Source organism: Bubalus kerabau, chromosome 15 (genome assembly GCF_029407905.1).
Source record: "Bubalus kerabau isolate K-KA32 ecotype Philippines breed swamp buffalo chromosome 15, PCC_UOA_SB_1v2, whole genome shotgun sequence".
Classification (NCBI taxonomy): domain Eukaryota; kingdom Metazoa; phylum Chordata; class Mammalia; order Artiodactyla; family Bovidae; genus Bubalus; species Bubalus kerabau.
The window spans coordinates 70376349-70448437 of record NC_073638.1 but is presented as its reverse complement, the minus strand read 5'-3'; the positions used below and the strand labels follow the sequence as shown (position 1 = coordinate 70448437).

Sequence of the window (72089 nt, the reverse complement as noted above, 5' to 3'; positions counted from 1 at the left end):
ATCAAACCATCGCATCCTTTGTCATCTCCTTCTCCTCCTGCTCTCAGTCTTTCCCAGCATCAAGGTCTTTTACAAAGTTGGCTCTTCGCATCAGGTGGCCAAAGTATTGGAGCTTCAACTTCAGTATCAGTCCTTTCAGTGAATACTCATAGTTAATTTCCTTTAGGATTGACTGGTTTGATCTTCTTGCTGTCCAAGGGTTGCTCAAGAGTTTCCTCCAGCACCACTATTCAAAAGCATCAATCCTTTGGTATTCAGCCTTCTTTATGGTCCAACTCACATCTGTACCTGACTACTGGAAAAAAACCATAGCTTTGACTAAACAGACCTTTGTTGGCAAAGTAATGTCTCTGCTTTTTAATACACTGTCTATGTTTGTCATAGCTTTCTTTCCAAGGAGCAAACATCTTTTGATTTAATGACTGCAGTCACTGACCTCAGTGATTTTTGAACCCAACGGTATAAAATATTTCACTATTTTGATGTTTCCCTATCTATTTGCCATGAGGTGATGGGATCAGATGCCATGATCTTAATTTTTTAAATGTTGAGTGTTAAGCCAGCTTAAAGCTAACATTAAACCCAATAAATAAAAATAAACATTTGATTATAATACTTTCCAAAGTAAAGAAAAAATAATTAAAATCCTTTGTGCTAGGCATTGTTATTCCATTTAAAAGCAAAGGTATTGAGAGGTTATAATTAGTTTCAATTTATAAATTCAGAACTTAAGCTAAGGTAGGTGAATTAACTTGTCAAAGGTCATATTGAAATGTATAAAATTTAATATTGTACAATATTCATACTGTTCCTACTATAAAAAGGATGAATTTATATTTTTAAATGTAATTTTAGAAACTTCTGATTTTTTCAAATAAGTAGCTTAGCAACTTTCATCATTCAAGTTTTATTTATATGGAGAGATGGCATTAATATTGCTATCATATATTATTAAAGATGTATTGAATGAAATACTTTCATTTAGGAAACATTTTTTAAAAACATAAATGTTATTTTATTTCTGAGTTGTTCTGATTATGCTCTTTACAAAAAAATTGAAAATCAAGAAAAGAAAAATTATTTCCAATAATTTTTACACTTAGCAATAATTACTGCAAAGCTCTTAAAAACAAATATTTTATTATTTTAATGCAACAAAAGAGCTATAATATACACAATGTATTTTTCACTCAGCAATACATAATCTACTGGAGATAATTTTCTAAAAATTTTATGTGTATGTAATAATTTAATGATTAGGTTATGCTTATAATTTTATACAATGATAATATAATTGTTCTTATGCAAAGAAACAATTAGAATAAATTCCCTGAGGATGGAGGACCTTATTCACTTATTTATTGCTGTATTGTCAGTGTGCAATCTGACATATAATAGTCTCAATAATGATTCTTAAAGTAATAATTAATAAAATAAAGGAAATTAATTAATTAATCTTAATACACAATCTAAAATTTTCTTTAGGGTAATTTGAAGTGGAATTTCTGAGTCAAATCCTTGGAGATTCCTTAAAAAAATGGAAATAGAACTGCCTTATGGCCCAGCAATCCCACTGCTGGGCATACACACCGAGGAAACCAGAATTGAAAGAGACACGTGTACCCCAATGTTCATCGCAGCACTGTTTATAATAGCCAGGACATGGAAGCAATCTAGATGTCCATCAGCAGATGAATGGATAAGAAAGCTGTGGTACATATGCACAATGGAGTATTACTCAGCCATTAAAATGAATACATTTGAATCAGTTCTAATGAGGTGGATGAAGCTGGAGCCTATTATACAGAGTGAAGTAAGCCAGAAAGAAAAACATCAATACAGTATACTAACGCATATATATGGAATTTAGAAAGATGGTAGTGATAACCCTGCATGCAAGAGAGCAAAAGAGACACAGATGTATAGAACAGTCTTTTGGACTCTGTAGGAGAGGGAGAGGGTGGGATGATTTGGGAGAATGGCATTGAGACATGTATAATATCATATATGAAATGAATCGCAAGTCCAGGTTCGATGCATGATACTGGATGCTTGGGGCTGGTGCACTGGGACGACCCAGAGGGATGGTACGGGGAGGGAGGCAGGAGAGGGGTTCAGGATGGGGAACACGTGTATACCCATGACATATTCATTTTTATGTATGGCAAAACCAATACAATATTGTAAAGTAATTAGCCTCCAATTAAAATATATAAATTTATATTAAATTTTTTTAATTTTAAAAAATCCTATGCGTATTTATAATATTCATTTTATTCATATTGGACATTTGCTTTCCAGAAATACTGTGTTAGTTTTTACCCAACAAGTAAAATACAGTGTGCCTATTTTCTTTGGCACTCACTGTATTGAGTGTTATTATTCCATCTTGACTTTGTAAATACACTTTTTGAGAAGTGACCTCAACCTAAAGTGACTGTTTCTTTAATGGCAGCCTTCTCTGTAAAATTTTCTCCTTTGAGGAGTGTATACTATAAAGAATTTAACCTTGCCCATAAAGAAGTAAGGGCTTTGCCCTTGGTTTGTGAGAGAAAATCTCTAAACTCCTGAAATGTCATGCTTGATAGTTGTGTCTTTGTTTGCCTGGGGTCTTAGGGCCAGTCAAATAATGAAATATGATTCAGAGTAAGGACTTTGAATCAGGTAATATCAGTTCAGTCCCCTAAGGAGCTGGAAACTGAGATCAGCCTCATGGGCTGTCAGTTATGCCAATATGATGGAGCCTCAATAAAAACTTTAGACACAAATGTCAAGAAGGCTTTCACGGTCGTCAATACTCCATGTATATTGTCACACATTATTGCCAAGAGGATTTAATACTATCCTAGGGCTTTCCCTGGTGGCTCAGACAGTAAAGAATATGCCCGAAATGTGGGAGACCTGGGTTCGATCCCTGGGTCGGGAAGATCCCCTGGAGTAGGAAATGGCAACCTGCACCAATATTCTTGTCTAGAGAATTCCATGGACACAGGTGCCTGGTGGGCTACAGTCCATGGGATTGCAAAGGTTTGGACACGACTAAGCCACTAACACTTTGGCACACTTGCACAGTTTAGACTCCATGAGGACAATACAACTGGGAGCTGTGTGTTTAAAATCTTCCTGAACTAGTCCCTATACATTTCTTCTCATGGCTGATTTTAAATTGTATCCTTTCCTTCTAATAAACCAGAACTGTGATTCTAACAGCTCTCAGTGAATACGGAGTCCTTCTAGCATTATTGAATATGAGGTTGGTTTGGGGAATCCCTGAACTTGCAACTGGCATTAGAAGTGAGGGTGGTCTGTGAACAGTTCCCTAACTTTGCAGCTGGATGTTTTTGCAGTTGGTGTCCACAGTGCAATTCAGTAGAAAAATTCTAAATCACTGATACATATGGTTTGGAAAGAAGAGGGATGACAAGGAAAGGAATCATGAATCTTCAAGTCCTAGAATCTTCCCCATGTGCTTCATCCTTTAGCTATAATAAATAGTTAACTGTTGAGTGTAACAACTTTTGGTAAGTCTGAATCTGCCTAATGTATTATCAAACCCTATGGGTGGTGTTCAGGACCTTATCAATTCAGAGTTAGAAGTGAGGACAGTCTTGGGGACAATGCATATTTTAAACTTCACTGGGTATCTGAAACTTCTTTCTTCCTTTTTCAGTTGTCAGTCTTGGAGTTACATTATTAACCTTTAGAATTTTTCTGTACTCAGCTCAAATCTTTGTAAAACAGTGACTCTGACCTTAAGTTATCCTAAGCTATGGGCACATTTCTTTTCTACTTGGACCCCAATAGCACAACATCTTTCACTTTTTTTTTTAATTGAATGCATATAATTAAGAATCAATTTGGGTGTATGTGTAATAGATATATTACTTGTTTTATAAAAAAGTTGTGTTGTTCTCTGCCTTTAGTTTTATTTTGTACCATGATATTCCTTTTGTTTATGTACCCACAAACATACAAGCATGGGTATGTGGATGAATGTATATTCTTATTGTCCATTTAGCCGAAAGCTCTGAAAATGCTTCTATTCTTTTCCAAGGCTTTTATTATTTTGTACATCGTAATTTTACAATTTTTTTTAAACTTTTACAATAGATGAATTTATTATTACTCATTTGAAAATATCTTGCACATTTATAGGAATATATTTACTTTGATGAATTTTAATATATATGCTTATAAACGTATGTATTAGATGTACATATGCAAACATATATAAAATTTAAAAACAGGATTTGGAGAGAACCGACAGTTTATACTATATAAAATTTCCAATAAGAACAGGTATAAGTTACTTCATCAAATTTACTCGCATTGTTCAATGATACTTTATGTAAACCTTCATAGAAGTTTTAATTATCTGTTAACAAATTAATTTTCAGACATTTATATTTTGATGAATATTTTAATGGATATTTATTCAAAAATATTTTTGGGATATAGAAGCATATCCATTCTTGGATACTTCTAGCCAAAATCTTATTAAATTGCCTCATTATAACTATTTCCATTTATTCTTTGAGATTTACAGTCTATTCAACTTTAAAAAATATATGTCTCTTCCTTTTAAACATATCTACTTTTCCTTGTTTGAATTGTACTGGCATAGCTTTCAGAACACTGCTAAATAAGGGTGGTGTCAGTTGGTATCTGTCTATCCTGGTTTTAAGAGAAATTCCTTGTGTTTCAACATTATCATGTTTTACACTGATTTAAAATAAGTATCTTACATTGTTAGAGAATTATCTAAAAGATTTTACAAAGGAATTGCTGGATTTTATTAACACTTCTCTTAGTCTTCACTGAGATAATCCTGTGAATTTCCTCCTTTGACTTATTTATATGACACATTATATTCAAAGATGATACTAACATTAAATAAAAATGCTATTTCCAGAGTGCTTTAATATAAGCTAGACATTGGGTTAAGTGCTAATGCTAATTCATTAAAAGTAAGTCATTTTGGCATCTCTGAAACAGTGTTAATTGCTCATGTTCTATTTTAATATCAGATTGTGTTATATGCTTATTTTATCTACAGTTATTTTCATTTCCTTACAAAGTAGGAAGATAAATATTGAATTTTTTCTCAAAAGCTGTTTAAAGACTTAAAACATAATTTGCTATATATTGACCTTAAAACAGTTTTTTCTTAACATATCCATAGCCTTAATAAGTTGCCTTTTCCACTGTCTGCCTTCATTTGTCACATACTTATTTGAATTTCACTTAAAAAATTTATTTAACTGAAAAAATGGATTATACAGGAGAGCCAAGTCTAGAAGCATGCCTGGGAGGTGTTAGCATGGAAATAAGGTGGCCTTTTGGAGAAGAATTCCTAAAAGAAAGCTCATCAATTTAATCATCTGCTTTTGAGTTTTCCCTATACACAAACCCCAGTGATCCTCATTTTTTAATATCTAAAAGGTTAAAAAAAAAAAAAAGCTGTTTTACTTTTTGATTTTTTTTTATTGCTTTTCTTTAACCTCCATTAATTTTTCTGACTTTAACATATGACCACCACTGGTTGATTTCAATAGTTCTTATGGTATTAGACGGAGAAGGCAATGGCACCCCACTCCAGTACTCTTGCCTGGAAAATCCCATGGATGGAGGAGCCTGGTAGGCTCCAGTCCATGAGGTCGCTGCAAGTCGGACACGACTGAGCGACTTCACTTTCACTTTTCACTTTCATGCATTGGAGAAGGAAATGGCAACCCACTCCAGTGTTCTTGCCTGGAGAATCCCAGGGACGGGGGAGCCTGGTGGGTTGCCATCTATGGGGTCGCACAGAGTCGGACACGACTGAAGTGACTTAGTAGTAGTAGTAGTATGGTATTAGAGATGCTCTTTTAGCATGGGTGATATAGCACATTAGAAAAGGGAGTGGGTGCTCTAATGCCTGTGTTAACACTAATGGCAACAGCACAGGTGCATCCTCAGTGCCAGCAGGTGCCCTTGGGACAAGGGTCACTGCCCTTCACCTCAGACACTGTTCCACTGGCAATGTCAATATCTTTGTCAGGCATTGATAATACCTCCATCATATCTCACTCTAGCAGACAATGAAGAACTCATGAGTATAAATAGTCTGAACAAATAAGGAAGAACTGCTTATGAGTTTGCATGGAATCATCAGAAAGCCCTTAAGACTCCTTAAGGTACTTGAGAGTGTAGAAAAGAGATACAGTCACATACGTGCTCCTGGGTGATTGTAATGTTTCTTTTATTACCCCTAGGTTTCTGGATTCAGAGAAAAAAGCAGGTTACAGTCCAGAACTTCTGAACTTTTTGGTTGTTCCCTACTCTACCAATAAAAGACCTAAAAGGGATATATTTAACTGAATGGCTTTATACTGTACAATTGTGAATAATTGAATTTGATTTTAAAACTGGACAAATATTATACACATGCACACCCATGCACAGGCAGAGGCTAAAATTCAAAGTATTTATAGTATTTAGAACTGAAGAGAAATGATTGTTAAAAAAAAAATCCTGCTAGATGTCCTCTATGAAGCTGAAATTTCTTCTTTTTAATGATATTTACAAGTAAATATTCATAGAAAATTTTTTAAAAAGCCTTAAGTTTGAGTGTAATGAATATAGGCCTCCTTTAGGCATAGAGAAAGAACATTAGAAACACAGTCAATTTTAGGTTTTCTAATATTTAAAAAGTAAAAATTTTTCTCATTACCTCATTTGGCTAATAATATGTAGGAGCTGTGCCTCTAAAATTATCTGATTCAATGATTTCAAAAGAGCTAAACAAGTTGGAATATAGTGAAGATGGCAATTCCTAAATAAAACTGATAGATGAGTTAGAGATAATAGAAAGATACTAGATAAAAGCTATAAATAAAGCCATGCAATATTTGATTCCCTTTATTTAAATACATCATAAGAATTTAAAATACTAGAGATGACAAACTGAGCCAAGTAGCAATTGTATGAATATTTCTAAATATAAAATATAGAAGCAAAAACTTGAAAAGAAGCTTTTGAGCATTGTGCAAAAGCTTAGGATGTACACATTCAAATCTTAAGGCATCATTCCATTTCTGTTAATAACTGTGATAAAAGGATCTTGGCTTTGGTATTATAGTTTGGGGATGGAAGTGGGAATATTGACTAATTAATTAACCTCCTAAACCTCAGTTTCTTCATCTGATCAATGGGAAGGAGAGCCTCATAGATTTTGAGAGAATTAATACAGATCACGTGAGGAAAACCCTTAGATGAGACACAGGCATGTAACCTAATGACACTGAACAAAGCATAGCTTGTGAAATCAAAAAAATGAAATACGGTGACCTGGTTTTAAACTCTTCTCTCTTGAACCTTTGGTTCACTTCAGTTCAATTGTTCAGTCATGTTCGACTCTTTGTGACCCCATGGACTGCAGCATGCCAGGCCTCCCTGTCCATCAACAACTCCCAGAGTTTACTCAAACTCATGATCATTGAGTCGAGGATTCCATCCAACCATCGCATCCTCTGTCATCCCCTTCTCCTCCTCCTTATATCTTTTCCAGAATCAAGGTCTTTTCAAATGAGTCAGTTCCTCTCATCAGGTGGCCAAAGTACTGGAGTTACAGGTTCAACATCAGTCCTTTCAATGAATATTCAGGACTGATTTCCTTTTGGATGGACTGGTTGGATCTCCTTGCAGTCCAAGGAACTCTCAAGAGTCTTCTCCGACACCACAGATCAAAAGCATCAATTCTTCGGCCCTCAGCTTTCTTTATAGTCCAACTCTCACATCTATACATGACTACTGAAAAAACCATAGCCTTGACTAGATGGAACTTTGCTGGCAAAGTAATGTCTCTCCTTTTTAATATGCTGTCTAGGTGGGTCATAACTTTTCTTCCAAGGAGTAAGTGTCTTAAATTTCATGGCTGCATCCCCATATGCAGTGATTTTGGAGCCCAAGAAAATAAAGTCTGTCACTGTTTCCATTGTTTTCCCATCTATTTGCTATGAAGTGATGGGACCGGATGCCATGATCTTTGTTTTCTGAATGTTGAGCTTTAAGATAACTTATTGCACTCTCCTCTTTTATTTTCATAAAGAGGGTCTTTAGTTTTTAACTTTCTGCCATAAGGGTGGTGTCATCTTCATATCTGAGGTTATTGCTATTTCTCCTGGAAATCTTGATGCCAGATTGTGCTTCCTCCAGCCCAGGATTACTCATGATGTACTCTGCATATAAGTTAAATAAGCAGGGTGACAATATGCAGCCTTGATGTACTCTTTTCCCTATTTGGAGCAAATCTGTTGTGCCATGTCCAGTTCTAACTGTTGCTTCCTGACCTGCATATAGGTTTCTCAAGAGGCAGGTCAGGTGGTCTGGTATTCCCATCTCTTTCTCATCAGAATTTTGCAGTTTGTGGTGATTCATAGTCAAAGGCTTTGGCATAGTCAATAAAGCAGAAATAGATGTTTTTCTAGAACTCTCTTGCTTTTTCTATGATCCAGCAGATGTTGGCAATTTGACCTCTGGTTCTTCTGCCTTTTCTAAATCCAGCTTGAATGCCTGGAATTTCATGGTTCATATACTGATGAATCCTGGCTTGGAAAATTTTGAACATTACTAGTGCGTCAGATGAGTGCAATTGTGTGGTAATTTGAACATTCTTTGGCCTTGCCTTCGTTGGGATTGGAATGAAAACTGACTTTTTCCAGTCCTGTGGCCACTGCTGAGTTTTCAAAATATGCTGGAATATTGAGTGCAGCACTTTCACAGCATCATCTTTTAGGATTGAAATAGCTCAACTGGAAGTCCATCACCTCCACTAGCTTTGTTGGTAGTGATGCTTCCTAAGGCCCACCTGACTTCACATTCCAGGATGTCTGGCTCTAGGTGAGTGACCATACCATGGTGATTATCTGGGTCATGAAGATCTTTTTTGTACAGTTCTGTATATTCCTGCCACCTCTTCTTAATATCTTCTGCTTCTGTTAGGTCCATACCATTTCGTCCATTATTGTACACATCTTTGCATGAAATGTTCCCTTGGTATCTCTAATTTTCCTGAAGAGATCTCTAGTCTTTCCCATTCTATTGTTTTCTTCTATTTCTTTGCACTGATAAATGAGGAAGGCTTTCTTATCTCTCCTTGCTATTCTTAGGTACTCTGCATTCAGATGGGTATATCTTTCCTTTTCTCTTTTGCTTTTCACTTGTCTTCTTTTCACAGCTATATGTAAGGCATCATAAGACTGCCATCTTAATTTTTTGCGTTTTTTTCTTGGGGATGGTTTGATCCCTGTCTCCTGTACAATGTCACAAACCTCAGGCCATAGTTCATCAGGCACTCTGTCTGTCAGATCTAATCCCTTGAATGTATTTCTCACTTCCACTGTAAAATTGTAAGGCATTTGATTTAGCTTTTGAATATAGCCTTTAGGCCATTTGAATGGCCTAGGGTTTTTTTTCTACTTTCTTCAATTTAAGTCTGAATTTGATAATAAGGAGTTCATGTTCTGAGCCACAGTCAGCTCCTGGTCTTGTTTTTGTTGACTGTATAGAGCTTCTCCATCTTTGGCTGCAAGGAATAAAATCATTCTGATTTTGGTATTGACCATCTGGTGATGTCCATGAGTAGAGTCTTCTCTTGTGTTGCAGAAAAGGGTGTTTGCTATGACCAGTGCGTTCTCTTGGCAAAACTCTATTATCCTTTGCCCTGTTTCATTCTGTGTAATGAGGACAAATTTGCCTGTTACTCTAGGTGTTTCTTGACTTCCTACTTTTGCATTCCAGTCCCCTATAATGAAAAGGACATCTTCTTTGTGTGTTTGTTCTAAAAGGTCTTGTAGTTCTTCATAGTACCATTCAACTTTAGTTCCTTCATGGTTACTGGTTGGGGCTTAGGCTTAGACACGGTGATATTGAATGATTTGCCTTGGAAACCAACAGAGGTCATTCTGTCTTTTTAGAGATTGCATCCAAGTACTGCATTTCAGACTCTTTTGTTGACTATGATGGCTACTCCATTTCTTCTAAGGATTCTTTCCCACAATAGTAGATATAATGGTCTTCTGTGTTAAATTCACCCATTCCAGTCCATTTTAGTTCGCTGATTCCTAAAATGTCGATGTTCACTCTTGCCATCTCCTGTTTGACCACTTCTAATTTGCCTTGATTTATGGACTTAACATTCCAATTTCCTATGTAATACTGCTCTTTACAGCATCAGACTTTGCTTCTATCACCAGTCACTTCTACAACTGAGTCTTGTTTTTGCTCTGGGTCCATCTCTTCATTCTTTCTGGAGATATTTCTGCACTGATCTCTAGTAGCATATTGGGCACCTACAGACCTGGGGAGTTTATCATTCAGTGTCGTAACTTTCTGCCTTTTCATTCTGTTCATGGCATTCTCAAGGCAAGAGTACTGAAGTGGTTTGCCATTCCCTTCTCCAGTGGACCATATTTTGTCTGAACTCTTCACCAGGACCCATCCATCTTGGGTGGCCCTGCTTGGCATGGCTCATAGTTTCATTGACTTAGACAAGGCTGTGGTCCATGTGATCAGATCGATTCATTTTCTGGTTGTGGTTTTCAGTCTGTTTGCCCTCTGATGGAGAAGATTAGAGGCTTATGGAAGCTTCCTGATGGGGGAGATTGACTGAGGGTGAAGCTGGATATTGTTCTTAGTGGGGGAATGCTCAGTAAATCTTTAATCCAATTTTCTATTGATGGGTGGAGCTGTGTTCCCTCCCTGCTATTTACCTCTCTAACCTTCAGTTCAGTTCAGTTCAGTTGCTCAGTCATGTCCTACTCTTTGCGACCCCATGAATCGCAGCACGTCATGCCTCCCTGTCCATCACCAACTCCTGGAATTCATTCACTCACGTCCATTGAGTCAGTGATGCCATTCAGCCATCTTATACTCTGTCGTCCCCTTCTCCTCCTGCTCCCAATCCCTCCCAGCATCAGAGTCTTTTCCAATGAGTCAACTCTTCGCATGAGGTGGCCAAAGTACTGGAGTTTCAGCTTTAACATCATTCTTTCCAAAGAAATCCCAGGGCTGATCTCCTTCAGAATGGACTGGTTGGATCTCCTTGCAGTCCAAGGGACTCTCAAGAGTCTTCTCCACCACCACAGTTCAAAAGCATCAATTCTTTGCCCAGCCCTCTTTATAGTCCAATTCTCACATCCATACATGACCACAGGAAAAACCATAGCCTTGACTAGACGAACCTTTGTTGGCAAAGTAATGTCTCTGCTTTTCAATATGCTATCTAGGTTGGTCATAACTTTCCTTCCAAGGAGTAAGCATCTTTTGATTTCATGGCCGCAGTCACCATCTGCAGTGATTTTGGAGCCCCCAAAAATGAAGTCTGACACTGTTTCCACTATTTCCCCATCTATTTCCCATGAAATGGTGGGACCGGATGCCATGATCTTCGTTTTCTGAATGTTGTGCTTTAAGCCAACTTTTTCACTCTCTTCTTTCACTTTAATCAGGAGGCTTTTTAGATCCTCTTCACTTTCTGCCATAAGGGTGGTGTCATCTGCATATCTGAGGTTATTGATATTTCTCCCAGCAATCTTGATTCCAGCTTGTGCTTCTTCCAGTCCAGCATTTCTCATGATGTTCTCTGCGTATAAGTTAAATAAGCAGGGTGACAATATACAGCCTTGACATACTCCTTTTCCTATTTGGAACCAGTCTGTTGTTCCATGTCCAGTTCTAACTGTTGCTTCCTGACCTGCATACAGGTTTCTCAGGAGGCAGATCAGATGGTCTGGTATTCCCATCTCTTTCAGAATTTTCCATAGTTTATTGTGATCCACACAGTCAAAGGCTTTGGCATAGTCAATAAAGCAGAAATAGATGTTTTTCTGGAACTCTCTTGCTTTTTCCATGATCCAGAGGATGTTGGCAATTTGATCTCTGGTTCCTCTGCCTTTTCTAAAACCAGCTTGAACATCTGGAAGTTCATGGTTCACTTACTGCTGAAGCCTGGCTTGAAGAATTTTGAGGATTACTTTACTAGCTTGTGAGATGAGTGCAATTGTGTGGTAGTTTGAGCATTCTTTGACATTGCCTTTCTTTGTGATTGGAATGAAAAGTGATGTTTTCCAGGCCTGTGGCCACTGCTGAGTTTTCCAAATGTGCTGGCATATTGAGTGCAGCAATTTCACAGCATCATCTTTCAGGATTTAAAATAGTTCAACTGGAATTCTGTCACCTCCACTATCTTTATTTGTAGTGATGCTTTCTAAGGCCCACTTAACTTCACATTCCAGGATGTCTGGCTCTAGGTCAGTGATCACACCATCGTGATTATCTAGGTCGTGAAGACCTTTTTTATACTGTTCTTCTGTGTATTCTTGCCATCTCTTCTTAATATCTTCTGCTTCTGTTAGGTCCATACCATTCCTGTCCTTTATTGAGCCCATCTTTGCATGAAATGTTCCCTTGGTATCTCTAATTTTCTTGAAGAGATCTCTGCTGCTACTGCTGCTAAGTTGCTTCAGTCATGTCCCACTCTGTGCAACCCCGTAGACGGCAGCCCACCAGGCTCCTCTGTCCATGGGATTCTCCAGGCAAGAACACTGGAGTGGGTTGCTATTTCCTCCTCCAATGCATGAAAGTGAAAAGTCAAAGTGAAGTCACTCAGTTGTGTCCAACTCTTAGCGACCCCATGGACTGCAGCCTACCAGGCTCCTCCATCCATGGGATTTTCCAGGGAAGAGTACTGGAGTGGGGTGCCATTGCCTTCTCCGAAGAGATCTCTAGTCTTTCCCACTCTGTTGTTTTCCTCTATTTCTTTGCATTGATCGCTGAAGATGGCTTTCTTATCTCTTCTTGCTATTCTTTGGAACTCTGCATTCAGATGCTTGTATCTTTCCTTTTCTCCTTTGCTTTTTGCTTCTCTTCTTTTCACAGCTATTTGTAAGGCCTCCCCAGACAGCCATTTTGCTTTTTTGCATTTCTTTTCCTTGGGGATGGTCTTGATCCCTGTCTCCTGTACAATATCATGAACCTCATTCTATAGTTCATCTATCACTCTGTCTATCAGATCTAGGCCCTTAAATCCATTTCTCACTTCCACTGTATAATCATAAGGGATTTGATTTAGGTCATACCTGAATGGTCTAGTGATTTTCCCTACTTTCTTCAATTTCAGTCTGAATTTGGCAATAAGGGGTTCATGATCTGAGCCACAGTCAGCTCCTGGTCTTGTTTGTGCTGACTGTACAGAGCTTCTCCATCTTTGGCTGCAAAGAATATAATCAATCTGATTTCGGTGTTGACCATCTGGTGATGTCCATGTGTAGAGTCTTCTCTTGTGTTGTTGGAAGAGGGTGTTTGTTATGACCAGTGCATTTTCTTGGCAAAACTCTATTAGTCTTTGCCCTGCTTCATTCCATATTCCAAGGCCAAATTTGCCTGTTACTCCAGGTGTTTCTTGACTTCCTACTTTTGCATTCCAGTCCCCTATAATGAAAAGGACATCTTTTTTGGGTGTTAGTTCTAAAAGGTCTTGTAGGTCTTCGTAGAACCGTTCAACTTCAGCTTCTTCAGAGTTACTGGTTGGGGCATAGACTTGGATTACTGTGATATTGAATGGTTTGCCTTGGAAATGAACAGAGATCATTCTGTCATTTTTGAGATTGCATCCAAGTACTGCTTTTCGGACTCTTTTGTTGACCGTAATGGCTACTCCATTTCTTCTGAGGGATTCCTGCCTGCAGTGGTAGATATAATGGTCATCTGAGTTAAATTCACCCATTCCAGTCCATTTTAGTTCGCTGATTCCTAGAATGTTGACGTTCACTCTTGTCATCTCTTGTTTGACCACTTCCAATTTGCCTTGATTCATGGACCTGACATTCCAGGTTCCTATGCAATATTGCTCTTTACAGCATCGGACCTTGCTTCTCTCATCAGTCACATCCACAGCTGGGTATTCTTTTTGCTTTGGCTCTATCCTTCATTCTTTCTGGAGTTATTTCTCCACTGATCTCCAGGAGCATATTGGGCACCTACTGACCTGGGGAGTTTCTCTTTCAGTATCCTCTCATTTTGCCTTTTCATACTGTTCATGGGGTTCTCAAGGCAAGAATACTGAAGTGGTTTGCCATTCCCTTCTCCAATGGACCACATTCTGTCAGATCTCTCCACCATGACCCGCCCATCTTGGGTTGCCCCATGGGCATGGCTTAGTTTCATTGAGTTAGACAAGGCTGTCATTCTTGTGTGATTAGATTGATTAGTTTTCTGTGAGTATGGTTTCAGTGTGTCTGCCCTCTGATGCCCTCTTGCAACACTTACCTTCTTACTTGGGTTTCTCTTACCTTGGACATGGGGTATCTCTTTACGGCTGCTGCAGGAAATTGCAGCTGCAGCTCCTTACCTTGGATGAAGGGTATCTCCTCACCTCCGCCCTTCTTGACCTTCAACGCGCCTCTAGGCCCTCCTGCGCCCGCGCAGCCACCGCTCCTTGGACGTGGCGTTGGTCCTCTCAACCGCTGCCCCTGGCCTCGGACATGGGTAGCTCCTCCCAGCCGCCGCCCCTGACATCGGACTTGGGTAGTTCTTCTCTGCCGTTCCTGAGCCGTTGCAGCCTGGCACTCTTGGCCGCTGCCCCTGACCTCGGAGGTGAGGTAACTCCTCTTGGCCGCCGCCCTTTGTCTCTAACCTTAGTTCTATAAAATCAAGAGATCAGACTAAGGCTCTTAGAATGCTGACTGAAGTTCCTTTTATTAAATATGACTTTTTAATTAGAATATTTTTTGATCAAAAGGCTATTGTATATATGTGTATGTCTTTTAAATAAGCACAGGAGGGGAAAACAGTGAGCCTTGCTTTTGGAATGAAATTCATAGGACATAAGCTGAGCAAATATTACTTGCTCTATTGATTCCCACATACTACTGTTTGTAATTATGATAGGGCTTATTTTCCCTCTGTTGTTTTAAGTTAAAAGTTATAAGTGAATGTTGGGCCAGAAAAAAATGAATATATCAGTGATGTATGTGGCGTAAAGATTTTATTGTTTTGCTTTCAATTACAAATGAACCGAGGTAATGTATCATAGAATCTTTGAGTTGGAAAGAATCTTAGCAATTGTTTTCAATCCAATTACTTATCCCTTACTTTTCTATTTAAAATACCTTGGTGAATATTCCTTACCCTATAATGGTCAGGTATTAATAAGTGATGAATGCACTAAATAGTGATATCCTTAAGTAGATTACATAATAAAGAATAGCAAAAGAGAGGAAGAAAATTTTCAAAAGAGGGCTTTATTGCCAGAATGAGGATTGTTAAAATCCACAGCTCAGGAAATGTATAGTTTTGTTCTTTTTTTATAGTTAGCAGGTTTATCTTGGGATTTCTGAAAAATGATACATATTAAACATAAGCTGGGATTTTCAATATCCAATTAACTTTGAATACAAGTTAGCCCATGAAAAACAGCCTATTTAGCCTAGTTTTAAGTATATCCTATTTTTTAAGATAGAATTAAAGAATTCAGGCATTTCTTAGTCAAAGATGACCCTTATATGACAGTGATATTAACTGTACATGAATGTACAGTTAAGGCTATTAAGTCTGAATCACCTCAAACTTTTCAACTGACTCATTCTGTGAGCTTACTGTTAGAGAGCATATATTAATAGAAACTGAAAAAAAAAATACAAGAAATAAACTGTTTTTCCTATGACCTGTCTGGTACTCAAGTGTAAAAAGAGCCATTCATTTCAATTCAGGTCTGTTCAATTCAATCCAGCTTGATTTGATTTGATTCTATTCAAACTGATGTGGCTTATTTAACAAATATTTCTAGAAAGGTGTAAGAGAGATTAAAAAAAAAAAAGTCTCTTGGCTTTTCGAGAGTTATTTTAAATACCACTAGGACTCAAAGAAGTTTACCTCCCATCTAACCCAATTTAAGAAGACCTCTTAGAACAGGTGGCATTTAAACTGAATTTTTAAGAAAGGGTAGTGCTGACAGAGGTAAATATGGGAGGTAAATCTTTGCTGACAAATAATCAGTTAAAATAAAGCCCTTATTCTAGAAAAGTCAGGAAGTCCAGAGCTGGCACTTAGACCTATAGGTATGGTAAAGAGGAGCTTACCTAAGGAAAGAAAATTCATGAGACCTCAATTTTGGTGGGTCAAAGTCCAGTAAGTAGTTACTCTAAGTTCTGGAGACTGTCAGAATTAAAAGTATGTGAAATGGTTATGCTCAAAGAAAATAATGCTAAAGATAGAAGAATAATTACATAGAAGTGTCTACAGGACAGTATGTGAGATTAATGTACTGGCATTGGTCCAGGCTACAAGATGAAGGGCCTGGCATTGACCCTTAGCAGCCATTGGCACATTGGGTCTCTGGTCTATCTTTGCTCCCAAGCATCCATTTTGGCTGTTTCTCCATCTTGCTGAAGCGACAATCAACCAGACTCTCAAATCCCAACACTTCCCACCTCTGCCACATTTAATCCTATCATTACTATCTCGTACAACTCACAGTTACATATCAGTTATTCAACAAATATGTTTAATAATTCAAATTCCTCATTTTCAAAATGTCTCAGCATCCACAGCTTAAGCAGCACAATGTCCAATGAATTTGGATTGTTTTCTCTTTGTGCTTCCTTTACATCTCAGAAAGTTTTCCAAGTTTAACGTGGTATTATGGAATGAATTGTAATCCCCAAATATCATATACTGAAACCATAATACAATGGGATGACATCTGGATGTGGGGCCTTTGGAAGGTAATTAGGTTGATAGGAGGTCATGAAGTCATAGGGTCCTTATGGTGGGACCAATGGAATTTAGTACCTTTATAAGAAGAGACTAGTGTGGGTTGCCTGGCCGTCCAGTGGTTAAGACTCCATGCTCCCAGTTCAGGGACACAGATTCTATCCCTGGTTGGGGAACTAAGGTCATAAATGATGTGGAGTGTAGACAAAAATAAATAAATAAAAATAAGTAAAGAGACTAGAGAGCAATGCAGTCTCTCTCTTTCGTCTCTCTCTCTTTCTCTCCCTCTCTTCCTCCTTTTCTCTCTCTCTCTCTCTTTCTCTGGCAAATGAATATACAGCAAGGAGGCAGCCTTCTGTCTCTTTTTGCTATATGAAGATATAGCAAGAAGCCAGGAAGAAGGTTCTCATCAAAACAGTGTTGGCTCCCCAATCTTGGACTTCTCAGACTCCAGAACTGTGGGAAGTAAATGTCTGTTGTTGAAAATAATGCAGTGCTTGCTATTTTGTTATAGCAGCCTGAACTAAGACAGGTGGGGATAATGTTTTCTGCCTCTAACTGTGGTCCCTCCTCACAGAGTTTTGGACATGTAATGCTGAAGCAATCAGCCCATAGAGAAATCTATAGTATACTGGATAATTTCTTCAGTGATTGCTTTGAATTGATAATATGATATAGTAACTTTAAATTTTCTTTGAAAAATGAAAAATCAAGACAAATTAACTATAACACTACTATCAACATCTTTCTGCAAATACCTGTTTTAATAAATTTGTTACCTAACACTGTTCCATGGAGAAGAAAATGGCAACCCACTCCAGTACTCTTGCCTAGAAAATTCCATGGATGGAGAAGCCTGGTGGGCTACAGAGAGTTGGACAAAACTGAGCAACTTCATGACTTCACAAATACTGTTCCATGACATGGGTATGTTACTGTTAGTTTCTCAGTTGTGTCCGACTCTTTGTAACCCCGTGTATTGTAGCCCACCAAGGTTCTCTGTCATTGGAGTTCTCCAGGCAAGAATACTGGACTAGTTTGCATTTCCTACTCTAGGGGCTCTTCCTGACACAGGGATAGAACCCCCATTACCTGCATGGGCGGGAAGATTCTTTACTGTCTGAGCCATCAAGGAAGCTCAACATGGATATACAATATTTATTTATTCATCCTAGTGAATCTGAACCTATGATTTCTTTCTAGTGTTTTTGCTATTATTAATAATGCAACTTTAAAGGGTTTTAAAAATCTCTACTATAGAATATATGCAAGATTTTCCTTAGGGTATATATTTAAAATAAAATTGGTAAGACATTGTTGTTGCTCTGTTGTTTAGTCTCTAAGCCATGTCCAACGTTTTTGTGACCCCACAGACTATAGCGCACCAGGCTCCTCTCTCCATGGAATTTTCCAGGCAAGAATACTGGAATGGGTTGCCATTTCCTCAAGAAAATGGCACTTTTTCCCCTCATGGTTTGGCCAATTTAAATTTCCAGAATAGTGAAAAGATATTCTAGGTCCTTGGATCAATGTTGCATTCAGTTCAGTTCAGTTCAGTTCAGTTGCTCAGTCGTGTCTGACTCTTTGCGACCCCATGAATCGCAGCACGGCAGGCCTCCCTGTCCATCACCAACTCCCGGAGTTCACCCAGACTCACGTCTGTTGAGTCATTGATGCCATCCAGCTATCTTGTCCTCTGTCATCCCCTTCTCCTCCTGCCTCCAATCCCTCCCAGCATCAGAGTCTTTTCCAATGAGTCAACTCTTCACATGAGGTGGCCAAAGTACTGGAGTTTCAGCTTTAGCATCAGTCCTTCCAAAGAAATCCCTAGTCTTATTTTGACAAACTGATGAGTGTAAAATAATACCTTATTGTGATTTTAAGTTTTCAATTTTTTCATCAATGAGGCTGTCAATATTTCATATGTATATTGGTTATTTTAATTTCCTCATTTGAATTTCTCTTAATGACACAAAGGAAATATTTTAATACTTTGGGTTCTACTTACTGTCCAATCATATGTGTCCTGCATACCTTCTTCCACATCATGGATTGTCTTTGCACACTATTTTTGGAGACTCTGTATCCACACATAATTTTAATTTGTAAAATTTGACAAATGTTGTAATTCATAATTTTTGTATTTAATACAAGCATCCTGCAATCATAAAGATAATCCCTTATTTCAATCTTTCAATCCACAGAATTAAAATAGGACATGAACGTTTGCTTTTATAATTTAAATGAGAAGTCTTCTTGAAAAATATAACCATAGTTATTGCTATATAATTAGTCCCAAATAATTAATATAAGTAATATAATACATCCTTGTTGAAATCTATGGAAAACATTACTTCCATAGGTAGAGGAAAGTAGTCAGAAATAGTGTTCATTGCTGTTGATTTTTTTTCTCTCAGAACATATCAAAGTCAGGCAATGGAAGATATATATATGGCTTCCCTTGTGGCTCAGAGGTTAAAGTGTCTGCCTGGAATGCGGGAGACCCGGGTTTGATCCCAGGGTCTGGAAGATCCCCTGGAGGAGGAAATGGCAACCCACTCCAGTACTCTTGCCTGGAGAATCCCATGGAGGGAGGAGCCTGGTAGGCTACAGTCCATGGGGTCGCAAAGAGTTGGACATGACTGAGTGACTTCACTTCACTTCACTTCATATATATATATATGTGTATATATATATATATACACATGCACATATGGGCTTCCTTGGTGGCTCAGATGGTAAAGAATTCGTCTGCAGTACAGGATACCCAGGTTCAATCCCTGAGTCAGAAAGATCCTCTGAAGAAGGGAATGGCTACCCACTCCAGCATTCTTGCATGGGGAATTCCATGGACAGAGGAGCCTGATGGGGTACAGTCCATGGGGTCACAAAGAGTCAGACATGATTGAGTGACTAACACTTTCACTTTCATATATATATATACACACACACATATGTATATATCTCCATAAATATATTTATATATATGCTAACTTATACACATTAAACATACCAATTTATGAATTCATATTCATATATGTAAATAAAACATAATGCATAAGGAAATATGAAAATATGGGTAAAATTAAGTAGTGTCTGTATCTTATTCTGCCTCTCTGCAAGTGGTATTTTCAAATGGAGCTAAATGTAAAGAACAGTAAAAGAACAAACACTATATCACTGGTGGTTCTGTGTTTAGTGACTTCAGCTGTAGGGCTATGGCAAATCTTGTATATTAATTAACTACTTACTGTTATTTAGCAAGTTTCCATAAAATATTGGAGCTTAAAAAAAATATGTTATCTTATGGTTTCCCTGGGTCAGAAACCTGGCATGTCTTAGTGACATCACCCTGGTTCCAGGTCTCTTGGAAGTTGCAATTAAGCTATCATCTGGAGTTGTACATACTTTCATATGGAAGCTCATTCAGTAATAATGCACTTTGAGTTCACTCCTGGGCTTATTCACAGGATTTAGTTCCTCTCTGGCTATTTGACACACAGATTCAATTTCTCTTGGACTGTTGGCTGAAGGTTCCCTCAGTTCCTCACTCCCTGGGCCTTTCCATAAAGAAACTTACAACATGGCAGCTGATTTCCCCAGAGTAAGCAAGTGAGTGAGACTATCCAAAATGGCTTCCTTGTCTATCACCAACTCCCGGAGTCTACACAAACTCATATTTATCATGTCAATGATGCCATTCAACCATCTCACCTCTGTCATCCCCTTCTCCTCCTGCCTTCAATCTTTCCCAGCATCAGGGTATTTTCCAATGAGTCAGTTCTTTGAATCAGGTGGCCAAAGTATTGGAGTTTCAGCTTCAGCATCAGTTCAGTTCAGTTCAGTTGCTCAGCCGTGTTCAACTCTTTGTGACCTCATGGACTGCAGCACACCAGGCCTCGCTGTCCATCACCAACTCCCAGAGTTTATGCAAACTCATGTCCATTGAGTCAGTGATACCATCCAACCATTCTCATGCTCTGTCGCCCCTTTTTCCTCCTGCCTTCAATCTTTCCAAGCATCAGGGTCTTTTCAAATGAGTCAGCTCTTCAATTCAGGTAACCAAAGTATTGGAGTTACAGCTTCAACATCCGTCCTTCCAATGAATATTCAGGACTGATTTCCTTTATGATGGACTGGTTGGATCTCCTTGCTCTCCAAGGGACTTTCAAGAGTCTTCTCCAACATGACAGTTCAAAAGCATCAATTCTTTGGTTCAGCATCAGTCCTTCCAATGAATACTCAGGACTGATTTCATTAGGATGGACTGGTTAGATCATGAGCCTAATCATGCCTAATCTACATCTTGGGTTGTACAGTATTTAAGTTGGTCAGAAGTTACAAGTAATCAAAGCAGCAATGATAGTCCTTGGATCAAACTGAGCCAACTCCATTGAGAGAGAAATTCACTTTTTAAAAAATAGGTAGAAAATGTTTTTGTATTGCAAAGTTTGGGGAAAATGAGATGTCTTTTAACACATTGGCTATTCCTACTAGTAGATGTGGTCTCTTCCAAATGGTTCAGTTCAGTCAGTTCAGTTGCTCAGTTGTGTCTGACTCTTTGTGACTCCATGAATTGCAGCACGCCAGGACTCTCTGTCCATCACCAACTCCCGGAGTTCACTCAGACTCACGTCCATCGAGTCAGTGATGCCATTCAGCCGTCTCATCCTCTGTCGTCCCCTTCTCCTCCTGCCCCCAATCCCTCCCAGCATCAGAATCTTTTCCAATGAGTCAACTCTTCGCATGAGGTGGCCAAAGTACTGGAGTTTCAGCTTCAGCATCATTCCTTCCAAAGAAATCCCAGGGCTGATCTCCTTTAGAATGGACTGGTTGGATCTCCTTGCAGTCCAAGGGACTCTCAAGAGTCTTCTCCAACACCACAGTTCAAAAGAATCAATTCTTCGGCGCTCAGCCTTCTTCACAGTCCAACTCTCACATCCATACATGACCACCGGAAAAACAATAGCCTTGACTAGACGACCCTTTGTTGGCAAAGTAATGTCTCTGCTTTTCAATATGCTCTCCAGGTTGGTCATAACTTTCCTTCCAAGGATTAAGCGTCTTTTAATTTCATGGCTGCGGTCACCATCTGCAGTGATTTTGGAGCCCCAAAAAATAAAGTCTAACACTGTTTCCACTGATTCCTCATCTATTTCCCATTAAGTGATGGGACCAGACGCCATTATCTTAGTTTTCTGAATGTTGAGCTTTAAGCCATCTTTTTCACTCTCCACTTTCACTTTCATCAAGAGGCTTTTTAGTTCCTCTTCGCTTTCTGCCATAAGGGTGGTGTCATCTGCATATCTGAGGCTATTGATATTTCTCCCGTTAGTTGGATTCAATTATCCAAATCCTCCCCTAGTAAAAAGAAGGCAGGAAGAGAGTTGGGGAAGAGGAATAGTGAAATGTAAACAGTTTCTCTTGTTCGTGTTAGCCTTTCCAAATTTCTAGGAAGTGTCATAGTAAAGTAAGTGCATAAATGTGGATTGGTGGGTGACTGATGCTGTTTATGTAATGAGTTTTAAGAAATATAAAATCTGGCTCATTTAAAATATCTTACTAGGCCCAACCTATGCAAGCACTTGAACTAGTAACTCTTTGTGGAAAAAAGTATTACCCTGTTCGTGCTGAGTTTAAGGGTCAAGTTTCCATAATAGTGGAAAACAAGAATTCCAGAAAATTTTTAACTAGAGAGAGGTAAAGACAGGCTTTTTAAATGAAAAAAGGACAGGAAGAGTCATGGCAGATGTTAAGATGCAGATGGTTGTGGCTGTGGTTAGAAATGAAAAAAAAGGGGGGATGTTAAAAAGGATATTCATGGTTATGAACAAAAATATCTTTTCTATGGTGATATGCAGCCATGAAATTAAAAGACACTTACTCCTTGGAAGAAAAGATATGACCGACCTAGATAGCATATTGAAAAGCAGAGACATTACTTTGCCAACAAAGGGTCGTCTAGTCAAGGCTATGGTTTTTCCTGTGGTCATGTATGGATGTGAGAGTTGGACTGTGAAGAAGGCTGAGCGCCAAAGAATTGATGCTTTTGAACTGTGGTGTTGGAGAAGACTCTTGAGAGTCCCTTGGACTGCAAGGAGATCCAACCAGTCCATTCTGAAGGATATCAGCCCTTGGTTTTCTTTGGAAGGAATGACGCTGAAGCTGAAACTCCAGTACTTTGGCCACCTCATGCGAAGAGTTGACTCATTGAAAAGACTCTGATGCTGGGAGGGATTGGGGGCAGGAGGAGAAGGTGATGACAGAGGATGAGATGGCTGGATGGCATCACTGACTCGATGGACGTGAGTCTGAGTGAACTCTGGGAGGTGGTGATGGACAGGGAGGCCTCGTGTGCTGGGATTCATGGGGTCGCAAAGAGTCGGACACGACTGAGCGACTGAACTGAACTGATACTACAAATAATGTTGACAACATTTTCTCTTTTTTACGTTCATGCCCCTTTGCTATTTGATTTTGTAGTTCTTCAAATAAAAAGGCAGAGTCTATTTCCTCACCCCTTGAATGTGGGTAGCTCTTATTTCAAATAACAGAGTGTGGAGAAAGTTAACGTGTGCCAGTTTGGGTCTGATCTCAAGAAGCCATATAACATTTGTTCTTATTCCCCTGAAATGTGCCACTTCCATGTGAATAAGTCTGGGTTAATCTAGTGTATGGAGACTGACTCCTGGATGCAGTCAGTGCTTCCCCTGTTCAATAGTTTCTAACCACCAGATGAATGACCCTTACAGTAGACTTACTGCTGCTGCTGCTGCTGCTAAGTCACTTCAGTCGTGTCCGACTCTGTGTGACCCCATAGATGGCAGCCCACCAGGCTCCCCCGTCCCTGGGATTCTCCAGGCAAGAACACTGGAGTGGGTTGCCATTTCCTTCTCCAGTGCATAAAAGTGGAAAGTGAAAGTGAAGTTGCTCAGTCATGTCTGACTCTTAGCGACCCCATGGACTGCAGCCCACCAGGGTCCTCCGTCCATGGGATTTTCTAAGCAAGAGTACTGGAGTGGGGTGCCATTGCCTTCTCCGAGCAGACTTACTAGCTCCCTGCAAATATGTAGCAAGCCTAGTAGAGTTTAGCTGAATCATTCCAGACTTTAAAAAAAATCCCAGCCAATTCACAGAATTGTGAGTTATATAAAGAGTTGTTCTTTTAAGCCACGCCTTTCCTGGAGCAGTTTCTGTGCTCTGAAGGATCATTGAACGTCTATCAAATTCACAGATTATTTTATTACTGGCTGGTTTTAGTCTTACATCCTAAGTATTATAATAGTTCTTTTTTATAGGTTCTAAGTGACTTCCCAGGTAGTGTTAGTGGTAAAGAACTCATCTGCCAAGGAAGGAGATGTAAGAGATGTGGATTCAGTCCTCGGGTCGGGAAGATCCCCTGGAAGAGGGCATGGCTCCAGTATTCTTGCCTGGAGAATCCCACGGACAGAGCAGCCTGGAAGGCTACTGGCCACAGCGTCACAAAGAATCAGACTTGACTGAAGCAACTTAGTATGCATGCACATAGGTTCTAAGTATGTATTCTAAATACTATAGAAATGTCTTTAGTCAATTATGTACCTCATTTCCTTCAGAATTAAGGAAGATGGAATAGGCCAATTTCTGGAGACATCCTTGACCCACAGTATGTTGACTCCCTTGCCCAAGGTAATTTATTTATACTGACTCCTGGCAAAATATGGGAATTGTACAATGTTGATATCCTTAAAGTTCTTAATGGCATAAGCATTACCTGTCCTCTGATTAATTTCACATTTCTAATCAGCCATCATTTTTATGTGCAGGCACATGTAGTGTGGTATAGCCTAATAACATGCCCATGAATACTCAGATTCTCATCTTTATCTCAGTGGGTCACAAATATTGTATTAATAGTATATTGGAATCAACTGGGCATCTTTAATAAAAAATTGATGCTTGGCTCGCAATCCCAGACATTCAGATTTAAATGGCATGGGGTTCAGTCTGTGCAACGGCATTCTTAAAAGTTCCCCATGTGTTTCTAATGTACATCAAAACTTAGACTCCACTACATTGAGAACATTCCTGACCTCTGCAAACCAACTGTTATCACCAGACCATTGCCAAGGGAAAGTTATGGCTGTAAAGTTTTATTACATATAGAGAGAAAGGAATGGCTTTAGAGTTGTAGATGTGTATATGTTTCACTCTTATGATAAATTACCCCTTATATTTAAAAAAATTTTACTACCTCAGTTGAATGCTCTTGAATATTTCTAGATTAAGATAGACAACAAAGGAAGCAGCTATATATACCATACTGCTCTCTTTTGTACAACATTTAATTAATAACAGCCCTATTCATCTATCACTGAATGCTACAGTCTCACCACACAGGAAGGTGGGTCATCTCTCTTAGCCATCAGAACATGATATAGCATTTGTTCTGGCAATGAAGAAATTGAAGGAAACACATTTTTGTGCTTAATATAGAGTTCCTGCTGTTCTATCCATTTGATTGCATAAATATTTTTCCGTCCAAAGTATCTCTAGCAATGAACTTCTAGCTGACAACCAGCATCTCACAATTGCTGCTGGATTTTTTAGTGTTTTTTCACATTTGTACAGCTACATTTGTCAAAAGTTAAATGGGAAGTTTTTTAATTTTAACTATTTCTGATTCTTAAAAATACTTTGCATCTCTTTTTCTTAATTGGCTTAAATTATTTTGTTGTTGTTGTTAAAAGATTTATATAATAGTGAGCTTCCCAGGTGGCTCAGTGGTAAAGAATCTGCCTGCCCATGCAAGAGACACAGGAGCAGGAAACACAGGAGATGCTGGTTTGAACCCTGGGTGGGGAAGAGCCCTTGGAGGAGGAAATGGCAATGTACTCCTGTATTCTTACCTGGACAATCCCTTGAACAGAGGAGCCTGGCGGCCTGCAGACCATGAGGTTGAAAAGATTTGGACATGACTGAGTGATTGAGCATGCATGCACAGGAGGAAATGGTAATGTACTCCTGTATTCTTACCTGGACAATCCCTTGAACAGAGGAGTCTGGCGGCCTGCAGACCATGAGGTTGAAAAGATTTGGACATGACTGAGTGATTGAGCATGCATGCACAGGAGGAAATGGTAATGTACTCCTGTATTCTTACCTGGACAATCCCTTGAACAGAGGAGCCTGGCGGCCTGCAGACCATGAGGTTGAAAAGATTTGGACATGACTGAGTGATTGAGCATGCATGCACAGGAGGAAATGGTAATGTACTCCTGTATTCTTACCTGGACAATCCCTTGAACAGAGGAGCCTGGCGGCCTGCAGACCATGAGGTTGAAAAGATTTGGACATGACTGAGTGATTGAGCATGCATGCACTGTATAATAGTACCAAAAATATAAAATCTTATCAGGAAGCTGGTATTTAAAATTAATAGTTCTGTGCACAGATATCATTCTTTAGGGATATTTGTGAATCACATCTCCCTACATGCCTGCAAGCTAAAGGATGTACATGCCTTCCTTCCAAATATCTGTCACTCAAACCATAGCAATAGCTGTGTGCCCTAATATGAAACAACATGAATGTATTCTTGTTTTCAATGAATCTGGTTACAAGAATAAAGTTTAGCTTTTTTTTTACTTCTCTAGTTATTCTGAACTATATTAACCAGACTGACCCAAGGAGTCAATGAAGTAGTCAATTCTACCAGGAAATGAACAAATTATATTAATAGAAAGGGCAATTATCTTATTGTAAAATCTATTTAAGGAAGTGAATAAAAATGTAGTATCATTTCTTTCTTTGGAGATTTCTGCAAATTCAGTAGGATATTCCTCATTCTTCTACTTCTGTTTGAGAAGCTCTAATTTGCAGTACTGATAAGACAAAAAGTTAGCAAAATTATATGGCAGGCAGAAAGACAATCCTTTCATGGATTTTTTTTTCTTTTACTGACTTTCTGTGTTGTCCCAGAGACTTCAAGATATCTTGCCCTTTCAGTTTTAAGTTTATGGCAATTTCCAGTACTGTGTCCATGATATTTTACAGAAGATAACTCCTTGTCTTCCCACTGAAAACATGAATTGTCTTCATATTGTTTCAGCTTCTAGTTCCCCATTGCTAGAGTCTGCTTCTCACAGTTTAGTTTGCCAGAGATTCTTTCTTAGGCTCACTCCTGCTCCCTAGTATCACGTATGATTTTCTGTTATGAATGGCATTTATCATTCAAGGGGTATATTTTAGGTGGAATTTTGACCCCTTGATCTTTTCCCCTTGGTAAAAGCGTATGAACATTTCATGTTACATGAAAAGGGGATTTGCAGATGTAATTTAAGTTACAGACATCAATATCCTAAAATTATCCTGAATTTTCTACATGGGCTCAGTCTAATCACATGAATCCTTAAAAATAACACTTTTTCTCTAACCAGAGAGATGCTGTAGAAGAGGAATCAAGCATAAGGAGGATGACATGAACCATTGATGGTTTGAAGGTGGAGAAGGCAACAGAATGGGAGACACATGAAGTCTCTAATCTAACAGACAGCAAGGAAATAGGAACCTTAGTCCTACATCCACCAGGAGCTGAATTCATCATCAACATAAATGTCTTTAGAAGCAGAATCTCCCTTAGAGTCTCCAGATAGCAGCACAGGACCATGGTAGCTGGCACTTTGATTCTGGCTTGGTAAGAATCTAAGAAAGGCACCCAGTCAAGCCCACCCATACAGAGATTGTAGAAAATAAATTTGTGATGTTTTAATTGTGTCAACTTTTCACAGCAGAAATGGAAAATTAACTTTAAATGAGAAGTGATGGATCTCAGTCAGTCAGACATCTTACACTTATGATCTTATAACAATTAAATAGATCAATCCTATTATATAGTGCTGCTGCTACTGCTAAGTCACTTCAGTCGTGTGCAACTCTGTGAGACCCCATAGGCAGCAGCCCACCAGGCTCCCCTGTCCCTGGGAGTCTCCAGGCAAGAACACTGGAGTGGGTTGCCATTTCCTTCTCCAATGCATGAAAGTGAAAAGTGAAAGTGAAGTCGCTCAGTCATGTCCGACTCTTGGCGACCCCATGGACTGCAGCTTACCAGGCTCCTCCATCCATGGGATTTTCCAGGCAAGAGTACAGGAGTGGGGTGCCATAGTGCTAGCTCTGTGTTATTACTAATGCTAGAAGATCATTTTGTTATTACTGTGTTTTAAAGCTTACTATCTATTTACTGAATGAGAACTAGATCCAAGTCTTTCATTTGATTTCTGTGATCAAAATCCTTTCTTTTTCCCGAGTAAGAGAATTTTCCTATTGACTGATGTGAAATATAAAGGGAAAATGAGGTGGGGCTACACTGCAGAGAATGAAGATACATCACCATCAAGGAAAGCATAGAGAAAAGAACCCATGTCCTTGATGACAGAGTTTGAGTTAATTGATTAAGTTACAACAGTATCTGTACTTTTTGACCACTTGTTGGAGGCCAGAGTGAGGTACTCCGCCCGTGGCAAAAGTCATGAGGAAGGAGGCTCAACATAAGCAAAGGCGGGATCGAGCCTCAGGAGTCCCCCTGGAAATCCTCGAGCATCTACCCCCATGAACAGAGCCTGCCTACTTTACTACTTTGTGCTCTCACCTACACCTCTGACTTTATGGGGTGCTGTCCCCCACCACCTCTTTCGGAGAAGGAGTTAACCTAGAGCTCCAGTTAATAAAAACTCCTGGGCGTGACAAGAGTGTTTTAACCTACAAACTCCTCTGAAGGTTCTCTAGCCTGCCTGACAGGCTTGTCCGGCCACATGTGATTGCTCACAGCCTCCCAACTGTGAGAGGCACGAGAGGCTTTAAACCTTCTAAAAACAGGTTCCTTAGAAAAGTTAGAAAGCTATTAGTATAAGTATAATGGGCTGATTAGAAATTGTATTGGTGAAGGGTTTTTTCATTTGTTGAGCCAATGTTTGTTGCTAAGTCTCCATATCCCCTGCCCTTACACACATTAATGAATATATAAGAGAAATAAGTATTAACCTTTGATATAAATCACGTTAGACCTTAGGCTAAGTAAATTCTTTCCTTAACTAAAACCCACTATACCCTCACCCTATAGGAATGTAACTTTATTTGGGTGGCGTCTGTTTAAGAATAATCACCCCTGGAGAAATAAGTGTCCTGGTTGACTGACCGCTGTCACAAGGAGAGGGTCATAAATTGTCAGCAGGCCCCCCTGGCCAGAAGATGATGTAACACCCCTAAGACCTCTGTATACATTTGTATGAAGCACCTGACTTTGATAAAAGTCAGGACTGCTGACCCCGCATGACCTTTGCATAACATCTCAGTGTATAAAAGTAGACCATGGAAAATAAAGAATTGGGATCAGTTCCTCGAAAGACTGGTCTCCCCATGTCTCTCTCTCTCTCTCACTCTGGTTGAGTCTCCATCTGGAGGGCGGAACCCACCAAGCTTACTAATTTTGCCTGGGCTTCTAAGATCTGACCAGGGAGGCCTCAGTGTCTCCTCTCCTTCGAGAGAACGGAAGGACGCCTGTGGCCTACATAAGTGGTGCAAACTTCTTGTCTTGAAGTTTTATTGTCTTGAAGTTTTATTGGTCCCCCGCGTAAACCAAGCTACTCAGCCTCTTTTCTCCACTGAATTTTCCTACTGAGCTATCCTCATTCTATTACTCTTTATATCTTTGATGAATAAATAATTAAATAGGTCACCGACGCCGTCCCCACTTCAAATACCCTGGATCAGCCGGGGCTGGACCCCGGCAACCACTTGCACCAAAGATTGTTCCTTTTTCTTCAGGATCATTTGCATTAGCTTTTCTGTCACTTAAAATACAAAGTTTTAATTGATACATATGTATATATACTTACAATTTGTTTTAAAAAGTACTAAGTAAATTAACAGCACATAGTCACTAAATCACCCTTACACTAAGTTTTACTGTATGTATTATGTTGATTACATTTTCTCTTTTCTGGTACATCATAAATGCCTTGAAGTCAGAAACCATGTCTAATGCACATTATGAATGCTATTGAGACTGTACTTGACTAAATCATTGAGAACAATTAGACAGAAAAGTAAAATGAAGCAATAATTTAAGGGACTGTTTCCCTCCCATGAAGACTTCAAGCCCTTTATGTCACTTTCAGTTGCAAAATTATATAGAAAGTAAGACCTAATATTTACACAAACTTGATACAGAGAGAAACAAAATAAAGTTAGATTTCTGGTGTGTTTATAAATTTTAGTTCCCTTTTTGCTTGCATTTAGTTTGTTGAAGTTGATGACTAAAATGCTACTTGGTTAATGGAAAAGTATTTTCTCTATCATGCATAACACATCACTATGTTAATCCTCATGGATAATTTAATGGGATCACATGTATTTAGATACCAGATTAATTTTTTTAGAATCTATTTCAAGGCATTCAGAATATCACCTTGGAAAATACCTTTCACTTGAATTCATGGGCCAGATATGTATTCTTCAATATGTTGAAGAATATATTTGAATAATTCAATTTATACAGAAAATTAAAAGATCTGAATCCATTTTTTATATAAGCATTTTCAAATTGTATCATTTCATGAAAATAAAGATGTTAATAACTCTTCTCAGGAAACTGGGTTTGAGGACAAGCTATGTGGCCTAATTTTATATACTGCTTGCATTTGCCATTTGTCTTCACTTGGACTGTTGCTTGGTTGTAGAGAATAAGGTGGATCTGATATGTGCTGTTCTAGTGGAGTTGGTAAGAATATATCAATACCCATTTATTGAAATGCTTGGAGCCATACTATGATTTAACATAGAGTTGTATTGATTCTTGAGGAAGTTTCCAGGAAATAATTTAGATCCTCTGTCACTAACAACAAGGTTTAAACACTCAGAGAAAAGCACCAAGAAGTATAACATAGAGTGTTAGATATCCTATTCTTGCGAAAGAGAGGACTCCATGGCTTCTTGGTTTCTAAATATCTGGTAGGTGATGCATGGAGTCCTTATAATGGGATAATTAAATATTGTTGGCTGGGATATTATGTGATTTTCTGTTCCTTTAAAAAAAATTCTTTTAGTGTTATTTTAAACATGAAGTAGTATATATTTTGCTCTTTTTCATGTACAACAAGCAGAAGTTTAAAACATTTAGATAAAGGCAATTTACTTTGCCAATATTGTTGAGCATTTTCCATTTCTGAGCAGATGATCTTATTTAAAAGAATGCTTTTCTCCTAGGCATAATTTTTTTCTCTCCTAACTTCTACCAGTCTACCCATGGTTCTTTGTTTAAAACATCACAGCTCGTGGCTGTAGCCATGGCTGTCACAGATAGAGGTCTATGACCAGTTGGATTTTGCTAAACCATGGCTCTAGATACATGACTCAATTCTATCTTTTGAGGCAATTCTTTTGACTATATTGATAATATCATCTTCATCTTTGAATTGTGAAGCTAGAAGATGTTATACAAGTTAATTTCCCTCCTCCTGCTCTTAGGCAGGTAAAATTCTAAGCCATCTGGAAGAGATTCTATTCTCCTTTTAAATATTTTAAAGAGATAAGCTGCATAACTTTGACTTATATGTGAATTAAGCTTTTTTCACTAGTGGTGATCAGTAGATTATCTTATATGTCTTACCAAAATCTCTTCCATGACTGTTTCTTTTTCTGATCTTTTGGAAATAAAACATTCACAGTTTTTGCTTCAAATCACCATTTTGAACTTTATATTTTAGGTGAAATTGTGTTCCTCTTTTCATTTTTCTGGGTATAAAGCCATGTTTTTTTAATGCTTATAACTGTGTCATATTGATTTTATAAAGGTTTAACATAGAAGTGTCAGCAGAAAATAAGTTTGACAGGATTTGGTTGCTGCCTATAAGACATACAATTATTAGTATTATTATCAATAAGACTAAATTATTTTTATTATACTACCTTAAAGTCTAAAAAAGGATTTCTATTCAAATGAGCTCACTAAATCTTTCCTACTTATTCTCTCACAGTTATTATTATTATATTTTTAATAAGGAAATGATAGTGAGGAATATATTACATGTGTGTATGTTCAGTTGTGTCTGACTCTTTGGGATCCCATGGACACTTGTCCACCAGGCTCCTCTTTCTACGGGATTTTCCAAACAAGAATACTGGAGTGAGTTTCCATTTCTATAGTAGAAGTAATAGCTGAATTAAGAAATATCCTATATCCTTAGGCATAAATTTAAGATTTCTTCCAATCTAATCATTCATCCATGCAAGGAATTATAAGAAAAGGTGTGGGTGGGGCAATTAGGCATTTATTTTAATCTTATCCAAAGAAAATAGATAATCAAAAGGGTGTTGGGCTGAATAGACTCTTGCTTTATTTTAGTTTTAATCATTTAAAGTTGAGAGAGAGCTATCTTCCCATTAATGACTGGAGTTGATGTAATAGGTCTTGGTTTTCCTAACTTATCTTGCTTTGGTTACATTTGCCTCATCCTAGAACCTGTGAGCAAAAGAAGGAAGATGACTCTACAGAGAAAACAGAATCCTTTAAATTTTTTAAGGATTAATTTATGGGAGTATACAAATTTAATATTTTGCTGAGTAATATTTAATACAAAACACAATAAGGAGCTTTATTTAATTCAGTAATATAAATTCTGTTCTAGAATTTGCATCTTATAATTTACTCACTTATTTTGTAGCCAGTGTGACTTCTCTTTCTTCCAGTTTCTCTCAATTCCCATATTTGGCATGATTTTCCTTATCTCTTTTTAAACTCTTTTCCTTCTTCTTTCTTTCCTTCTTTCTTCTCTTCTCATTCTTTCTTTCTTTGTCTCTTTGTAATTCAAAAGGCTACTACCTTCACTTTTCCTGTTTCAATCTGTTTTGTTTTCCAGTTTGTCATGACTATCCAGTGCTGGGTGTGAGACTTCTTTACATCAAGAAGTAAACCTTAGGAGAAAAAAGAGCTAGAAGACTTACTAGGAGGCATCCATTCAGGCTACTATGACAAAAATATCAGAGGCTGGGTGGCTTAAATAATCAACATTTATTTCTCATGGTCCTGGAGTCTAGGAAATCCAAGATCAAAGTGCCAGCAGATTCAGTGTCCAGGGAGTGCATCTTTTCTGGGTCAAAAATGACTGTCTTCTTATTGTGTCTTCACATGGCAGAAAGGGCAAGAGAGTCCCCAATGTTCCTTTATAAAGGCACTGATCCCCTATATGAGGGCTCCATTTTCATGAAATACTGGGCTTCCCAAGGCCATACCTCCAAATACCATCACACTGGTGATTGCATTTCAAAATATAAATTTTGGGGAGAACAAACATTCAATTTATTCCACGAGGACAGAAATTTATCCTAGTTAAACAAATCCAGAAATATACTTTGGACTGACAGAGTTTTAGTATGACAAAAGTCATTATTATTTTTGTTCTTACTGTTGTCATTGGCCTTGTGATCATGGACAAAAATTGCTTAGTAATGTTGCTCATTGGATTTTAAATCAGGACAGTCAAGGGGACAGAGGCCATAATTATTTTCCTATAGCTAAGAAAATGATAGCTCAGAAGATTTAAAAAATGGCCACTTCAGAAATGGGTGTTAATAGATATAAATAAGTCAGAGCAAGGAAGTATGCTACAGGTAGGAACATCTTCAGAAGCTGGAGAAATCCAGTCTCTTTCAAGGCACAACATTAAGCATGAGGTACAAAAATCTCTCAGGGAAAGATAAGATTTTAATTCAAGGAACAAAACAGAAAGTAAAGGGGAATAAGGTTCTGGCACTGAGAGCAAAATTCTAAGATAGATGTAATATCTAGAACATAAGTCAATTCTAAAATTTAGCTAGTCCAAGATTTTACTATAGAGTTGGTGGTGTATATTTATTTTAGGCACTTAATTATTATCCTGCATCTCCAAAGAAGAGAAGAATATGGGTAAGGAATTTGGGTAGATTCTATGTACGTTCTTGAAAGCAGATCTATTCATGTAACTTCTGTGGAGTAATTATATTATTTCCCTAGGTTGCTGATGTGACTGTAATTTGAAAGGGTATCTTCCTGAAATTGAGACGGATTATGTCTCTTACTGTTTTCTTTCTGTTGTTAATTTCTTTTCTCATAAAATGTCAACATGAATTACTGCTCTTCAGCTGAGTCAACATTGTTGACTTTGCAGAGTGTTGTCAAACTTTCCTGTGCATGTTAATTACTTTGGTGGTGGGTGAGGGGAGTTGTAAACTTAAATAGAGTAAGGCTCCACTCCAAGAGTTACAGATTTAGTGAATGGAGGCTGAAACTGTGGATTTTTAACAGTTCCAGAGTGACACTAATGGCATGGATCTTAGGCTACATTTTGAGAACTACCATTTTAACACACTAGCTTTAAGTCATTTGCATTTCTATTATATGAAATTGTATTTCAATGCAGAAGTAATGCTATTTCTTGTCCTTCTGTGGCTTTGTATGTAGTGTGCAAGGCAAGTGGAAAATTTGTGTATTTCTTTCTGAAACTAACTTTACTAGAAAAGATCTTTTAGATAGACACTAAATATATTTACTTGGAAATATATGACAAAAAATTAAGCTTTAACAAATGAAAACTACATTTTCCCAAGCACTGCATGGCTCAGCTGTTGACAACTTATTTGTTAATGCTTAATAATTCAATCTCTGAAAAATTCATGAGATCCATACTTTCTCAAAGAGATATGATGATTATTATTCAGAGGCATCACAGTAATGAATGATATCTTGTAGAAGCCAATTACATTATAAGTCAAAGACTGTTGGCCATTTATATTAAAGCATATATTTCAAGTCTCTTAAACTATCTTAATTATCATTTTTCTCAGCTGGGCATTTGATAAAAACTGAGGAGTACATAATTAGAGATTAAATTCTGTCTAACATTGGAAGAACAGATTTTCTGTATCACTGATTAAAGATGAAACACTCTATCTTAAAAACCAGTAGTAGAGTTGATAGCCACTTGATAAATCCACAGAGTAAATATGTCTAGTATTCTTATTATACTAACAAAATTCAGAAGTATTATGTGGTAATATAATACTTTAAATTAAAAGTATCTAATATAGTTTTTAAATTGACCTGTATTTTGTTGTATTTTAAAGATGGGGCAAATAATTTTCTTTTTTTTTTCTTTAGACTGGTAACAAATTGCACCTATAATTCAATGATGGTACTTAGCACGCTTTTAAAAAATTACTTGTTATTTTGCATCTCCTCGACTAGATTTTTGAAAAGACAGAACTTTTTTTAAAAAAAGTTATTTTCACTGGTGTACAACTCCTAGGAGAGATCTAATGAGTATCTCGGTGAACTATGGGCCAGAAATCTTCACATGTCAAGCTATACAAATAGTCCTTAGAAGGTAGGATTTTCATTTCTGTAGTTTATCAGCTCATTCCATCTCTGAGTTTGTACCGTGACCATAACACAAGGCATTACCATAAGGCAGGCATATTACTTTGTAGTCATTCCACATTGGTGTCTTAGTCAGACTCCTCAGCTGTGACTCTGTAAAGCTTTCCTATGAAAATACATTGGTTAAGTACAGCCTTTCAGCCAGGCAGGTTGTATGATTTCAGGTCATATGACAAACTTGGAAAGCATTAATTATTCTTTTCTAATAGCTGAGGATTAATATCTAGGTAGCTGAGTTTAGACAGAGGGTGCTGAAAGAGAAGCAACCTCCTGAAATAGGACGGTGCAGCTCTCAGTGGGGGCTGCCTGGCACATCTCATAACAACTGCATCACCAGCCATAATCACATCATGCAGAGCATTTTAATGATGCCAAACTTTAAGTCGAGGAAAAGGAGCCGTGCAGAGCATGCTTCTAGAAATTGCTGTATTTTTAATCAAAAGATTATAATTCCATAGAGACTTTTATCTCTAGAATTAAATGTGATGCTGAAGTTTTATGACTCTGTAATATGGCTAAGGAATAGTCTTGCCATCTTATTGATGGATTTGCAATAGCTAAGTCAGATTAACACGTAGCTGTCATTAATTCCAAGAAGATGATTTGGTCTCAAAGATATATGAATTCTCCTTAATTTACATCTCTTAAACTCTAAGAAGCACAAGGGGATATTCCATAAATGGACATCACCAGATGGTCAATACTGAAATCAGAATGATTATATTCTTTGCAGCCAAAGATGGATAAGCTCTATACAGTCAGCAAAAACAAGACCAGGAGCTGACTGTGGCTCAGATCATGAGCTCCTTATTGCCAATTTCAGACTGAAATTGAAGAAAGTAGGGAAAACCACTAGACCATTCAGGTATGACTGAAATCAAATCATTTACGATTACACAGTGGAAGTGAGAAATAGATTTAAGGGACTAGATCTGATAAACAGAGTGTCTGATGAACTATGGACAGAGGTTCGTGACATTGTACAGGAGACAGGGATCAAGACTATCCCCATGGAAAAGAAATGCAAAAAAGCAAAATGGGTGTCTGAGGAGGCTGTACAAATAGCTGTGAAAAGAAAGGAAGCCAAAAGCAAAGGAGAAAAGGAAAGATATATCCATCTGAATGCAGAGTTCCAAAGAAAAGCAAGGAGAGATAAGGAAGCCTTCCTCAGTAATCAGTGCAAAGAAATAGAGGAAAACAGCAGAATGGGAAAGACTAGAGATTTCTTCAAGAAAATTAGAGATACCAAGGGAACATTTCATACAAAGATGGGCTCAATAAAGGACAGAAATGGTAGGGACCTAACAGAAGCAGAAGACATTAAGAAGAGTTGGCAAAAATACACAGAGGAACTGTACAAAAAATATCTTCACAACCCACATAATCACGATGGTATGATCACTCACCTGGAGCCAGACATCCTGGAATGTGAAGTCAAGTGGGTGTTAGGAAGCACCACTATGAACAAAGTTAGTGGAGGTGATGGAATCCAGTTGAGCTATTCCAAATCCTGAAAGATGATGCTGTGAAAGTGCTGTACTCAATATGTCAGCAAATTTGGAAAACTCAGCAGTGGCCACAGGGCTGGAAAAGGTCAGTTTTCATTCCAATCCCAAAGAAAGGCAATGCCAAAGAATGCTCAAACTACCATACAATTGCACTCATCTCACACGCTAGTAAAATAGTACTCAAAAATCTCCAAGCCAGGCTTAAGCAATACGTGAACTGTGAACTTACTGATGTTCAAGCTGGTTTTAGAAAAGGCAGAGGAATCAGAGATCAAATTGCCAACATCTGCTGTATCATCAAAAAAGCGAGAGTTTCAGAAAAATATCTGTTTCTGCTTTATTGACTATGCCAGAGCCTTTGACTGTGTGGATCACAATAAACTGTGGAAAATTCTGAAAGAGATGGGAATACCACACCACCTGACCTGCCCCTTGAGAAACCTATATGAAGGTCAGGAAGCAACAGTTAGAAGTGGACATGGAACAATAGACTGGTTCTAAATAGGAAAAGGAGCACGTCAAGGCTTTATATTGTCACCCTGCTTATTTAATTTATATGCAGTGTATATATCTCACATCATGAGAAAAGCTGGGCTGTAGGAAACACAAGCTGGAATCAAGATTGCTGGGAGAAATATCAATAACCTCAGATATGTAGGTGACACCACCCTTATGGCAGAAAGTGAAGAAGAACTAAAAATCCTACTGATGACAGTTCAAGGGGAGTGTGAAAAAGTTGGCTTAAAGCTCAACATTCAGAAAACTAAAATCATGGCATCCGGTCTTATCACTTCATGGAAAATAGATGGGGAAACAGTGGAAACAGGGTCAAATTTTATTTTAGGGGGTTCCAAAATCACTGCAAAGGGTGACTGCGGCCATGAAATTTAAAAGATGCTTACTCCTTCGAAGAAAAGTTATGACCAACCTGGACAGCATATTAAAAGGCAGAGACATTACTTTGCCAACAAAGGTCCATCTTGTCATGGCTATGGTATTTCCAGTAGTCAAGTATGGATGTGAGTGTTGGACTATAAAGAAAGCTGAGCACTGAAGAACAGATGCTTTTCAACTGTGGTGTTGGAGAAGACTCTTGAGAATTCCTTGGACTGCAAGGAGATCCAACTAGTCTATTCTAAAGGAGATCAGTCCTGAATGTTCATTGGAAGGACTGATGCTGAAGCTGACACTCCAATACATTGGCCACCTAATGCGTAGAGCTGACTCATTTGAAAAGACACTGATGTTGGGAAAGATTTACGGCACGAGTAGAAGGGGACAACAGACGATGAGAATGGCTGATGGCATCACCGACTCAGTGGACATGAGTTTGGTTAAACTCTGGGAGTTGGTGATGGACAGGGAGGCCTGATGTGTTGCAGTTCATGGGGTTGCAAACAGTCGGACAGGACGTATCGACTGAACTGAACTGAACTGAAACCTTCACTGGGGCTTCCCAGGTGGCACAATTGTAAAGAACCGCCTACCAATAAAGGAAGTACAAGAGCCACAGGTCAGTCCCTGGGTCAGGAAGATCCCCTGGAGTAGGAAATGGCAACCCACTCCACCATTTTGCCCGGAAAATCCTAGGCAAAGGGGAACCTGGCGGGCTACTGTCCATGCAGTCAGAAAGAGTTGGACATAACTGAATACTGCATACAAACCCTCCCTAATCCAGCCACTCAATGCCAAAGTAATTTGCCTAATGAGGCATCTGCTTATCTTACCAGTGATGTTTTTAATTAATCTTCTTGATTATTTTCTTAAAGTCACCCTGATTTTCCCTTGTTCTGACAAACTTTCTCTAGTGCTTCCTTAGTGCCTTAGTGCTTTTTATAGCTCCTACCTAGATAGATCCCAAATGCCTGCATTGCTAACATTTTATCATTTTTCCTCCCCTCAGTTCAAAAAAAGTCTCTTTGATGTCCCTTCTTCATTGTATCTAACATCCAGACTTTCTCCCAGTCATTTCCACCTGTATCAGTTACCTATTGATGTGTGATAGACCACTTTAAAATTTAGAATGTTAAACAAGTAATTATGAATTATTTCCCCCGAGTCTATGGCTAAGTCTATGGATTTGAGCATGAGTAAATCTACTCTTTAAGGCCAGGTAGGTTCGGCTGATGTCAGCTAGGTTCCTTCCTGCATCAACTGGTGAATTGGCTATGGGATTGGCTGTTCTATGATGACTTTACTTACATATCTGGTGGTTCACTGACTGATGCATGGGTTAATGCCAGTGTCAGGGTCATAAATTCCTCATTATCCAGCAGGTTAGTCCAGCCTTACTTTAAAAGAGCCAGTGGAAGCACATGCTAGGTTCTGAGACTCATTCACAGAAATGGCACACTGTCATTTCCATCATAATCCCCAAATCACAAAGCCAACCCAGAGTCCAGAGGTGACAAAAAAAGACCACGCTTATTAATGGGAGTAACTACCAGGCCATGTAGCAAAGAGCATTGATATAAGGAGAGCTAGAGAATTGGGATAATTTTTGTATAAATTCTATCACATTACCTTATAGTATTTTCCTCATAATTTTTAACATCTCTAAAGTTATGGCTTTTGTCTTTTAATTTGTTAATTATTTTTTTCTCACATGGATTTAAGTTCTATGAGGAGATAAAATTTTATCATCCTTGTATATACAGGATCTAAAACATTATTTACCAAGTGATTATTAAAATTTGTAATGATAAAATAGATGAATAATCTCACTGGCATTATATATCTCAAAAATTTCTTGGTATGCATTGTTCTTTGAGGATACTTATTCCTCCCTCAAAAAACAAATTCTCCACACTTTAGAGTCTTATAGACACTGATGAGATAGTCTAAGAACAGAAATGCAAATATAGGTTCATTTCTCATATATTTTTAAGCAGATTGCTCATGGTTGTATTACCTTATTTTCATTAAGTGTCTGAGCAGAAGTTTCTTTCATGCCTCATATCACTGCTAGCTTTCAGAAGTCAAGAAATCCAGGGGACAATCTCAGTGGCTCAAGGAATCCCCAGGTCATGAAGAGCAATATGTGATCCGGACATGGCATCCAGGAAGAGCTGAAGTTTCAAAAGTTTGGTTTGCCAAGGAGGTAGCAGTTCAGGATGAGACAGCAATGTGAGAAACACAGACATTTTATTTCTTTTCTGTATCTATGTGGGATAAAGAAAAGACTTTGCCATATTTGAGAGCCAGTGGTGTCCAAAATGCTTTTTTAGATGCTTTAGAGAATTCATTTCTCCTTCATTACAAAACCTATTCCTATACCAGTTTTGAAGATATTGCATTAAGGGAAATTATTTGCCAAGGACTATTTAGCTTGAAAGGAGAAGAAGAGGACTTGAATCCCAAGACTCTTCTTCCACCATGTTCCAGGAAATAGAATGTTAAAAAATAGAAATATCAATATATACAAATAGGATATTCATTTGTTTCATGTCAGAGAGGGACAATCTTCTAATGGAATTAATTAAAAAGTTTAGACTCATAAATAAACAGCCTGTCCTAAGATATACAGTATCAAATGAGTTTTAAATGTATAAATATCTGAATCAATGGGATCAAGATGAAACTTATGATTGCCACCTAAAGTGGGGGTCTTGGTGCTCCCTGCTCAAAATCTAATAAAGATGCAAGATTAGTGGAAAGGGAAGTTTGTTTTATTTTGGGTAAACAGCTGGGGAGAGGAGAGTGGGGAACTCCTGTCCAAGGGCTGACTCCCTGTACTGACAATCAGTGAGCAGAGTATTTTATAAGCAGAGGAAGGGGGCTACACATAGCTCTGACAGTCATCTTGGAATTGGTCATAGGGTGGTCTAATCAGGGTCATCTTGACTGTTTTAAGCAGAATTAATTTTCAGTTCCTGGATTTTTTTATTCCCATATAATTGAGGTTAATTTTCGGAATTGTGGCAGCTTAGATCATGGCTACAGCCTGGTCATCATATAGTTAACTTTTTCCACCTGGTGGAAGTTTTGTACCTTTAAGACAGCTCACAGGATATGGCTCAAAATATTATCTATAGCCTTTGAAAGAAAGTAAAAGTGAAAGTCACTTAATACTTTTTAAGTATTAAGAATACTAGAGTGGGTAGCCTTTCCCTTCTCCAGGGGACCTTTCCAACCCAGGGACTGAACCCAGGTCTCCCACAATGCAGACAGATTCTTTACCAACTGAGCCACTAGCCCTTGAGGAGAAACCAAGGTTCCTTGACTTCACTTAATGACTGAACCATTATTATTTAGCCTTGTTGGTTTGCATTTATTTGTTTCTACATTTCTCACTTATTAAACTTATTCTTTGGCTAAAGTCAAAAGTCAGGCTGAGAACATGGTGGGGAAGGACTACAAGTCCTGCTCCATTTCATGATTAGTGATGAAATTAACCAAAACATTTGATAACCATAATACAGGGTATTCAAAATCTGAAATCCCATGTGGTAAGGTAAAGTGCCCAAGAAAAATACTATTTGTGACAGTGATAATGAAAACAAGATAAATAAGGAATAAAGGGATCACTGAAAACTTAAACATCACAATCTAAAGGAAACAGAGGTAAGAAAATATATTATGATGTTGTTCAAAATGAAGAGAAAGACAATGATGAAAACAATGAGTATCACCCAGGACAGAGTTATAGGAGTAATGCTCCTCAGCAGTACTTCTTAAAATGCACCGTGCACACAAATCACCTGCTGAGGATCAAGTTAATGCAGATTCTCATTCAATACATTTGGTTTAAACATCAAAATTCAACATTTCTAATAAGTTCTTTATGAAGCCAAAGCTGCTGGTTCAAGAACCACACTTTGAGTATCAAAGGTCTGCATGTTAACAAAAGCATTTCAGTACAGTTATAGGGCCCCTAATAAATGAAAAATAAATATTTACGGCTGAAAACTTTTCACATACACACTCTCACACACACTTTCTCTTTCATACATACACTTAAATACATGTACTCCATCAAGATACATGACAAAATATGCAATAGGATTGGAAGACTAACTAAAGTACTGTTTCTAACCACCCAGAGAATTAAAACTGATAATTTAAATCAAAATAAAAACTGAATTTCTTGGAAAATGTACAAGTTAAACTATTAAATTTTATGGATGTTAAGCAGCATGTATTGATATTTATTTACACGTTCTGATTATTCACACAAATACAGATATGTTTCTGAAATTCTTCATTTGGATGGTTGAATCACATACTGGGTTTTGGTCAGAGGTGAACACACACTTATTGACCTGTTACATAAATGACTTCCTTACTAAGGACTTTTATATAAATACTTCCCAATTGAGCACTGGTTGCAGAGTTGTTGCCTACAAAGAATTCTGCCTTCTTTACCAGTTAGAAATAGATATTTAAAACTTAAGCTTCCTGCTGTGTTTGGGATCTGGAAGAAAAAGAACCAAGCTGAGAGTAATAGGGAGAAAATAAAGATGGCTGAAAGAAATTAAGGTAATCTATGTAAAAGGTTGGGAAATGAGTTACATAGTCAACCCTTTTATGCTAAGTGAAATCTGCATAAATTTACTTCACTTAAATTTTCACTTTGTGTAGAGGAAGAAAATGTTTTCAGTTCAGTTCAGTCACTCAATCGTGTCCAGCTTTTTGCAACCCCAAGAGTGTTTTAGGAGGCACCGAAGATATATTTTCTACAGCCTTTGATGATCTACACCATCATATGCATATTTTTAAAAGATTTTGAAAGAGAGTGAGAGAGAGAGAAAGAAGGAGAGGAAGAGGTGTAACATAGGTTCAGTTGGTCACTGATACAATATTGCTCAAGTATAGCTCTCCTATCTAGTCACCAGTGGGCCATGGGTCAACCTAAAAATCACTAGCCCTTGAGACCAATACCGAGTATTAGTCAAACAAGCCAAGCCAATAAGAAGCCTATATGGTCAACTTTTCTGTGGAAAAAAAAAAAATGTGAACAAGACAGGCATTCAAAGCATAATAAGCTGCTCTACATCACACTTTTATAAGATGCTATCTTTTGAGATCTTCAAAAATGGACTTTCAACAAATTTTGAAGAGTAAATTAAGTGAATTCAAAAGGAAAAATACAAATGTATTACTATTTAAATCTCTCTCTACTCCAACAAGTGATTATGAGAATAAAGTAGAAGTAAACCTGTTGAAAGGATCCCACTGAAAGTAGTCTTTTCAATAACTATAGGAATTTACTTCTGTGTTGTAGAGATACATGCCCTGCAGGAAGTAGAATCAAGCATTTTATAACTGAAAATAACTTGAATTTATCCAAAATAATTAATTACTTTTTAGTTAGCAAATTAAAATCCAGAAGTTATACTAAATTTATCTATTGATAAATAATATTTCATGGAACAGTCAGGTGTTTTTTGTTTATTATTAAAAAAAAAAAACCTCTTCAGAACTTACTGTATAATAGGGCCTATGGATAAAATACAATCTCTATTTTCAGAGAGGCACATAAAGATTCAGGCTTTGTAGTTACATGTGGCTTAGAATCTTGGCTCTTCCACTCATTAGTACTGCCTCAGGAAAGCTACTTATCCTTTCTAATACTTGATCTCCTCATCTGTACAATAGGGACAATGGTATATATTCCATGGTTATTGAAAAGTTTTAAACATTAGTAAGAGTGTTCAGTACAGCACCTGTGGTAGAGTAGTTGTTCAGTCAATATAAATTATCATTGGTTTAATTCACTGTGTATCCTCCTGTACTTGCTTTCAGTGTTAAAAGTTTATCTAAATAACTAACAAAATTAGCACTCTTAATAATAATTATAGTAGTCATAATAACAATAATTATAATAATGTATGTATATTGATCCATTCATGAAAAAAAAATGAAGGGTAGGGTGATTGAGGGTGAAAGGGTAGGACAGCTCAGCCAAAAAGAATCTTCCTGCAATTCAGGAGAAACAGGTTCAATCTCTGGGTCAGGAATATCCCCTGGAGGAGGAAACAGCAACTCACTCCAGGATTCTTGCCTAGAAAATTCCATAGAAAGAGGAGCTTTGTGGGCTAGAGTCCAAGGGTTGTAAAGAGTCAGACATGACTCAGACACACACAAGAAAATTGAATATGCACTAATTTCTGGTGCTTTGGTGATATTAATGATATACATATTTCTCAAAATGTAGGGCTTATGAAGCAAACTATCAATACTTGAAGAGACTTAAGAATTCTGAGATACACCTAGACAGGTCACAGTCACACAGAAAGAGGAGTCGACGTCTAACACAATAAGGGAAGGGAAATTAGCTGCATTTACAAGAAACATTATACTTTGATTGAAAGCAAAGAACAGTCCTTAAACTGACCAGCAGTCCATAGGGCTGAGTAAAAGTCCCACTTATGAGCTGTTTGAGTTTCTGCAAATTATTTAACTCTTTCAGCCTCAGCTGCCTTATCTATAAACTAGACTACCAATAGTATATAACCCTTATAGAATGTTCGATAATTTAACAAAATGTATATTAAAATGTCTGGCACAATGTCTAGCATTAGAGAGGCATTCAGCATATGTTCATCAGCCTGAACTATCCTACCCTAGGAATGGAAGGCACATGGGTTACAGGGAATGCTCCACTGAGCCCGTGACAGCTTAGGCCAGCTGACTTAGGTGTTAAAGATCTGGCTGTGCCTTTATCTACAAATGATACTGAGATGTCTTGACCAGGCCAGGTGCTCCTTCCTCCCTTTTAGTTGGGTTGTGTAAAAAAAAAAAATTGTATATAATTTAACCAGATAGAAAAGCATTTCCCCACCAACAGGAAAAAGTCCTCATTGTCCACTTGGATTCTTGTATAATGATAGCTTTCAATGACAATTTTCATCTTCTTAAATGTCAGTAAAATCATGAAAACAAAAAGCCTAGGGAAAGCCAAAAATCTTATAAAACTTAAAGATTAAACAGTACAATTGTAAGAGTGGAGAATACACTGAAGTAAAACCCATATAAATTGTGTGGCCCCATCTGAGGTTTTCAGAAATGCAAATTACTATCCTATGTTTATCACCTACTGAAGGAACTTTAGTTAGCATATCCTATCCTAAGTGGAGGTTTTACATTTTATTTTTTAACACTTTTCAAAGATTTTTTTAAAATGGACCATTTTTAAAATCTTTTTTTTAGAATGGCATTGAAACATGTATAATATCATTTTTTAAATCTTTATTGAATTTGTTACAATATTTCTTCTGTTGTATGATTTTTTTTTTTTTTGGCCACAAGGCATATGGAATTTTTGCCCACAAATTAGATATCAAACTGCACCCCTTGCGTTGGAAGACAAAATCTTAACCACTTGACAACCAGGGAAGTCCCTGAGTGGAGGCTTTAAACTAATCTTATAAGGGGGTATTTTTTCAATGTCATATTCTTGATCAAAAAATAAAAATTAGATCATTATTAAGTTCAAGGGCACCTAAAAATAAATTCATAAGAATTTTGAGCTTTGCAGATTCTTTATTAAAACCATTCTTTGTTTCTTTCCAAGTGATTATCAATAATTGGGATTACCAGACCACCTGACTTGCCTCTTGAGAAACCTATATGCTGGTCAGGAAGCAACAGTAGAACTGGACATGGAACAACAGACTGGTTCCAAATAGGAAAAGGAGTACGTCAAGGCTGTATATTGTCACCCTGCTTATTTAACTTGTATGTAGAGTACATTATGAGGAACGCTGGGCTGGGAGAAGCACAAGCTGGAATCAAGATTGCTGGGAGAAATATCGATAACCTCAGATATGCAGATGACACCACTCTTATGGCAGAAAGTGAAGAGGAACTAAAGAACCTCTTGATGAAAGTGAAAGTGGAGAGTGAAAAGGTTGGCTTAAAGCTCAACATTCAGAAAACTAAGATCATGGCATCTGGTCCCATCACTTCATGGCAAATAGATGGGGAAACAGTGTCAGACTTTATTTTTGGGGGCTCCAAAATCACTTCAGATGGTGACTGCAGCCATGAAATTAAAAGACGCTTACTCCTTGGAAGGAAAGTTATGACTAAACTAGATAGCATATTAAAAAGCAGAGACATTACTTTGTCAACAAAAGTCCATCTAGTCAAAGCTATGGTATTTCCAGTAGTCATGTATGGATGTGAGAGTTGGACTATAAATAAAGCTGAGCACAGAAGAATTGATGCTTTTGAACTGTGATGTTGGAGAAGACTCTTGAGAGTCCCTTGGAAAGCAAGGAGATCCAACAGGTCCATCCTAAAGGAAATCAGTCCTGGGTGTTCATTGGAAAGACTAATGTTAAAGATGAAACTCCAAGATTTTGGCCGCCTTATGTGAAGAGCTGACTCATTTGAGAAGACCCTGATGTTCGGAAAGATTGAGGGCAGGAGGAGAAGGGGATGACAGAGGATGAGATGGTTGTATGGCATCACAGACTCAATGGACATGGGTTTGGGTGGACTCTGGGAGTTGGTGATGGACAGGGAGGCCTGGCGTGCTATGGTTCATGGGATTGCAAAAAACCAGACACGACTGAGCTACTGAATCGTACTGATTATCAATAAAACTTTGACATTAATAAATAAATACATTAGAATAATACTAGTACTTACTTTACAGACAGTGAGGAATAGGAATTAAGTAATCTGTCCTGATTTCTGAAATGTTAAAATATAGTTAAAATACACACACACACACACACACACACATGTAGGTAAAACATTAGAATCAGTGAAATAAAACATATGAAAATCACCAGACTCCCTGTTTGGTTATACATTGTACTCTGTATTCCTTGACAAGACTGAATTATACTTCACAGGCTATTTAGAGGAAATAAAGTTTTCAGTTGCAATGTTCAAAGAGAAAAATGAAAGCAGATTGAGTTCCTAGCATCAGAATTATGGAAACTGAGATCTTGACTCTGTAAGTATACCTAAAGTTTAGCTGCTTAACTACAGAGAGAGTAAAGTAATATAATTTCTCTCAACCTGGAACTGATCGTTCACAAACATCTATGAAGGAGAATATACTTCAACTGAAGACTCACTATAGTTTTATGGATGTAATATAAGTTTCAATAAGGGTTCATTGTTTAAAAGAATAGGATCACATTCAAAGATAGAGTTGGGCCAGTATTTTGGATTGGAGTTGATAGAGTTTCCAGTAGGCTACAGTGAGTTTTAAAATAATGAAACCTTGGTGGCACACATGGTTTTATTTTACTTAGTTTTGCTTTGTTAGCTTAACAATGTGACTTACCCTGGAAAACCCTAAGAGTGGACAGATGAGGAAAGTCACTCCAGATTAGATCTCATTCTATTCCTTAGCTGAGATATATAGAAGAAAAGTCTTAGAGATTCATTATATGTCTTGCATAAGAATGTAAGTTCCACTTAAGAACAAGTGAAGGAAGACTGCATTAGACTTGCTATTATTTTATCTCCTATGAGCTCATTTTTAACTGATAGAAAGATTGCTGCTATAAAAAATTTATTGCTGAAATATACAAAATGTTTAATCCAAAATTTAGAAAACCCAAGGATTTCTGGAAGAAATTATTAATTGTTAACATAAGGGAATAAAGATAAATTGCATTATCTGAAAAAGTGTCAAGTATCAAAAATTGTCTTTTATTGGCAAAAATCCTCAAATGTTTTACAGTGTGAGGTAATGAAAGGGCAGACAGAAGAGACAGAGAATGAGACATCCTAGATCCTGAACAGCTACGAAGGAAGATAAATGAATACCAGGTATTAACACACTTCTTTCCTGCCACTTGAGACTTGAACAATGTACTAGTACAATTGTTTTAAAAATTTGCTTATTAAATTCTGTTGTCTTAAATCTTGATAAAGTTGTATGCTTACATGTATTTTCTAGAAGAAGATGGGATTCATCTCTGTATTCTAACAGAGGACGGAAAGACAATAACTATGTATTAGTCGTTGAAATTTAAACTGCAACAAGACAAAAAAAATGAACATGAAAAGATAAGCTTCTAGAAATTTTGGAAATGTTGCCAAGAGATTTTCACTTTCCACAAGAATTGAGATAAGCAATTGAGATGATTTATATATTAAATAAATAAAAAAAAGACAAGATGATACCTGGAATGTCCAGAAATACACAAGAGGAATTTATGGCTCTCTTTCTAAAAATAACTGAAGATAAACAGATAGACAGATAGATAGATAGACTATTACTTTTTGGCTACACTGTATCTTAGTTATAGGATTCTTAAATATTGATAAAGTTTTCATGATAATTCAGTTCAGTTCACTCACTCAGTCTTGTCCGACTCTTTGCAACCCCATGTTACAAATAGCTGTGAAAAGAAGAGAAGTGAAAAGCAAAGGAGAAAAGGAAAGATATAAGATTCTGAATGCAGAGTTCCAAAGAATAGCAAGGAGAGATAAGAAAGCCTTCCTCATCGATCAATGCAAAGAAATAGAGGAAAACAACAGAATGGGAAAGACTAGAGATCTCTTCAAGAAAATTAGAGATACCAAAGAAACATTTTAGGCAAAGATGGGCTCGATAAAGGACAGAAATAGTATGGACCTAAGCAGAAGCAGAAGATATTAAGAAGAGGTGGCAAGAATACACAGAAGAACTGTACAAAAAAGATCTTCACGATCAAGGTAATCACAATGGTGTGATCACTCACCTAGAGCCAGACATCCTGGAATGTGAAGTCAAGTGGGCCTTGGAAAGCATCACTACGAACAAAGCTAGTGAAGGTGATGGAATTCCAGTTGAGCTATTTCAAATCCTAAAAGATGATACTGTGAAAGCGCTGCACTCAATATGCCAGCAAATTTGGAAAACTCAGCAGTGGCCACAGGACTGGAAAAGGGCAGTTTTCATTCCAATTCCAAAGAAAGGCAATGCCAAAGAATGCTCAAACTACAGCACAATTGCACTCATCTCACCCACTAGTAAAGTAATGCTCAAAATTCTCCAAGCCAGGCTTCAGCAATACGTGAACCGTGAACTTCCAGATGTTCAAGCTGGTTTTAGAAAAGGCAGAGGAATCAGAGATCAAATTGCCAACATGTGCTAGATCATCAAAAAAGCAAGAGAGTTCCAGAAAAACATCTATTTCTGCTTTATTGACTATGCCAAAGCCTTTGACTGTGTGGATCACAATAAACTGTGGAAAATTCTGAGAGAGAAGGGAATACCAGACCACCTGACATGCCTCTTGAGAAACCTGTATGCAGGTCAGGAAGCAACAGTTAGAACTGGACATGGAACAACAGACTGGTTCCAAATAGGAAAAGGAGTATGTCAAGGCTGCATATTGTCACCCTGCTTATTTAACTTCGATGAAGAGTGCATCATGGGAAACACTGGGCTGGAAGAACCACAAGCTGGAATCAACATTGCCGGGAGAAATATCAATAACCTCAGATGTGCAGATGACACCACATTTATGGCAGAAAGTGAAGAGGAACTCAAAATCTCCTGATGAAAGTGAAAGAGGAGAATGAAAAAGTTGGCTTATAGCTCAACATTCAGAAAACTAAGATCATGGCATCTGGTCCCATCACTTCATGGGAAATAGATGGGGAAACAGTGGAGACAGTGTCAGACCTTATTTTTTGGACTCCAAAATCACTGCAGATGGTGACTGCAGCCGTGAAATCAAAAGACGCTTACTCCTTGGAAGGAAAGTTATGACCAACCCAGATAGCATATTGAAAAGCAGAGACATTACTTTGCCAACAAAGGTCCGTCTAGTCAAGGCTATGGTTTTTCCAGTGGTCATGTATGGATGTGAGAGTTGGACTGTGAAGACAGCTGAGTGCCAAGAATTGATGCTTTTGAACTGTGGTGTTGGAGAAGACTCTTGAGAGTCCCTTGGACTGTAAGGAGATCCAACCAGTCCCTTCTAAAGAAGATCAGTCCTTGGTGTTCTTTGGAAGTACTGATGCTAAAGCTGAAACTCCAATACTTTGGCCACTTCATGTGAAGAGTTGACTCATTGGAAAAGACTGATGCTGGGAGGGATTGGGGGCAGGAGGAGAAGGGGACAACAGAGGATGAGATGGCTGGATGGCATCACTGACTCAATGGATGTGAGTCTGAGTGAACTCAGGGAGTTGGTGATGGACAGGGAGGCCTGGCTTGCTGTAGTTCATGAGGTCACAAAGAGTTGGACATGACTGTGGGACTGAACTGAACTGAACTGAACCTCAGTATGCCAGGTCTCCCTGTCCATCACCAACTGGTGGAGTTTAACCAAACTCATGTCCATTGAGTCAGTGATGCCATCTAATGATCTCATCCTCTGTCATCCCCTTTTCCTCCTGCCTCCAATCTTTCCCAACATTAGGGTCTTTTCCAACGAGTCAGCTCTTTGCATCAGGTGGCCAAAATGTTGGAGTTCAGCTTCAACAGCAGTCCTTCCAATGAACACCCAGGACTGATTTCCTTTAGGGTGGACCTATTGGATCTCCCTGCAATCCAAGTGATTCTCAAGAGTCTTCTCCAACACCACAATTCAAAAGCATCAGTTTTTCTGTGCTCAGCTTTCTTTATAGTCGAACTCCCACATCCAAACATGACTACTGGAAATACCATAGCCTTGACTAGATGGACTCTTGTTGACTAAGTAATGTCTCTGCTTTTTAATATGCTGTCCTGTTTGGTCATGACTTTCCTTCCAAGGAGTAAGCGTCTTTTAATATCATGCTAATACTGGCCTCAATTTTCTTTTGTAAATGTGTAGTCTTCCTCATGTTAATTTAGAGATAGAAAGGCGGGATAGTTGTCTTTTACATTCTGTTTGACATCACAAAGTCCAATTTATGATTGTAAGGTTATACTTGTAGGTATATAGCTTTCAGCAAGATTAAATTATGATTTCTGATAATCAAATGGAACTGCTTCAGAAAAAAATGAGATGAAAGAAATCTATCACAACAATCAAGAGAGGTCTGTCTTTCTAAATATGTCATGCTTGATTTTATATGCTGATTATTTTATGAAGTTCAAAAAATACCATTGACAGTATGTCCCAAGGCCAACTTAACAAAGGAAATATGCACATAAATCAAGTAATAGGAAAAGTAATTTCTTCTGCAGAGCACAGATGTGGTCAATATAAGACAGACAGGAAATAGGAACTTATCCAAGGCTGCATAGTTTTTACAAGATATAATATTTCATATCTTCTTAAATTAATGTCAATATTATCTCTGAAAAGCATAAGCCCTGCAAGTGACTTATATCTTGCAATGTATGTACATAGTGGAGTAGTGTGTTTAATGAGGAGAGTCCAAAAGTTGGGTGTATTCAGCATAGGTCTCTCAGTTAAAATTTGTGGACAGTGACAAGAATCCAAAACGAGACCTTCATGCTATGGGTTTACATATTTGAAATGATGAACCATGTTAGCATATGTAGTGAAAAGCCATCTATCTTTTCAAAATTTCCTCACAATAAGAATAATATATATAAACATGTGTGTGTACTCAGTGATCAGTCGTATCAACTCTAGCAACCCATGTGCTGTTGCCTGCCATGCTCCTCTGTCCATGGGATTTCCCAGGCAAGAACACTGGAGTGGATTGCCATTACATCCTCCAGAGAATCTTCCTGACCCAGGGATAGAGTGCCTGTCTCCTGTGTCTGCTGCATTGGCAGGCAGATTCTTTACCCCTGTGCTACCAAAGAATCCCCATTATATATGAGTATAGATGTCTGCTTTTTTATTTAAAGTAGGCAATGTATGACTAAGTTAAATTTTTATTGCACGTGTCTGATTCTTCTGTTGATAAACTAGCAATATGTTTAAATAAAAATATAAAAACATGCATAATTAATAAATTTGTTGTTATTGTTTGATCGCTAAAGTGGAAAGAGAAAGTGAAAGTCATTCAGTCGAGTCTGACTCTGCAACCGCATGGACTACATGGTCCATGGAATTCTCCAGGCCAGGATACTGAAGCGAGTAGCCTTTCTCTTCTTGAGGGTATCTTCCCAACCCAGGGATCAAGCCCAGGTCTCCCACATTGCAGGCAGATTCTTTACCAGCTGAGCCGCAAGGGAAACCCAAGAATACTGGAGGGGGTAGCCTATCCCTTCTCCAGTGGATCTTGCTGACCCAGGAATCGAACCAGGGTCTCCTGCATTGCAGGAGGATTCTTTACCAGCTAAGTCATGTTCAACTCTTTGTGACTCCATGGACTGTAGCCCCCAGGTTCCTCTGTCCATGGGATTTCTCAGGCAAGAATTCTGGAGTGGGTTGAGTTTCCTTCTCCAGGGGATCTTTCCCACTCAGGGATTGAACCCATGTCTGCTGCACTGGCAAGGGGATTCTTTACCACTGAACCACATGGGAAGCTCGGTTAATAAATTATTACATATTTATTCCACAGTATTTCATTTTCTTGACTTCATTCCAGCAGAATCCTTAATTATGTTACTATAATTAGGTGTTTTTCACATAATTTATATTCTACTGATAGCAATGAAATATTAGACACCCATTCTTGATTTCTTAAAACTTTAGTTATTTTTAAAAGCAATCTCAATATAGAGAAACTTATTAACTGTAACTTCCTTATTTATAAAAGAACAGATTTATAAATAGTTAATAGTGTTATATTAAATGTTATAATCAATTACAATAAATAAATTTATTATGGAAATTATTGTAAAATATTTAAATTTATCATATAAATTTTATCACTAACATATGGAAATATTTACTAGTTCTTAAAGCATCATCTAGAGACTTACAATATTTTAGAAGTTATTGGTCCCTCAATATTTTAATACTGATATGCTGTAATAAAAAATAAAAATAGAAGTTATTTAATATTTTCAAATCTGTCTTTGATTGAGAAAACACCACGATATATGATGCCCGAGAAAAGGGTCTCTGCTGCTGCTAAGTCGCTTCAGTCATGTCTAACTCTGTGCGATCCCATAGACGGCAGCTCACCAGGCTCCCCCGTCCCTGGGATTCTCCAGGCAAGAACACTGGAGTGGGTTGCCATTTCCTTCTCCAATGCATGAAAGTGAAAAGTGAAAGTGAAGTCGTTCAACCATGTCCAACTCTTCGTGACCCCATGGACTGCAGCCCACCAGGCTCCTCCGTCCATGGGATTTTCCAGGTAAGAGTAATGGAGTGGGGTGCCATTGCCTTCTCCAAAAGGGTCTCTATGGAAATTAATTTCAGGTTTTGTGTGTATGTGAATCTTCTTCAAAGTTATGCATATCTTGTTATAATTCCCTGACCTTTATGTATTTCATTGAAGTATTTGGTTGTTGTTGTTGTTGCATATTTCACATGCAGTTTCTTTTGCTTTGCAAGACGTATTTTTCCCTAAATATTTATAAATCCCTTTAACAGTGATACAGTTGAATATACATCCATTTGAATTCTACTTGAGATTTTTTTGTTATTGTCATTAAGCATTTGCCAGCTTTTTACTAGCAAAATATATATATATATATATATCCTGTGGGTAAAGGAAATTCAGAATTTTATTTTTTCTGCTAACCATGTTTTGCTCTTTATTTGGAGAATCTTTAGCTGTTTTGTTGCACTTTTTTAGTACAGTTTACATTTTCTCTAGATTTAATCTCATTACATTTTAAAAAAGATTTAGTCAGCATTCCCATCATGTCAAATTTGAAATGTGTTCCATCAATATGCTCCATCTTTAGAGAGATCCAGAAAAATCTCATACATAATCTTTGAATTGTTCCAAAGGATGTCATCATTACTGGCACAGTTAATGTCCTGTCTCCAGTAAAATATTCAAGTGGTACGTTATTTATAACCAAAGAGTTCTTTTGAAGTTTGGCCCAAATTCCTTCTTGTATACGTTTTTCATTACCAATTATGTTATCACCATTATATCATATATTTGCTCCCAATAATTTATTAAATTATTTAAATAAGACTGAAATGTTTTTAAAAATTATTCAATTAATATTAAATATTTTTATACCAAATAATGGCAATGCTGGTGTTCATTGACCAGCTAGTTGTCAATATGGAGAAAAAACTATCACACTTCTCACATATTATGTCTAGACATACTTACATACACCCAGAATTTAAGGGCAGTATGAATTGTTCAATATGGTAACATATTCCTTAGGCACCACATGAAGATGGTGTTGATACTTATGTAACTTTATAACCATGACTTAGAACCCAAACAGAAACAACAGTCTGGGTGCTCAGTCATGTTGGGAAATGTTACATTACTAGTAAAATAATGTACTGTATTCATCAATCTGTGTGGACAGGTTAATAAACTGGGTTTTGATCTAACATCTTCTGCTATTTAAAGCCTCACCATATTCTGAAGCATCTCTTTTGGACAGGAATAATCTGTAATTTGTGAAACCTTTGAAAGTACATGGCTTTTCGGTTCAATATCTGTTTCAATATCTACCATGTTCAAAGCCCTAAGTGAGATGGACAGATGAAAGGATCTGTGCATGCATAATAATTTTTCTGGAGAGTGACAATCGAATTGAGATTCAGGCTATCTCCAAATTCGTTAGTGGTCACACAACACCTTGGTTAGAACATTCTAGTCAGACTAGGATTCTATCTGCTTTTCAATTTCAAGTCCTTTACTGCCTAGCTAAGATGATAACATTAATGTAACTTTAGTGTAATATTAAACCATTGCTTCACTCTTTTCTCACAACAATTCTATAAATTGGCTAGAGTAGAAATTAACATTTACCTTAAACAGAAGTGGAGAGTGTGACTTAGAAAATTAAGGAATTTGTTCAAGGCAACATGTCTAGTAAGTGGCAAAATAGGAATTAAAACACTAAATTTAAGACTGAGACATAGCAGCACTATTTACAACAGCCAAGACATGGAAGCAATGTAAATGCCATTGAAGATGAAAGGATAAAAATATGATATACACACACAATATATAATATGTATGTATGTGTATATATATATATAACACACAAATACTGAATTATTAAATGGAAAATAACCTAAATATATACTTGTGTATGTGTGTGTGTGTATATATATATATATATATATATATATATATATATATATACAGTATATATATAACACTAAATCACTATCCTTTACACCTGAAGTTAACACATTGTAAATCAGCTATATGCCAATAAAAATAAGTCAAATTTAAAAATAAAAATTAATGAAATGGAGGCATAGCTACAATATTTACTATTTATAATTTACAGCAAAAAAATCCACACAGCTCAGTTGGGTAAATCAGCAAATGATGAAAACGTATAGTACTTATTTTGAGCCTTGAAAAACAGATAGTATTTCTTCAATAGAGATACACTTGAAATATATATTAAAAGTAGAACAAATAATGAAAGCAAAGCCACTCTAAAAGTAAGTAGGACTTGTGGCAAGTAGGGAGAAGTCTATGTCTATAGAAGAAACAGTAGAATATAAGGATTCATGAGATAAGTTGGGAAGAATTAAAATTAAAAATGAAAATTTTAAATCTAAACAATTGACACAATTCTCAATAATGACAGAATATTTCACTCTACAAGAGTTGTAAAAGGCCAAATGACCTCAGATATTCCTTGTGGATGTGTGGGTTGATGAGAAGTCTAAAAGTATGGTATTAATATTGGTACCAATTTACACAAAATGTTCAAATAATGTGTGAAGTCTACTCAGTATATATATACACACACACACACACACATATGACTTTCAGTTCAGTTGAGTCACTCAGTCATGTCTGACTCTTTACGACCCCATGAACCACAGCATGCCAGGCCTCCCTGTCCATCACCATCTCCCGGAGTTCACTCAAACTCTTGTCCATCGAGTCGGTGATGCCATCTAGTCATCTCATCCTCTGTCGTTCCCTTCTGCTCCTGCCCCCAATTCCTCCCAGCATCAGAGTCTTTTCCAGTGAGTCAACCCTTCATATGACTTGGCCAAAGTACTGGAGTTTCAGCTTTAGCATCATTCCTTCCAAAAAAGCCCAGGGCTGATCTCCTTTAGAATGGACTGGTTGGATCTCCTTGCAGTCCAAGGGACTCTCAAGAGTCTTCTCCAACACCACAGTTCAAAAGCATCAATTCTTTGGGGCTCAGCTTTCTTCACAGTCCAACTCTCACATCCATACATGACCACTGGAAAAACCATAGCCTTGACTAGACGGACCTTTGTTGGCAAAGTAATGTCTCTGCTTTTCAATACGCTATCTAGGTTGGTCATAACTTTTCTTCCAAGGAGTAAGCGTCTTTTAATTTCATGGCTGCAATCACCATCTGCAGTGATTTTAGAGCCCCCAAAAATAAAGTCTGACACTGTTTCCACTGTTTCCCCATCTATTTCCCATGAAGTGATGGGACCAGATGCCATGATCTTCATTTTCTGAATGTTGACCTTTAAGCCAACTTTTTCACTCTCCTCTTTCCCTTTCATCAGGAGGCTTTTCAGTTCCTCTTCACTTTCTACCATAAGGGTGGTGTCATCTGCATATCTGAGGTTATTGATATTTCTCCCGGCAATCTTGATTCCAGCTTGTGCTTCTTCCAGTCCAGCGTTTCTCATGATGTACTCTGCATACAAGTTAAATAAGCAGGGTGACAGTATACAGCCTTGACGTACTCTGTTTCCTATTTGGAACCAGTCTGTTGTTCCATGTCCAGTTCTAACTGTTGCTTCTTTACCTGCATACAGATTTCTCAGGAGGCAGGTCAGGTGGTCTGGTATTCCCATTTCTTTAAGAATTTCCCACACTTTTTTGAGGTCCACAGAATCAAAGGTTTTAGCATAGTCAATAACTCTGACTGAAGACCATGAATCTTTAAGTCCTAATTAGGTGTGTAGTTAATGTCCATCAACAGTTTCACAGCAGTATTCTGATCTGGTAAAAAGAACATTCAGTTCAGTTCAGTTTAGTTCAGTCGCTCAGTCGTGTCCGACTCTTTGTGACCCCATGAATATTAGCTTCGATTTTTAAGCAAAGCTTTTATAATTATCACATGGAATCCAGAATAAAGTATTTTGCCTCTTTAGGTCTCAGTTGCTTCTTCAGTAATATGGAGATTAATATGGCTGCACTGCAAGGTCAGTGGTCAGGATAGTTAACTTGTCCAAACCTTACCTTGATCTTCATATGTGTATAAAGCTTACAACTTATGTGGTATTTCCATATTATACCTTTCTCGGGGCCCTGTAGGATAAAATTAGGATGAATTGAAAAAGCTTACAATATAAATTCCTAGAGATGACACTGATTATTTCTTTGATTTGTATTTTCAAACTTCTAAAATGAAAAACTTGTATATGTTAAAGTGAGAAAAATGAGGTCTTTTCAGACAAGAAAGCCTAAGAATGTGAGAAAAATTTAATCTTTATACATTCTGCTCTGAAACAAGAGGTATTCATTTAGATCACATTTCATAAGATTTAACTTCAAAGAAATAGTGATGAATATTTGTATCTTGGCGAATATGGCCATAAGATAAAATATATGCATATATATTCACTAGAGACCTACTCAAACATTTATGCAGTACGAGTATAAAATCATCAAAGAATCTGACTCACTTGTAGGCAATCTTGTCTACTGTCTTTTTCTTCATTTTTTTATTCCTTACTACAATGATACCTATCTCAATACTGCAAATTTGTTTAATGTTGAAAGACTGTATTGTTCCCTGATAACATGGCAAGCTAATGGATTTTGTGAGAAAGATAGGTACAAAATGTCAACAATAGATGAATACTGTACATATTCAGAGACTGTCTCACCAGAGTTCTGAAATACACCTGTTAATATCTCACTCTAAATATGAAATGCTTTTCTTTTAGAAAATCAGATTATATGTTAGTTCAGATAACAATGTCATTAGCAGTTTTGTGTTGCTGTACATAGAACCCAGTGTTTACTTTTACAATAGCAAAATGTGCATCTATATTTTTATGAATAAAATACATTTAGCCCCAGGCAGGGCTAGTATAACTGAAGCCATTTTCATTTATTGGCATATAAAATTCCTTTCGTCAAAGGAAATATAAATTAACTCAGTCATTCAATAGGCATACGGTAGGTGTCTTCTCTATTCTAGGTACTGGGATGGCAGTAGGAAGGAAACAATCTCTGTCAGTCCTTGAACTGATTCTACCTGTTGCACAAAAAGTAGTGTGATAATCTACTTGTATGATTAATCCAAGTATATGTTTCATATTCTGCCATCTAGAAAAAAAGAAAAAATGTGAGCACATCCAACCTGGATATTATGAACATTCTGTTCAGTTCACTTCAGTGGCTCAGTTGTGCCCGCCTCTTTGCAGCCCCATGAACTGCAGCACTCCAGGCCTCCCTGTCCATCACCAACTGCCAGAGTTTACCCAAACTCATGTCCATTGAGTTGGTGATGCCATCGAACCACCTCATTCTCTGTCATCCCCTTTTCCTTCTGCCCTCAATCTTTCCCAGTGTCAGGGTCTTTTCCAATTACTCAGCTCTTCACATCAGGTGGCCAAAGTATTGGAGTTTCGGCTTCAACATCAGTCCTTCCAATGAACACCCAGGACTGATCTCCTTTAGGATGGACTGGTTGGATCTCCTTGCAGTCCAAGGGACTTTCAACAGTCTTCTCCAACACCACAGTTCAAAAGCATCAATTCTTCAGTGCTTAGCTTTATTTATAGTCCAACTCTCACATCCATACATGACTACTGGAAAAATCATAGCCTTGACTAGATGGACTTTTGTTGGCAAAGTAATGTCTCTGCTTTTCAATATGCTGTCTAGATTGGTCATAACTTTTCTTCCAAGGAGTAAGTGTCTTTTAATTTCATGGCTGCAATCACCATCTGCAGTGATTTTGGAGCCCAAAAAATAAAGTCAGCCACTGTTTCCCCATCTATTTCCCATGAAGTGATGGGACCAGATGCCATAATCTTCGTTTTCTAAGTGTTGAGCTTTAAGCCAACTTTTTCATGCTCCTCTTTCACTTTCATCAAGAGGCTCTTTAGTTCTTCTTCACTTTCTGCTGTAAAGATAGTGTCATCTGCATATCTGAGGTTATTGATATTTCTCCCAGCAATGTTGATTCCAGCTTGTGCTTCTTCCAGCCCAACATGTCTCGTGATGTACTCTGCATATAAGTTAAATAAGCAGGGTGACAATATACAGCCTTGACGTACTCCTTTTCCTATTTGGAACCAGTCTGTTCCATGTCCAGTTCTAACTGTTGCTTCCTGACCTGTATACAGGTTTTTCAAGAGGCAGGTCAGGTGGTCTGGTATTCCCATCTCTTGAAGAATTTTCCACAGTTTATTGTGATACACACAGTCAAAGACTTTGGCATAGTCAAGAAAGCAGAAATAGATGTTTTTCTGGAACTCTCTTGCTCTTTGTTTTTCTGGAACTCTATTTCATATCAATAACCTCAGATATGCAGATGACACAACTCTAATGGCAGAGAGCAAAGAGGAAATAAAGAGCTTCTTGATGAAAGTGAAAGAAGAAAGTGAAAAAGCTAGATTAAAACTCAGCATTCAAAAACTAAGATCATAGCATCTGGTCCCATTACTTCATGGCAAATAGATGGGGAAAAAATGGAAACAGTGACAGATTTTATTTTCTTGGGTTCTAAAATCATTGTGGATGGTGACTGCAGCCATGAAATTCAGACACTTGCTCCTTGGAAGAAAAACTATGAGAAACCCAGACAGCGTATTAATAATAAGAGACATCACTTTGCTAACAAAGGTCCATATAGTCCAGGCAATGGTTTTTCCAGTAGTCGTGTATGAATGTGAGAGCTGGACCATAAAGAAGGCTGAGCACAGAAAAATTGATGCTTTCAAAACGTGGTGCTGGACAAGACTCTTGAGAGTCCTTTGGACATCAAGGAGACCAAACCAGTCGGTCCTAAAGGAAATCAACCCTGAATATTCATTGGAAGGACTGATGCTGAAGCTGAAGTTCCAATCCTTTGGCCACTTGATGCAAAGAGCCAACTCAATGGAAAAGACGTTGATGCTGGGAAAAAACTGAGGGAGGGAGGAGGAGCAACAGAAGATGAGATGGATGGCCTCATGGACTCAATGGACATGAGTTTGAGCAAACTCTGGGAGATAGTGAAGGATAGGGAAGTCTGGAATGCTTCAGTGTATGTGGTCGCAAAGAGTTGGACATGACTTAGCAACTGAACAACAAGAATACTATTCCTTTGATTCATATTTAGCTTGTAGTCTCTTATGTTCTTAAATGATTTTTTTTTCCTTAACATCCACTGCAACATTCTTTTTATATGAAAAAGCATTTCTTGGAGGCTAAGCACAGAATTTAATGGGCTTCCAGGTAGTGCTAGTGGTAAAGATCTTGCCTGTCAATTCAGGAGACATAACAGATGCAGATTTGATTCCTGGGTCAGGAAGATCCCTTGGAAAAGGGCATGGCAACCCACTGCAGTATTCTTGCCTGGAGAACCCCATGGATAGAGGAACCTGGAGTGTTACAATTCACAGGGTCATAAAGAGTTGGACACAGTTGAAGAGACTTAGCATGCATGCACACATGCACAATATTTGGTTGTGCAAAAAATCTTGTTTATCTCATCTCAGAAGGTTTATTTGTTGATCACTAACTTTAGTTCTATGAACAAAAAAAAAATGTTTCCTCAGGGTTTAAAGAGATATTGCTAATTATTGCAACAATGAGAATTTCACCATGTGTTAGTGGGAAGACACAGGTAGAATTTTCCAGTTCACTTGATTGTCAAAGATAATTCTTGGTACAAAAACAAACAAACAAAAATCAAACAAACAACTAAGAAGACCTTTTCTTGATAGAAAGTATTGTCTTATTTGATAAACATGAGCACTTGACTTGGAAAGTGTCTGCATTTTTTAAAATAAAACTATTAGAAATAATTGTAATTAGAATATGTTAATATCACCTATGTTGCAATTAAATTCACAGAAATTGTTTCATACAGAAAAAAATAGTCATTCCCTTAAATAAAATTCAGGTTTGACAGAAAAATCCTAACTTAAATTTAAAAAGAAAAAGAGAATATTGAACCTTTTCACCAGTTTCACAGTTAAATTATATTATTTCACAGACTTTGGTTAAATGGTTTTCAGAATATTTTGCTGAAAACCGTTCATTTTCTTTTAATCTGAGTGATGCTATTTAAATCCTTATTAATTACTTGGTACTATTTTTCCTCCTCCCTTCATATTTAACTTGTTAGCTATTGGAAAGGAGAATAGAAAAAAAAACTATTATAACTTTATTTTTTTATATTTCTTTAGAATTTAGACATTATTATTTTGGTATTTGTCTAGTATGATATGATGATGATGATTTTGATGACCATGATGAAGATTTGCTTGGAATTCACACTTAAAATATGAAAGAGGACTAATCTGCACTATCATCAGAAGGCTAATGAAATTAATTACATATATATGTAATTATATATATATATATATATATATATATACACATATACATATGTATATAAAGTAATGTCATTATTTAGTGTCAGTGATGGTTAATTTTATATGTCAACTAAGACACAGGGTGTCCAGGATGTCAAACATAATTCTGAGTGTTTCTGTGAGGTGTTTTACATAAGACTAACTAGGACAGAAATGGTATGCACGTAACAGAAGTAGAAGATATTAAGAAGAGGTAGCAAGAATACACAGAAGAACTGTACAAAAAAGATCTTCATGACCAAGATAATCACGATGGTGTGATCACTCACCTAGAGCTGGACATCCTGGAATGTGAAGTCAAGTTGGCATTAGAAAGCATCACTATGAACAAAGCTAGTGGACGTGATGGAATTCCAGTTGAGCTATTTCAAATCCTGAAAGATGATGCTGTGAAAATGCTGCACTCAATATGCCAGCAAATTTGGAAAGCTCAGCAGTGGCCACAGGACTGGAAAAGGGCAGTTTTCATTCCAATTCCAAAGAAAGGCAAAGCCAAAGAATGCTCAAGCTACCACACAATTTCACTCATCTCAAACGCTAGCAATGTAATGCTCAAAATTCTCCAAGACAGGCTTCAGCAATACATGAACTGTGAACATCCAGATGTTCAAGCTGGTTTTAGAAAAGGCAGAGGAACCAGAGATCAAATTGCCAACATCTGCCAGATCATGGAAAAAGGAGGAGAGTTCTAGAAAAACATCTATTTCTGCTTTATTGGCTATGTCAAAGATTTTGACTGTGTGGATCAAAATAAACTGTGGAAAATTCTGAAAGAGAAAGGAATGTCAGACCACCTGACCTGCCTCTTTAGAAACCTACATGCAGGTCAGGAAGCAACAGTTAGAACTGGACATGGAACAACAGACTGGTTCCAAATAGGTAAAGGAATACGTCAAGGCTGTATATTGTCACCCTGCTTATTTAACTTATATGCAGAGTGCATCATGGGAAACACTGGGCTGGAAGAAGCAAAAACTGGAATCAAGATTGCCAGGAGAAATATCAATAACCTCAGATATGAAGATGACACCACCTTTATGCCAGAAAGTGAAGAGGAACTGAAAAGCCTCTTCATGAAAGTGAAAGAAGAGAGTGAAAAAGTTGGCTTAAAGCTCAACATTCAGAAAACGAAGATTATGGCATCGGGTCCCATCACTTCATGGAAAATAGATGGGTAAACAGTGGAAACAGTGTCAGACTTTATTTTATGGGGCTCCAAAATCAATGCAGATGGTGATTGCAGCCATGAAATTAAAAGACGCTCACTCCTTGGAGGAGAAGTTATGATCAACCTAGAGAGCATATTGAAAAGCAGAGACATTACTTTGCCAACAAAGGTCCGTCTAGTCAAGGCTATGGTTTTTCCAGTCGTCATGTATGGATTTCAGAGTTGGACTGTGAAGAAAGCTGAGCATCAAAGAATTGATGCTTTTGAACTCTGATGTTGGAGAAAACAATCTTGAGAGTCCCTTGGACTGCAAGGAGATCCAACAAGTCCATTCTAAAGGAGATCAGCCCTGGGTGTTCTTTGAAAGGAATGATGCTAAAGATGAAACTCCAGTACTTTGGCCACATCGTGCAGAGTTCATTCATTGGAAAAGACTTGATGCTTGGAGGGATTGGGGGCTGGAGGAAAAGGGGACGACAGAGGATGAGATGGCTGAATGGCATCACCGACTCGATGGACATGAGTTTGAGTGAACTCCGGGAGTTGGTGACGGACAGGGAGGTCTCAGTTCAGTTCAGTCGCTCAGGCGTGTCCAACTCTTTGTGACACCATCAGTCGCAGCACACCAGGCCTCCATGTCCATCACCAACTCCCGGAGTTCACTCAGACTCATGTCCATCGAGTCGGTGATGCCATTCAGCCATCTCATCCTCTGTCATCCCCTTCTCCTCCTGCCCCCAATCCCTCCAGCATCAGATTCTTTTCCAATGAGTCAACTCTTCTCATGAGGTGGCCAAAGTACTGGAGTTTCAGCTTTAGCATCATTCCCTCCAAAGAAATCCCAGGGCTGATCTCCTTCAGAATGGACTGGTTGGATCTCCTTGCAGTCCAAGGGACTCTCAAGAGTCTTCTCCAACACCACACTTCAAAAGCATCAATTCTTCAGTGCTCAGCCTTCTTCACAGTCCAACTCTCACATCCATACATGACCACAGGAAAAACCATAGCCTTGACTAGACGGACCTTTGTTGGCAAAGTAATGTCTCTGCTTTTCTATATGCTCTCTAGGTTGGTCATAACTTTTCCTCCAAGGAGTAAGCGTCTTTTAATTTCATGGCTGTAGTCATCAACTGCATTGATTTTGGAGCCCCATAAAATAAAGTCTGACACTGTTTCCACTGTTTCCCCATCTATTTCCCATGAAGTGATGGGACCGGATCTTTGTTTTCTGAATGTTGAGCTTTAAGCCAACTTTTTCACTCTCCTCTTTCCCTTTCATCAAGAGGCTTTTTAGTTCCTCTTCACTTTCTGCCCTAAATGTGGTGTCATCTTCATATCTGAGGTTATTGATATTTCTCCAGGCCATCTTGATTCCAGCTTGTGTTTCTACCAGTCCAGCATTTCTCATGATGTACTCTGCATATAAGTTAAATAAGCAGGGTGACAATACACCACCTTGCCTTACTCCTTTCCCAATTTGGAACCAGTCTGTTGTTCTATGTCCAGTTCTAACTGTTGCTTCCTGACCTGCATACAGATTTCTCAAGAGGCAGGTCAGGTGATCTGGTATTCCCATCTCTTGAAGAATTTTCCACAGTTTATTGTGATCCACACAGTCAAAGGCTTTGGCATAGTCAAGAAAGCAGTAATAGATGTTTTTCTGGAACTCTCTTGCTTTTTTGATGATCTAGCAGATGTTGGCAATTTGATCTCTGGTTCCTCCTGGCTCTAGCTTCTGCAATTTTCAAACTGGAACCTTTCTATTGGCTTTCCTGGGTCTCCAGTTCACTCTTCACTCTGTGAATCTTGGGACTTGTTATCCTTTTTATCTGTGAACCCACTCATTGTAATACAAAATCTTCTCTGGGAAACCGTGACTAATACCATGTCTTTTATTGATTCCCAGGAAAAAAAAAATTATTAGGCATTATCTTTAAATATATTCTAGGCTTCCCATGTGGCTCAGTGGTAAAGAATCTGCCTGCCAGTGCAAGAGATGCAGGTTTGATCCTTGGCTCAGGAAGATCCCATGTAAAAGGAAATAGTAACCCACTCCAGTATTCTTGCCCGGGAAGTCTCATGGACAGAGGATCCTGGTGGTCTACAGTCCATAATAAACTAACTCCAACAGGTTATTTAAATATATAGATAAAATATTTATGAACTGTGCTTTCATTCTTGAAGTCAATATCTTTATGGTAGTAATGATTAATTATGGTAGATACTTGATGTAACTATTAGCATAGTCCAAAAGTATCAAATACAACTTAGCAACTAAACAACAACAACATAAATATATTCTAGAATTTTATTTAAGGGTCCATTTGGTCTTGTTTCTTCTTTTCCTTCCTATGAGTCCTTAAATTACATGTGAATATACTATAACAGAATATCATAATATTGCTTGTATAAGTGATATATAGAATATAAGATAAAGCATTATAGTATCAATACACTGTAACAGATAATTCCTATACATTCCTAAAGCATATTTAGCCAGTCCTCTAAAATGTGTCCTTTCCTTCTGAGCACACAAACAAATTACAATTCCTACTTTCCTTGGAGTTATGTGTGACCATGTAATTGAGTTCTAGTCAAAGAATTTGAATGGAAATAAGACATTCCACTTTCAGGCCCAACTCATACAAACTTCCCACTTGAGTTCCACATTTTTCTTTATTGTATTATAGTTGGTGTACAATGTTGTCTTAGTTTCTGGAATATAGCAAAGTGATTATTTTATGTATGTATATCCTTTGTCATATTCTTTTCCATTGTGGTTTACCACAAGATATTTTATATAGTTTCCTATACTACACAATAGGACCTTTTTTTTTATCAATTTTATATATAATATTGTAGTTTGCATCTGTTAGTCCTAAACTCCCAATAGATCCCTTCCCCACCCCCTCTCCCCTTTGGCAACCACTGCTGGGGTCCAGCTCCGGCTGATCCAGGGTATTTGAAGTGGGGACGGTGTCAGCGAGGATCAGGATACAATAGCTTCAATTAGATATTGATTAAAGATATAAAGAGTAATTGAATAAGGATAGCTCAGTAGGAAAATTCAGTGGAGAAAAGAGGCTGAGTAGCTTGGTTTATGCGGGAGACCAATAAAACTTCAAGACAAGAAGTTTGCACCACTTACGCAGGCCGCAGGCGTCCTTCCTTTCTCCCGAAGGAGAGGAGACACTGAGGCCTCCCCGGTTGGATCTTAGAAGCCCAGGCATAATTAGTAAGCATGGCGGGTTCCGTGCTCCAGATGGAGACTCAGCCAGAGTGAGAGAGAGAGCGGCATGTGGAGACCAGTATTTCGAGAAACTGATCCCAATTCTTTATTTTCCATGGTCTACTTTTATACACTGAGATGTTATGCAAAAGTCACGCGGGGTCAGCAGTCCTGACTTTTATCAAAGTCAGGTGCTTCATACAAATGTATACAGAGGTCTTAGGGGTGTTACATCATCTTCTGGCCAGGGGGCCTGCTGACAATTTATGACCCTCTCCTTGTGACAGCGGTCAGTCAACCAGGACACTTATTTCTCCAGGGGTGATTATTCTTAAAACAGACGCCACCCAAATAAAGTTACATTCCTATAGGGTGAAGGTGTAGTGGGTTTTAGTTAAGGAAAGAATTTACTTAGCCTAAGGTCTAGCATGATTAATATCAAAGGTTAATACTTATTTCTTCTATATATTCATTAATGTGTGTAAGGGCAGGGGATATGGAGACTTAGCAACAAACATTGGCTCAACAAATGAAAAACCCTTCACCAATACAATTTCTAATCAGCCCATTATACTTATACTAATAGCTTTCTAACTTTTCTAAGGAACCTGTTTTTAGAAGGTTTAAAGCATCTCGTGCCTCTCACGGGTAGGAGGCTGTGAGCAATCACATGTGGCCAGACAAGCCTGTCAGGCAGGCTAGAGAACCTTCAGAGGAGTTTGTAGGTTAAAACACTCTTGTCACACCCAGGAGTTTTTATTAACTGGAGCTCTAAGTTAACTCCTTCTCTGAAAGAGGTGGTGGGGGACAGCCCCCCGTAAAGTCAGAGGTGTAGATGAACACAAAGTAGTAAAGTAGGCACGCTCTGGTTATGGGGGTAGATGCTCGAGGATTTCCAGGGGGACTCCTGAGGCTCGATCCCACCTTTGCGTATGTCGAGCCTCCTTCCTAATGACCTTTGTCACGGGCCGAGTGCCTCACTCTGGCCCCCAACAAACCACAAGTCTGTTCTTTATGCCTTTGAGTCTGTTTCTATTTCGAGGATAAGCTAATTTGTGTCAGAGTTTAGATTCCACATATAAGTGATATCATATGGTATCTGTCTTTCTCTTTCTGGCTTAACTTCACTTAGTATGATAATCTCTAGGTCCATCCATGTAGCTGCCAATGGGATGATTTCTTTTTTTTTGGCTGAGAGCTCCACATTTTTTCCTCCCCTCTAGCTAACTAAGAGTACAATGAAAAGGAAAATTAGGGCTTTTAAATTCTAAGGTAATAAATACTTGTTGTTTAATGTGTACATGGTTTTGTGCTAAATACTACATGAAGTATCTACCATAATAAATCATTACTACCATCAAGATACTGCCCTCAAGAACAAAATCACAGTTCATAAATGTTCCATCTATATATTTAAAGAACCAGTGGGAGCTGGCTTATTATTATTATTTTCAAACCACTGAATAAAGGCCTCTAGGCAGGAATCAATAGAAAACTAACAATAAATGTTATGGCAGTTCAGAGAAGAGATTACCTTCAAGTAGATAGTGAAAAAAGGAGTCAAAGAAGAGAGAAGACTTTATTGAGTATATCAATTAGATAGATAGATGATAGAGAAAGAAAGAGATAGGGGATTGATACATAGATGTTGCAAAAGCCTACACACTTAGAGAGATATGGAGGAATACCAGTTTGGACAGTAAGAGAGAAATAGAAATAAGAGTAAATTTAATAAGGCAGTGAAAACACCATCCTGACTAGACTTGTGGGTTCACATAAATAAGTCACCAGAAACTGGAGTGAACTGATACTTAGCACTAGTCAGAGGCTAATAGACTTATGCAGTTTGCATAAGTTTGCAACCTTCCCAGGTGGCACAGCAGGTAAAGAATCTGCCTGCAATGCAGGAGACACAAGAGACAGGGTTTGGTCCCTGGATGGGAAACATTCCCTGGAGAAGAGAAAGATAACAACTCCAGTATCCTTGCATGGAAAATTCTATGAACAGAGGAGCCTGATGATTACAGTCCATAGGGTTACACAGAGTTGGACACAAACGAGTGACTAAGCGCACACACACACACACACACACACACACACATTCAATTTGCTATGGATTTTAGCATTTCTTCATAGGGAGTAAGGAAACCAATGAGATATTCCAAATTTATTTAACAATTGAGGTAATTATTTCAAAGTGCCTATTTTGAATTAAAAGTTCAGAAATAAAATGAAATTATCTTCCATGAGTCTTCTGAATTTTCAGTGGCTATTACATTTTGATAATTCACCATCAAAGGGTATTCCATAGACGAGCTTTGAAATTCAACAAAATAAAAACCTCAGAATCAAGTTTTCAAGTGCTTTCATAAGAAAGCAGAATTGGGCCCTAATCATCTCCTAACTCTTAGAAGCACACTCTACCGATGGTTTCCTTTTATGCTTTCAGAAAAGTGCACAACAATTTTACTTTCCTCTAAAAGAGGTGTTAGGAAGAACATTATGTTTCTTTTGATCTGTCAGTTGTGTTCTGTTTATGTGACTACTTTCAGTCTGTCCAGCAGAAATCTGTTCACAATAGTGGCAAATTGATAAGAGCTTTGTTTCGTTTTTCACCTCATTGCATTTCTCTTACAAGCATTCATACATCAGAATGTCTAATCTCATTCAAAAACTACCAGTTCACTATTTCTTAATATTTAGTACCACCACCCCTAAAATAATAACAATAATATCATTAATGATAATGATATTAGTAATGGCAGCTTAATTTTCATTTCATAAGTATTTTAGGCAAATATTATGTTTAAAAGCTACTTTTTAACTTGAGTCCTAGGAGCAAAAAAAATAAATAAATAAAATAAAAGGCAACCTATGAAAAATACAGGGAAATACTGATGGAATGACAACTGAAATCATGTTAGTTAATATACAGTGGATATCGGCATATGCAAAAGCAGAGACATTACTCTGCCAACAAAGATCCATCTAGTCAAGGCTATGGGTTTTCCAGTAGTCATGTATGGATGTCAGAGTTGGACTGTGAAGAAGGCTGAGCCCTGAAGAATTGATGCTTTTGAACTGTGGTGTTGGAGAAGACTCTTGAGAGTCCCTTGGACTGCAAGGAGAACCAACCAGTCCATTCTAAAGGAGATCAGTCCTTGGTGTTCTTTGGAAGGAATGATGCTAAAGCTGAAACTCCAGTACTTTGGCCAACTCATGCGAAGAGTTGACTCACTGGAAAAGACTCTGATGCTGGGAGGGATTGGGGGCAGGAGGAGAAGGGGACGACAGAAGATGAGATGGCTGGATGGCATCACTGACTCGATGGACTTGAGTTTGAGTGAACTCCGGCAGTTGATGGACAGGGAGGCCTGGCATGCTGCAATTCATGGGGTCGCAAAGAGTCAGACACGACTGAGCGACTGAACTGAACTGAACTAATCATGATGTTGAGAGAGTTTTTAATTTCCTCCATTTTGTCTTGTCACAACAAAAATTTGAAGAGACAGACCAATGTTACAGCTCCGTATTACAGCTCAGTTTTATTTAGATATAAAGGAAAATACATCATTAAGGTGTGAGGGAATGGCAATCCAAAAGACACAAAGAGAAAAGAGGCCACCGGCCCAATTTTGGCTCCTCTTTTTATATGTTTTTTTCTCCCCCACCTGGGACTGCCGTATGTAAATTGGGCTAGCCAGGAGTGCTGTTTGTTCTACCTGAGGTCCTCACTCTTATCCTCGGACCTATGTTATATTTTGGTGGGCTTTTCCCTTCCATGTCTTTCAGCCACCACCATTCTGGACTTCTTTTTCCTATTCTAACTACCTAACAATGACAACGGTGGAAGATTTCTGAAAAGATGAGAGGATAAAGTACTATCTGAGGTTTCTGATTATAGTGAAAAAATACCCTCTCTCTTTGTACATCTCTTAGAAAAACAATTAAAGTACTAAAAAATATTCTTACTTCCAAACTGAGATATGAAAATAAGCTCAAAATGACTTTGCAAGGATACCAAGCTTAAGTGAGCTCAGTAAGAAAAGCATGATGTCTCAGACAGGTTTCAAAATTCACTTACAAAGTGAGCAGGCACTTGAAAAAACATGCATCACTTTTGTGAACAGGTTTTTTGTGCCCCTGTCAAAGGAAGAAAAAAGGAAACCAAGCAAGATCCACTTTAAAAAGATACATAACAGTTTCTGTGGCTGTGAGACGCTGTGGGTTTTTTGAGCTGTGATATACTTGTCATCCTTAAGTGAGAGTTTGCAAAACAGTCACATAAATATGGCCCATGAAGAATGGCACAAGTAAAGCACTTACCTTTGGTTAACAAAATTCTAGCCTCTTAGGTTGGTGGAAGATTGGGAAGGTCAGACAACAGGCAGAGTGAAAGATTCAGGTATGTTGTAAAATAGAAGCAGAAATTCAATAGATGGCAGTCTTCCCCCTGCTTTGAGTTCATTTGCTCAGATTTCAAGATCAGGCTTGATGGATCTTCTTTCCTACCTCTTTAGCTTTTCTCTCTAATCACTCAACTGTATTTAACTTGGTGACTCAGCCACAGAAGACTAACAAACTTATGAATGCCTTAATATGCCATTCTCTCTTAGATCCCTACTCTTTTTTAAAATGTGTTCTCTCAAACTGAAAAATTCTTTCCCTTTTCTTATCTAACCATTTTCTCATCACCTTGAGCAGTGTCTCTACTTCTGAGCCTTCTTCTGTACTTCACCCTGTGAAATAAAATTCATATTTTATGGCAAGATAAAATAATTTAAATATAAAAATTTTCTCTACTCTTTGGTCTCCTCTCTCCCATATTGTGCATTGTGTATCTGCTTTATACATCAACTCCATAGGCTGAAATACCTGCTTAATCATAAAGAGCAATATTCTACTAGCACCAACAAGATAACTCCTTGAAACAGGGGTCTCCAAACCCTGTGCTACAGACCAGTACCAATCTGTAGCCTGTTAGGAACCCAGTCACAAAGTAAGAGGTGAGCAGCTGGTGAATGAGCAAAGATTCAAGTATATTAACAGATGTTCCTCATTGTTTCCATTACTGTTTGAGCTCTGCCTCCCGTCAGATCAAAGGTGGCATTGGATTTTTCATAGTGTAACTGAGGAGAGTCAGTTTTGACTCTTCCATGCTGGATCTGTTTCTTTGGCAGCTTTTGTAATTATAATCAAATATAATGGCCTACCTCAGAGAATCTTGTCCCTCTGCCTGTTAAGCTAAAGTGCCTTTTTTCAGAAACCTGTCCACCTGTTGATGGCAGGAAGGAAGAAATTAACACATCCCCTGCCTGAGGCTTCCAGTTCTAGGAGACACTTTCAAAATTAAATGACTTTTTATCTTGTTTCCTCACCTCCTCCAATCTCTGATCCATAAAAAAACCTGGCATCCAGACCCCTGACAAGATAGTTATTTTGAGATATTAGTCTGCTATCTTCTCTGTCAGCCAGCTTTCTGAGGCATATTTCTTACCTCAACACCTCATCCCTCAAATTCATTGGCCTCTTGTGCAGTGAGCAGAAAAAGCTTGAACTTGGTAACAATAGAAACACAAGCCCTCTGTGAACTACACATGAAGGGATCTAGGTTGCTTTCTCCTTATGAGAATCATCTCCAAACCATTTTCCCCCACTCTGTCCGTGGAAAAATTATCTTCTACAAAACTTGTCTCTGGTGCCAAAAATGTTGGAGACCACTGCCTTAAAAAAGACATTCCTTCTTGACCTTGTAAGGGGTCACACGACCCACCACTATGACACTTAGGTCTCAATTAAGCAAACTGTAAATAATGTGTCATTTGGTGTACAGCCCCATGTCTCAAAAATCTTATATAACCCGTGTCTTGACTTTCAATGGGTGGAACAGTTTTCAGATCTTCCTGAGATGCTCTTCCCAGGTTATAATTCTCAAATTTGGCTCAAATAAAATTTTCTAATTCTTTCTTAGATTGACTAATTAATTCATCAACACAGCATATTAACAAGTGTCCTACCTTTGCATTTTTCACTGCTCCCACAATATCATGCAAGTTACAGAGTCTTGCCTGTGGATTTTATGCAAACTATTGATTGTATCTTTCTTTTCCATGGCAAAATGAACTCCTTCGGGAGAGACTGTTGTATTCCTAATATCTGTCACGTAATAAACATTAAATATTTGCTGAATGAAATCATGAACCTAAATATTAGTACCTTTCCACACTTCTTTTTAGATATTAATCATGCCATATAAGAAAAAAGTTCTTGATTCTTTATTTGCATATACAATACCCAGCTCTATTTTACTTGCTGGTTTGTTACCTTTAAGGTTATGTTTTCTCCCTCCTTAGTTTTGTTTTGTGGAGATTTTTTGATCCTTCTGTTTGCTCTTTTGTTGTCAGTATGACTCAAAACTTGGGTAAATCTGATTATATATGTTGTCTCTTAGAACTTTTATTTTTTTAGCCATTCTTTTACCAGTAAGGTCAGGTAAGAATCTCAGAATTGGAGATATAAAAATCAT

The 72089-nt window shown here is 37.8% G+C and overlaps 1 long non-coding RNA gene across 1 annotated transcript; it reads left to right on the top strand.

Annotated features, from left to right (window-relative positions):
- The first annotated feature begins 14445 nt into the window (after positions 1 to 14445).
- Positions 14446 to 47524, top strand: LOC129628517 (uncharacterized). The gene is made up of 3 exons (XR_008702824.1): positions 14446 to 14639; positions 24348 to 24420; positions 47357 to 47524. It is a non-coding gene; the product is annotated as an uncharacterized LOC129628517 (long non-coding RNA).
- The last annotated feature ends 24565 nt before the right edge of the window (positions 47525 to 72089 follow it).